Below are 52,033 nucleotides of genomic sequence, written 5' to 3'. Positions count from 1 at the left end.
ATATATATATATATATATATATATATTATTTATAACAAAAATACATAGAAAAAAAAAGATACACCACCATAACATAATCACATATATATATATATATATATATATATATATAGACTTGTGATCATGTGAGACCCATAGTTTTTTTGGAGACCCGTAAGATCAATTCTCAACTCTTGGATTAGATCTACAATCTGAATATTCATAATCACAAAATTGCCACGAGACTTCTCAATAATCACAAAATTGTCACCATGCAACTTTAAACCATTAGATCATTAGCTTATAAAGTTGATCAATGAACATAAATTGGTCTTACGGGTCTCACGAAAAACCTTTGATCTCACGTGAACCCAACCATATATATATATATGGGCACGTTCAAATGAAAACCGTGCATTTCTAAGAAACCGTGTAAACCAATTTTGACCAATAGGAAAATTCCTTTTTTCTAATTAAATTTAATCAATAAGGGTATTTCGGTCATTTACAATATTTTCTATTAAATATGGAAGTTATTAATAAATCTTAATTAAKGAAACRTAMTAAAKGAAATTGTATAAATGATAACATTTAAATATTTAATTATATTAAAATATTAAAAATTTGGATTTCATATATTGTCATRAGTTATAATCAGGARACGTGTCTTGATGAAACAATTGAATTATAGAATGAAATCATCAAAACGTAGATGAACAAAAAAATCCACAAAATGAAACAAATTTCATGAACGTGAAACCGGTTCATGTTGCAAAGAAATTAGGTGAACCGAAACATTTTTATAGTGAACCCGTTGCATTGATGGTGTAGTTAATCCTTTTTTTTTATGAGAAGCAAAATGAAACCGATGCATTTTAAAAAAAATTATGAAAAGGAAAATGAAACAGGTTTCATGAACGTGAAACCGATTCATGTTGCAAATAAATTAGGTGAACCAAAACATTTTTATGGTGAAACCGTTGCATTGATGGTGTAGTTGATCCATTTTGTTGATGAAAAGGAAAATGAAACCGGTGAATTTTGAAAATAAATTATGAAAAGGAAAGTGAAACAGGTTTCATGAACGTGAAAGCGGGTCTTGTTGCAAATAAAATATGTGAACCGAAACATTTTCATGGTGAAAATATTAAACATCTTAATTTTTAATATATATATATATATATATTTTTTTTAATTTTCTAAAATAAAGTAAACTAATCTCGGCCATTGATCAAAAAAATGGATGGATGAGATTGGTTTACACAAATGAGGCAGATTTTTATTTGAACGTTCCTCTCTCTCTCTCTCTCTCTATATATATATATATATATATATATATATATGAGCGATCAAATGAAAATCACCCTCATTTGTACAAAACGTACAAATCACCCTCATACATCGATTTCATTGTTTAATCTTATGAAATTTTTTCATGAAATTGTTTTAATCTTGTGAAATTGTTTCATATAATACTTTTTTTGATGAATTTGTTTCATATATGATTATGAAATTGTTTCATATAATATTTAATGAAACTGTTTCATGTATTTCTCTAAAATTAAAATAATGAAGATGATAATATCCATGATTAACACCCTCAACAATAAAAATGGTTAATCAACCTCTCATAATTACAAAAAAATGAACAAAATGAAAAATTATGATTGGTTGAATGAGGTTTTCACGGTTTGTACAAATTGAGTGATTTTTATTTAAACATTCCTCTCTCTCTCTCTCTCTCTCTCTCTCTCTCTATATATATATATATATATATATATATATATATATAAGATGTAAATATGAAAAATAAAGTAAAAAATGATGACTTAAATATCACTTCAAATTCAGTAGAATCTTGAACCATGTATTCAAATCTCCTCACTGAATACTTGTCACTAGTATATACAAAAAAAATTCACGCGGGTATGTTTTCTTTTTCGACAACAACTCAGAGTTCTCGAATTTAAATCCTATACGTGTCGTCTTATCCAATAAGATCCCCTCAAAAAACGTAAAAGACATTCATTTTCACCTTCCCCATGTTAAAAAGAAAATAAAGGAGGTGGTACACAAAGAGAGTAATGGGTAGTAGGCACTTGAATGACTTCATAATAGCAAAGCCAGAGAAGGGATTGAATTCTTGAGGGGGTCCTTTTTGTTGAGTTTGGTTGGCACTTAAAAATGGATCCCTTAATGGTGTGGTTTAATGCATATGCACCTTGAATATATGTGCATTTGCATTTGCATTACATGCACTTCAATGTGGGGAGGTTGAAGTTTCATGAATGAAGTCACATATGAATTCATGGCATTTCACCCTCCTCAATTCTTTGTACAAGTATACATTTCTCTTACTATTTACCTGTTTAAATTGTACTGTTTTTATAATTTTTCAAAAAAAAAAAGCTGAAGTACTGTATCTGATTATTTAAAAAGATGAAATCTTTAACTGTTTATCCAATGACGCATTTAAAATACAGATGGTGGTATTAGTCATTTTGTTCAGTACCAGATGGTTAGGTTAAGTCGATAACTCGGATGTTAGTATGTTGGCATGCAAGAACTGGTTCTAAAGATTATGTAAAACGGGCAACAAATGGATTCTTACATGAGAGCAAGATAGACAATATGTTTTGTATTCAATCTCTGATACAAGATACACAATTGCAAAATGAATTGTGATGGCTACTTTTCATCCAGATATGTATATTCTAAAATATACAACAGTATGTGGTCCTATACACAATCAATTTCCTTACAAGTCTTTGTTTTGAACCCTTCAGCAGTGTTGGATCATTCTAATGAGTATGACTTATGACGTGGATAAAATGGGAAAAGAAAATCCTAATTGACGCGTTATGTGAAGAAAATAGGAAACACTGGTTTTCTTAAAGTTTACAATCGTGACCTGAAGACTGTAACGTATTTATTTGTGTATTTATAATTCTCAACATACCTGGACTCCCGAGAATGTAACTTATTTAGCCTGAATCTTATTATCGTGTTTCTTAACCTACACTGTCATAAAGTGTCAAATTTTTGCTTGATGTACAGTTAATGTCCCTTTTTATATCAGTTTTGGCTCATGACCAGATCGTTTTTTCAATAATATACAAAGAAAGTTAAAATTTGGTCTTGTGCATAAACATGTTAAACATACATGTATCACGAGCTCTATGTACAAATATTAAAAATGAACGGGTTAAAATAACATGTTAAAATTGACGTGTCAAATCATATAGCTTTTTTAGGTTATGTCAAATAGGTCGGGTCCTTTTGACTGACACATACTCCATATTTTTATTCTATAATCAGCTGATGTGGTAATATTATTACAAAAGTATATTATTAAAATATCATTTAATTATTTTAATAAAATGATTTAAAAGTGGGAAAGCATTTGAATATATATATATATATATATATATACCCTATATATAGGTGGAGGTTCAAACGAGAACCTCTGTGATTTACGAGAATGCGAGAACAACCCAATAACCTCAAAAATTTTTAATTAATAAATTAACTTATATTATATATAAATAATTTAATAAGGGCAATAATGTAATTAAGTAATTTTTATAATTTTTATTTTATTTCAATTTCATAATTATCCCTTTTGTTGACCACGTCCATGTTTTCCTCTGGTTAGTTTTCTTATCTAACCTTCTTCTCCAGATCGTTCATCCTTCTTCTCCAGATCGTTCATGATAGTTGACTTTCTTAATACCTTTTCTTCATATCGTTAATATCCATATTTTTGTCGATCTAGAATGGACGACTTGAAACCCATATCACATGATTATCACACCCATATCACATGATTATCACACCCATATCACATGATTATCACACCCATATCACATGATTATCACACCATATCACACAAAATCGTTTTCGTTGTGATAAATGTGTGATTGTCTAATCCTARCCTATCGAAACCATCCGAAATCGTTGTGATAATGTCTAACCTAACTCATTGAAACCATGATCAAGTCGAGTGATATTGATATCACATGATTATCACACACATATCACATGATTATCACACAAAATCGTTTTCGTTGTGATAAATGTGTGATTATCTACTCCTAGCCTATCAAAACCATCCGAAATCGTTGTGATAATGTCTAACCTAACCCATTGAAACCATAATCAAGCCGAGTGATATTGATATCACATGATTATCACACTCATGTCACACAAAATCGTTTAATTGATTTCGTTAGTAATTCGTTGTGATAAATGTGTGATAAACTAATTAGATAAGACGTTATGACTTCTTTGTTGGTCTCCTTGAATTCTTAATCGATATATTAGATAAAAATAATCAATATTAATCATGTGATCGTGCTAAAAGATTTTATGATATCATTTCCATTATTACCCTTTTAATTTTAATTTTTTTTAATCTTTTTAAATTTCAATTTTAAATTTTATTTTATTTTTTATCACAATATGAGGTTAATAGGTTGTTCTCGCGTTTTCGTAAATCATAGGGGTTCTCGTTTGAACATTTCCATATATATATATATATATATATATATATATATATATATATATATATCGAGAGAGAGAGTACTATTGTCCAATTTGACTCACACTACAACAAAATTGGCTTTATAGAATAAAAATAAAATGTTTTATTTAAAGGTGTTGTAATAAGTTGATATGATGTTATTAAGACATTTATATATATAAAAATAGATTGTACTGGCTATTTTATAGAACACTATTTGAGAAAATATCATATAAAAACAAGTGGGTATAAAAAGATGAGTTCATACGACATGTTATAAAATAATTGATGCAACACTTTGTATTAAAAGTGTCCAACTTGTTAAGACGTCTAAAAGCTATCTATAAACTTATTACAACACATTCTTATAGAACGTTTTATTTCTTCGTCTTATAAATTAAGTCTTATAAAGCAGTCTATTAAGACGATTTTTAATGACATTATAAACCCAATTTTATTTTAACGCGGTTTACTTTTTTATTTATTTGAGTTTTTATGCATAAAATATAAATCAAATCAATCAACACATTTGTTAAGTAAATTAGTGAAAAATGATTGGTTTAAAATATATTTAAATAATATATTTTTAACATTTCCTAGAAAAAATTATGATTATTTTGCCAAAAGAACACCGCATGACCTAACTCCAAACATCTCTCTTTAATACCATGTCTCTCTTCTTGTATGAGTGAAGCGTCCTTATTATTTATTTAAAAAGGTTTTAATGGTTATATTTTATTTTATTTCATGAATTATTTAATTTTTAATATTATCATATTTAATAATTCATACTTTTGGATATTATCTTACGAAAATGTAAACCAAAAACATATATACCCTAAACTTTAAAATACAGATGGTGGTATTAGGCGTTATTACGTTTTTAAAATAAAGTGTGGTATTAGTTATTTTATATGATACTTTTAAGAAGTGTCTTATAAACTCATCTTTTTATAAAACATTTGTTTGTGTATGACACTTTTTCAAATAGTGTCTTATAAAAGTACTAATACGACATTTTATTTTTAAAACGTTTCTAAGAGTCTTGTTAAAGCGCTTAAAAGTGTCTTATAAACCTATTGTAACATTTTTATATATGATATTTTAAAGTCTGGTATTATATTCTTGACTTAAAATATGCTATAATTCAGATATAATTTATGGGATGTTTAATTAGTTTAATTTTATATATAAATATTAGCCCCAAATGAGCATGCCCATTCCATTTTGGTGCCTTCTTTGTTTCACAATTTTTAGGAAGAAAATATTGGTCACCTTGAGATTGGAAATGATAACATAGCCTTTGTGGGGTATTTAATTTCAACTTTGATATTTTTCAAATTAGTCAAACACCTTCTTAAATATATATTATAAATATCTAATTTAAAAAAAATATCATATAAAAATGAAAATAGCTTTTTTTTAACGACAGTAATCCAGAGTGATGAAAAACCAACCACGTAATATGAATAACGAAATCATGTCGTGTTAAAAATCTACAAGAATCAGAACACGCCGGTGCAGTGGTGATTTGGTTGTCATCATATATAGTGTTGTAATTTAGATGGTAAAGTGTTGAAATTCAGTTAGCCAGCCAGCCAGCCAGCCAGCCAGCCAGCCTCATCCTTTTAAATATTATATCAGGGTTTGAGCTGAATTCTGATTTTTGTTATGTGAAAACTTGAATTAAAGACGTATTACTGTGTAATGGAATTAGTCATTGATCGTCATCCAATCAACAATAGCAGCTATACTTAAGATAATGTAATGTCCAAGTACGTTTATGTTGGTTCTTAACTAGCATAAGTTGGCTCACAGCTATAGACATTATTATGTAGATATTTTGCAGATATTGTGGCCAAATAACTCAATACAAACTTGTCACAAACTCGATCAAACTCTACAAACAAAATTTAAAAAGCAGAACGTTACATATCTGATTTCGTTTCCGAATTTTATAAAATCGTACATGATGGTGCAGACCAACCAAACCGAAATCATAACAACTCGTTACTACGTGTTAACTCAAAGATAACTTATGATTTAACGACTTGAATCGGGTCAAAATCACATGGTCATTACGCTATTTTAATTAACCGAGTCGAATTACATATACTACAATTTTATTTTATTTTGTTTTTATTTTCATTATTTATTCAAATTATTTTAATCATACAAATTATAAAATCTAGCAATTTTTTTAATATTTGGCATTAAAAAAAATCATATGAAATTAAATAATAAATATAAATAAAAACTTAATTAGATTAAATATACCATCAATAGTTTAATTACATCAAATAATGTATTAATGAAATTAGGTTTACTGGTTTTAATTAATATATTAGTTAGGTTTTTGCTGTATAAAAGCTTCAACTACCACCATTATTCCTTTTTTTCCAAAATTTTAGTACATATATTATATAATTAATTTTGAATTACGATATATTTTTTTGTTTACCTGATATTACATAATCAATATCTATACTATATCATAAAACATTTGACAAAAACTCTTAAAAACCATTTTTTATACATGAAGTACTGTTTATTGATGCGTATTACTTAAAATTCAAGATTACAAGTGATTTTGCGTAAGTACAACTTATTAAAACTTTATTTTTAAATTCGTGTAACTAACTGCAGATAAACATAATCAATACATGATAAACATTTATTTTAAAAATCGAAAATCAAAAATATAATTAAGATAATTATTGAGTTTCTAACCGAATGTTTAATTATTATCTTTAATAAAAATTATATTATTAAATTAAAAATAAATTACTTTGTTATTAGACTTAAATTAAATTATAATAAAAAATTGAATTAAAAAAGTTACACCAAAAAAACGAGAACTATTAAATAGTTAATTTAATACTAATATCGATTTTTTTTAATTTTTTATGCTATCTTTAAATTTATATTTCATTCAAAAATAAAAACATTATCACTTTCTCAAAACCACATAAAGTCGTATTTATATCGATAGAGACAAATAATAAAAACTAAACATTAAAWTGAAGATTTATCTCGCTGCATTGCACAAGTACCCTTCTAGTATGTATATATATATATATACACACACACACACACACATATATATATATATATACATATATATATATATATATATTATGGTTCTTATTATAATATTGATAAATGTTCTATTTTGTCGTTATTAGTTACTGATGTTATAAATACTGGAACATGGGTAGGTTCAAATAAGAATGTTAAATAAATGTAAGTTTCATACGTGAATCACATAAAAATGTGAAAAATTCTATTTGAAAATGCAGATGTGAACCGACATCACAGTTTATTCATGTATGAATCTTATTTCATCGATTTTAAACAGCATTTGGTTAAATTAGATTAGATCATGGTACGACGTATTAATGTACGTATTTAAGTATGCATGTTAAGTAATAAATGTATAATCTGATGAGTATGTTAAATGCTTTTAAATCTCAAAGTAAATTTCCAACAAATCCAACCATACACTTCTTTAATTTCTTAGACTACATATTTATTTCTCCTAATTTATGTATGCTACCATCAGAGCTATTTAATTCAATACATAATTACACTTTTATGACATTTTTTATGTATATCAAATCTAATTACTATATCATATAATAACATAAACTGAGGTAATATATGAATTTCTATCAGTATTTTTTTTTTCAATACTGTATATCAATCAATTATAATTGGTACATAGAATTTTATATCATATATCAACCAACTGTATTTGATACCAACTTCAATTAACATATATGAAATCATGCTATTTTGTTTATATTTTGAGTTTTCCAGTAGTGCATATGATGTTTCAAGGTATTTAATTCCAGAGAATAAAAGATTGCAAATACTCAAATATTAAAAAAAAATAGTTAATTACAATGTTTATATTTAATACATTAAAAAATACAAAAATAATTAAATAAATCGGTACTGGTATGCAACTTTTAATACAATGTATTAACCAAGTTTGCATACTTGATACAGTACTGTCAACCAACTATAATTGATATTGGTTAAATTGGTACCGATTTAATTGGTATTGTTAGTACACATGTTGGTCGGTTGGTTTGGTTTGATACAAAATTGTCACCTTTATAAACTTCTAAGCTAAATATGTACAATTGGTTTAATAAAAGGTATGAGTTTATAAATTAAACTAGCTCGACTGTAAATACAAAAAACTTATGATTGAAAAAAAATGTTTCACCGAACCACAATCGTGCCACCGTCACAACAACACATATCCTCATTATTCGCTACAAATCCACTTGAAACCCCAACCGTGACTATATGATAGCATAACGAAATGAAAACTAAGGGGCTGTTTATTAAAAAGAATCAGATAAGATGTTCGATTTTATAAAATAAGTAAGTTGCTTCACTCTTAATGAGTCAGTATCTTGGTTAGCAAATGCTATATGTATACGTGTGGTACATGTATACATTTAAAGTTATATATGTGTGTTACAAAATCACAAATCCCGATTGGTTTAAGTCTAGGCTCCAAAGGTCAAAAGTGTCTGTAAGTCCCATGTTCGAATCCAGTGAGGAATAAAAAACCTCCTTGTGGCTACAGAGGTTCAAATGCGGTGACTCCCGCAAAGCAGATGATCGTCTTGTGATTAGTCGGCTCACGTAACAGATGAGATATCCAGAAATCCCTGATTCATTACATAATCTATATGAAATATTGGTGTTGGAAATGAATCTCCTTTTTTTCACCTAAAAACAAAAGAAGCCACATGTTTAGATTGAAATGGCTACTCCCAAAATTAAATAGCTTTGATGTGATTATTGTTGAAATGTTGTATAACATTAAGCCATCAACCATGGCTATCTCATTTTTTGTTTTTCAATTTATTTAATTACTTTAAAAAAAATAATGACACTTAGGTCATCCACCCATGATTTTAGTCTTTTATCGAACATATCACCATCAGATTGACTATTACCAGTAAAAACAAAAGAAAGTCCAAATTAACGGTAAGCCCACGATGATCCATCGTAAATTGATAAACATATTTTTGAGATTGACAATGATCATCCTCTTTGTAGTGAGCTAGAAACTTCTTTTGATTGGGATTGTAATTATCTGAATAATGGATCTAAAAGTAAGAATCCCGACTACCGACGTAAAAGACACGTCCTTAAATTTGTAGACAGGTCTCAGATTTTATCATGGGCCCTTTCGCTAGCCTCAACCGTAGAGTGGCCCAAAAAATTTCCCCTCACATTGGTTAGCCTCATAGTCAGGTTTCGTGTGGGACCGATTGGAGTTGTCAGTGATCAACTTTTTGTTTAAATTTATAGTTGAAAACCACCTAGCTAGTATCGTAGTGTATTATGTTATTTAACTTCGACCCGTCACCAAAATTCTTGGATCTACCACTGTATGTATACATCTCTTTCCATGGTATCATATATATATATATATATATATGTGTGTGTGTGTGTGTGTTATGTGGTGGTGGTGGTGTTGTGAATGAGTAATGACTAAGCAATGAATGAAGAGGGTTCATCTGCAATTTCTTTTGTAATCGAATATTTACTACAATTTTCCCTTTTCTGCACCGATCTTGGGATTTTTCCAACAATTAATTCATTTCCTGACCCTCAATTTACACATCTCTCTCTCTCTCTCTATATCTATATCTATATCTATATCTATATATATGTATATCTATATATAATGGTTTCCTATATATAAATGGTCTTTGAGGCTCCAAACCAACAACCCCATCTCACCACTAGTTCTCTCTCTCTCTCTCTCTCTCTCTCTCTCTATCTCCCTCTCTCTCTCCAAGGAGTTGCCAATCTGAAGGTAAACATCTATCATGTGATCAGGGTTGTTCTGACTATATATATATATATATATATACATCTTATGCTCAAACTTCATGTTCTATGATTTTTTGATCACCAAGTTTGACTTTTTTGATGTTTTGATCTTCAGGAGTTGACTTGTGTAAAGATAGAGCTTAACAATACTAGTACTGTTTTTGGAAGACACATACAAAAGGGCAAAACCGGAATACGATGAGTCGGAGAAATGGTGGCCGTGGAGGTGGTCCGAAGCTCGACTTGAAGTTGAATCTCTCGCCACCACGACCTCACAGACCGATGATCGAATCACCAAATCATTCGACAACGCTATCGATGTCCCCTACAAGCTCGTGTTTGTCGTCTGAATTGGTTCAGGATGAGACTGGCCTCAGATACCCAACAAGCCCAGAGGCCACGTCCATGATGCTCGTTGGCTGTCCTCGATGTCTCATGTATATTATGCTCGCTGAGGATTACCCTAAGTGCCCTAAATGTAAGAGCACTGTTTTGCTTGACGTTGTTCATGACAACATCAAGAAAACAAAAAACGGTTAGAACGGAAAAATTTTTAAAAAATTTCTTAGAAATTATTAGGAAATTATGTTTTTCCGATTTTTATTTTAATGGGTGATGTTATTTTTACTTGGGTACTTCATGTTGGAAAATTACGATTGGATCCTTAAGAGCAATACTGCATTTTACCATTTTACCCTTCTCCACTATATGCTACGGTAAAATCCTGTAATTTTAGGACATGAAAGTAAGTTGCACCAGGGTTAGTTTGGTAATTTCACGATGTAAAAGGGTAATTACATAAATATATTGCCCAATTTTCCGTGTTTGATTTGAATACATGTTTAAATATTAATTGCGTACAACTTACATTGCATTAAGTACAAGTCAACGATCTTAATAACATCATTCAAATTTGATTACTCCAACTCGTTAAATGAAAACAACTTCCATCTAACAATTTGTTTTTGAGAAATATTTGATGAAGAAAATATGTATTTGTACATTTGAGCAAAAGTTGATGACCGACAACTTCGATGAACCTCATGTTAAATCTGTATTTAAGGACACCACTGTAAAGGTATATTTTCGCTCACTCAACGGTTGAAACTATGAAGGGCTCAGATCAAATCCTGGACCTTTCTTGTATTTGTGGAAAATCACCACGTTCTTTTACCAACTGAGCTATACGTTCATATATTGTTATCATTACAAATATATTATGACATTATTTATTTTTATTAAAAGTTACTTTCAAATACTTAATAAAAATCAAACAATTATATGAATATTATACAATAAAACGAATATACATATAATTTTAATTGAAATAATAATACATTCAATTTCATTAGCTATAAAATTAAGAGATTATTTCACTTTTGAAATTGAATTTTAGATAATTCCCTCAATTTAATTTTTTTCTTCAAAAAATATTTAAATATGTGTTAGAAAACAGGTATGACCAAAATCCTCAGGTTTCGTTTGGTTTACATGAATAAAATGGATTTGGATTTCAAATTCATTCTAATTCATGTTTGATTTGTTGGATTGTTCGGATTTGAAATCCTATGATTTATTTGAAATCCTAAAAAAACAGGATTTTGAAATACTTAGGCAGTGCTAAGGATTTTACGTGATTTCATAGGATTGTATGAAATAAGATTTTAAAATATGTTAAAAACATTTGTTTTGTAATAATCGATTAATAAAAATGTGAATTAATTATTTTTAATTTTTATAAATTATTTATAAAAAATGAAATTCAATTTCATTCCAAATTTTCAAATCAAACACACCAATAATTTTAAATTCCTCCGGAAAAAAGCGGCTTATTATTTTTTTCACTTTTTTATTGCTACCGTAGAGCAAGAAGTATAAATTCAACAATAATTATTACTACGATTGGTGACTGTCTATTGTTAGGATGCCACGTCATTTGACGAACAATTTGTCAATCCTTGGACTTAGACCATTAAATTGAAAAAAAGAGTATTTATCAAATATTATCGCAAAATAAATAAATATATATATATATATATATATCAAGTTTGAAATTAAATAAATCTATATATAAAAAATAATTATTTTCACATACATAAACATATAAATACGTACATTAAGTTAGGTTATACGAGAACAATACCAAATAAAAAATTAAAAAACGACTGAATCACGTTGGTTGTATTTATATAATTATATCAACTCGAGTGTTGTTTTATTGTTTATTAATACGTTGGTTGTTTAGGAATGACATATGAAATATAATGATAAACATATTATATAATTTACATATTTAATTGATGCGATAATTTCATCTCGGTATTTTAAATGTATCTATTTTAATTATATTTAATTTCTAATATGTAATATTAAAAAAGTAGCTAAAATATGTCAACTGAGTTGAGTGGGTCGAAACTCGAAAGTCGTCCAATTCGTAATAAGAAAATACGTATGATTTTTTTGATTAATTTTCTTCAAAGGAATTAGATTATTATTTTAACAATATATTAATTATTTACAAAAAAAAAAAAAACAATTAATAAAGAGATGTCGACATGTTAGCTCATGTGTATATAATAATTAAAAAACTATATTTTAATAATAAGATTTTGAAATAACACACCGAGTGGTTGGAATTTCACGGGGTTTTGAAATATTTTGTATATAATAATGTTTAAAATAGTCAATTAATAATAAGGTAATTTAATTATTTTTATAATTATTTATAATTCGTTTTACAAAGAATAAAATCCAATCTCATTTCAAATTCTAAACACCAAACACATCAAACATTCCAAATCCTTCCACGAAATCCAAATTCATCTGAACCTTTTCATCAAACCAAAAGCCCCCTGTGTAATTGAGCTTCGGATTAGGCAATAAAGTGGCTTAACGTATATTGAAAAGTCAAAATATGGGTCGGGGTATTTTACTTTGAGGCATGAGCAAAAAGAGAGAAAGAGACTCGTAGAGAAGAGTATCAAGAATGAATAATTATAAAACAGAGATAATATAGCAGCATGAAATGAATTTATGGAGCAAAAACAACGAATTGGAGGTGAGGATATATACAGAGGTCATGATTTAATGTGAACGAATAGTAAGACATATGTAGCAGTATAGTATGATTTAAATACAAAAAACAGAGACCTTAAGGTAATAACAGCAAGTAATTACTATAGCTAGATTTCAAGTTGATAAGTGAATTAAGTTACGACTGTACACTTGAAATTTATGCAAAAAAACATCACTGTAACCGTCCCTTAAGCATATGATAAGGGAGAGAGATGTGTGTTTAGTAATGTTTTGGTGCAATAAAATGGGTCGAAATGACATTCGATTGAGTACTTTGGAGTCTGTGCGTTCTGTTGAAAAAGACGCACTAGATGATGAAATCGAGCTCAAAAAAGGCAAGCTAGTGAGCTTATACAAAGGAAATAGCAGGCAAACTCATATTGAGTAAGATCATGCAAGCTTGGCCCTTGCACTAGAGATCTTGTTAACCTACCGATACTTTTTTCCAGTATGCCAAATTTTGCATCGTATACAGTAATTAATATCAAAGTTTCTAACGGAAAATAACAAATGAAATAAACATCAGGCTTGAGTGTAACTATGAAAGATAGTGTGACGCTAAGTTTGATAATAAGAATCACATTGATATTTTCAGTTGTTATCTTACCAAAGAAGCAATGTATAAATTAATAAACTAAAAACTATATTTCACTGGTTATAAGAATTAAAAATCTAACCACAAGGGGTGGTGTCTAATTGGTTTGAGATTGGATCCAAATGTCAAAAATACTTGGAGATCCCATGTTCAAATATAAGGAGAAATAAAAATCTCTTTGTAGTCATGGAAGTTCAAATGCGATGGGATTAGTTGGCTCGCATAACGAGTTGAATATCCAGGTTAATAAAAAAAGTTAAAAATCTAGAACGACCTAAACATAAATTTACCTAAAATTTATGTTATTTCTCTATACGTTATTCAAGTTCGTTAGCTGATACAACCATTAATTCGATTACAAAATCACACGGATCAAAAATAATATTAATATGTGTTTCTAAGTTAAAAAAATGAATCTTTTGCCCAAATACAAGACGGGTTACGGATTCGTTCTTTATCCCCTTCTACTCTCAGCCGTTGAATGAGGCAAAAATATCCCCTTGCATCGGTGCATTTTGAGGCGGATTTTATATGGGACCAATTAGGATTGTTGGTAATCAACATTTTGTCTAAATAATGTATTTCTCAAGTAAGAAAATTGATTAATTGTTGTTGATAATTACTTTATTTTCTTGAAATTACACAATATTTTTTTTAAAAGGCAAGCAAATATTATTGTGGTAATAAATAATAAATGAGGAAAAAAGTGGAATATTTTCGATTAAAAAATGATTAAAGGCAGATGAGTTAAGGAAGACGGATGGAAATAATGAGGGTATTACGTCACCTTGATAAACACAAATTTAATTTTCCTTCACTGTATTTTTAATCTCTTTCAATGTTTATCCTTTTATATATATCACTATTATTTCAAATTATATATATATATATATATATGGGGTTGGGTTCACGTGAGACCAGCCTGTTTTTGTGAGACCCGTGAGACCACATTTTTACACGTAACCTTCACAGCAAAAACACTGTGAAAGTTTAAAAAAAGTCGAACCTTCACAGCAAAAACAATGTGAAGGTTTAAAAAAAGTCGAACCTTCACAGCAAAAACACTGTGAAGGTTTTAAAAAGTCACCTTCACAGCATTTTGCTGTGAAGTTTCAAGTGTAAAATGTTGGTTTCACGGGTCTCACGAAAACAGGTTGGTCTCACATGATCCCAAGTATATATATATATATATATATATATATATATATATGGGAGCGATCAAATGCAAACCACTCAATTTGTACAAACCGTGCAAACTTCATTCAACCAATCACAATTTTTCATTTTGTTTATTTTTTTGTAATTATGAGAGGTTGATTAATCATTTTTTATTGTGAAGGGTGAATCATAGATATTATCATCTTCATTATTTTAATTTAAGAGAAATACATGAAACAGTTTCATTAAGTATTATATGAAACAATTTCACAACCATATATGAAACAACTTCATCAAAAAAAATATTATATGAAACAATTTCACAAGATTAAACAATTTCATGAAAAAATTTCATAAGATTAAACAATGAAATCGACGGATGAAGGTGGTTTGCACGGTTTACACAAATGAGGACGGTTTTTATTTGATCACTCCTCTATATATATATATATATATATATATATATATATATATGGTTGGGTTCACGTGAGACCAAAGATTTTTCGTGAGACCCGTAAGATCAATTTATGTCCATTGATCAACTTTATAAATTAACGATCTAATGGTCTAAAGTTGCACGGTGACAATTTGTGATTATTGAGAAATCTCGTGGCAATTTTATAATTATGAATGTTTAGATTGTAGATCTAATCAAAGGGTTGAGAATTGGTCTTACGGGTCTCATGAAAAACCCGGAGTCTCACATGATCTCAAATCTTTCTCTCTCTCTCTCTCTCTCTCTCTTTATATATATATATATATATATATATATATATATATATTGGATTCACGTGAGACCAACTTGTTTTCATGAGACCCACGAGACTATTTGTTTACACTTGAAACTTCACAGCAATACGCTGTGAAGGTAAAAAAAGCCGAACCTTCACAACAAAAACATTGTGAAGATTATCTTCACATCGTTTTACTGTGAAGTTTCAGATGTAAAAAAGTGGCCTTACACGAAAACAAGTTGGTCAGATGAACCCAACCCTATATATATATATATATATATATATATATATAACTTTTATATATATATATATATAAAAGTAAGATGGATTTTGGTTGTTAATTGTGTGCTCATTGATTTGATAGACGACAATTTTGAATAACTACTTAGGTATGGATGCAAATTATGTTGAACAATACAAACTCGACTATAGAAGAAAAAAATCCGACACAACTACGTATTTTAGTATGCATACATAGATATATACGCAAGCACATATGTGGTCTGACAAGCAACGAGCTTTAGTAGGCAAGAAAGGTCATTAATTAATATTTAAAAGAAGGCCGCACACAAGATGATAGAAAATCCGTTGTAAAAACTCATGTTTTCTCTCTCGTTTCTATACTACGAACGAAAACCATGTCATCATCGTCATCATAACCATCACTTGCAGTCTTGCACCATACCATCATCACTTGCCCGTGAGCCATCACTATACCCTCCATCATGATTGTTGCAGTCATAGTCAAACCACGAAAAACAACAAAATTAGAAGAAATTACGACAAAAGAAATCAATAATCACAAACCCAAATGCATTCACTCTTCAAAATAAAAAAAAACGAAAATAAACAAACATCGTCTGAAATATGAATCAAACTGGCAAACGAAAAGTTTGTCCAAAATATGATGTTACATCGAGTTTCATAGTATCTTCATATCATTCGTGGTCGTCTAGGGTTTAGTCGATGCACGTAAGCTGGCCTGAAAACTCACGGTTACCAAAAACAATAATGGTGAAAATGAAATGACAATAAGGTTTACCTCCTATTTCCTTTGTGTTCATTTGATATTTTTGAATATAAAATTTAATGAAAAGATGTCATTAAGCTCTTTCATTATTCGACGTGTTTTGTACCAAATTTGATGTAAATGAACTTAATTGCATAGTTTGGTGGTGTACTTTTTAAGTTGTTATAATTAAGCCACCTATATTAAACTTCTATAATAATCAATCCCATCGTCGTTGCGTTCACCGTAGTTCCTTTGATGGTCTAGGCATCAATGGCGACTTTTATAACGAAATCAAAGATTCATGTCAAAACTTGTTTTTTTATATAAAACTGTAAAAAAAATTATATAACGAATTTATCAAACCATTTTTTATGCATCAAGTATTGTTTATTGATACATATTACTTAAAATTCAAGATTACAAGCATATTGTGCATAAGTACAATTTATTAAAACTCCATTTTGAATTCGTGTAACTAACGGCAAATAAACATAATCTAATACAAGATAAACATCTGATTTTAAATATAAAAAATTTAAAATATAATTAAGATAATTTTTGAGTTATAACATAACACTTAATTATTATCTTTATATATTATTATATTTTTAACCCGAAAATAAATTACTTTGTTATTATATTTATATTAAATTATAATGAAAAATGAATTAAATAAATTATATAAAAAAACGTGAACTTTTAGATAGTTTATTTAATACTAATATCGATATATTTTTTCAAAATTTTATGAGATATTTGAATTTATATTTTATTCAAACATAAAAACGTTATCGTTTTATCACAACCACATAAAATCGTGTTATAACATCAACATAGACAAAAAAAAAAAAAAAAAAACGAAACATTAAAATCAAGATGTATCGTGTTGTATTGTACGAGTATCCTTCTAGTTTTTTAAAATATATGTTAATTTTTGTGCTCGATATAATTATTACAAAATAAATTAGTGGTAGAGTTTGATTTATCGAATTTTATCTTACATTTTTTAAAAATGCTTGTCGAATTAAATAACTTAACTATCACATCAAATGACTGGTAAAATATAAACATTCCACTGATAGCAACAGTAGACCGTGTTCTTTTATTTTGAAGTTTCTCTTTAATCACGTAAAGATTTGAGTACCAAGGAGATCCGGGGTCATCTAATTCGTCCCCAATCTTAAAATTGATTAATTTATTCCAAAAAAATAACAAAAGTATCTGACTAATACTAGAATACCAGTGCGTCGGTTAATAAAACTGATGTGAGAATACTTAAATCAAGACCAACGTTCTTAAGGTAATGGACGGACATATAAATCCGAATTAAAAGTTATATACTAAAAAGAAAAATGTTGTATTTCTAAAGTCACTAAAAACAATAGAAAAATCCAAAATGTCCAATTTTTGTACTTTAAACTTGTGATTTAGTGCGTTCAAAGATGATACTGTTTTAGTTTTTGGGTTGTCGATAACATTTTGCTATGTTTCTTGTGGGTCTAGTCCAAGGTATCAAAAGCCCTTCATCAGTTGGCTCGTTGATTCTGCATCATAGATCATGGCTAGTTTTATAATCTCTCACGTCTAAAGCTGATCCTTAATCCCTTCTTTATGGATTTGTAATCAGTATCCATTATCAGTATTGCTTATTTGTTGCTCATTCACCCATATTTTGTAAGCGTTGTAATAATTTGGACCAAACATACGTTACAAGAAACATTTTTTTCTCAACACATTTGATATTAAATATAACATTCTTGACAAAAAAATTATTGAAATTTTACATTTCTACCCTTTGATAATCAATAAAAGATACTTAATTTTGATTTTTTCCTTATGAAAATGTTTTTAAGTTCTTGATTATTTTTATATAGTTATTATAAATATTAGCATTTTTAATAGATTTTTCAACATTGATTCAGATGAAAAAATAAAAAAACTAAATATTAATTACATCTTTTTTATTTTAAAGATTATAACAGTAATTATATTATTAAAATATTATTTATTTCAACTATATTAAAGAATTCTGATTTTTGGAATAATAAAAATCATTTTCTCCTTAAACAGTCATTTTAAAGGAGTTATGCAAATTTGAAAAAGAAATCGTCAGTCTCCTTCTTTCTTCGATTAAAACGTTATATCTATACTACTTTATTAAGCAAATTTACTTAAAGTCTTAAAATTTTAAATACCCAAAATACCCTTGTATATCCTTTTAACTTTTCCTTTACCCGGCTCCCTCCCCAAGACGACACTTCTGCTTACCCGGCTCCCAAGACGACGATTCAAGATTTCTTTCACTCCCCAAGATGATTCCCTTTAAGAGTCGTCTCTCGCTTCCCTTTAATCGTTCAATCGTCATTCCCAATCACCGCTTTCAATCGTCGTTCCCAATCACCGCATATCATCACCGCCGAGTCGTTCAATCGTCCCTCCCTGTGTTACCCTCGCTCTCCATCTGCTATTTCAGGTATGAACAATTTCATTTATCTGTTTGGGTTTTGATTTTGGGTTTTGCTGATTTTGTATTGCTTTCCTTCCCAATCACCGCTTTCAACCGTCGCTCTCCATCTGCTATTTCAGGTATTGCTTTCATTTATCTGTTTGGGTTGATTTTGTATTGTTATTTATTGATTTCGTGAACACCATTGGCAAGAATATGTTTGGGTTTTGCTTTTTGGTTTTGGGTTTTGGGTTCATTTACTGATTTTGTATTGTTATTTACTGATTTCGTGAGAAAATCTTAAGCCTAAGCCTATAATTTATGTTTACATTGTACTCCATTGGCAAGAATATGTTTGGGTTTTGCTGATTTTGTATTGCTTTCATTTATCTGTTTGGGTTTTGCTTATGTTTTGTTGATTTTGTATTGCTTTCATTTATCTGTTTGGGTTTTGCTTATGTTTTGCTTATGTATGCCAAGTGTTTGTTAAAATGCTTCATTTACTGATTTTGTATTGTTATTTACTGGTTTTGCTGTTTGGGTTGTACTCCATTTTTGGTAGGTCATATAAGCTTAATTTAATTGCAGAGCTCCTTTTATTGCTTACCTTTTACGTAAGCATCAGATTTAGCATGTTAGCATAACAACTTTGATCTCTATTGTCACCGGATTTCTTCTGAGCACCATAAATCTGGAAAGAAACAACATAGGTGAACTTCAGATCTGCCAATGCTTCTCCACGTTCTTTCAGAACCCTGTGGTCATTCATATCAACCGTCCGGTAGCCGGTAAAAATCTGTGTAGACGAAATAAGAGTAGTTAGCGGTGGTTGGTTGCATTAGGTTCCTACTTATTTGTGCAGTATGTATCGTTATACTTCTATGTCTTTTACTATTTATTCTAATCAACTAGCGCCCCTTTTGATGCTTGGTTTACGTAGGATTCTCTCTTTTAGTTATAAACATTACATAGTATCACAGCTTACATTACATGCTTGGTGAATTATTATTCTAACCAACTAGCGCCCCTTAGGATTTTGCTCCCAAGAGCAGCTCAATGGTATCTTTGCCAAGTTGATTATAAGTATCTTAACTTTAAAAAAGCATTATGAATTTTTGTCTCATAACTTACAAATAACTAACTAAATAAGAAGACTGTGAAATAGAAAAGTGAAAAATGAGTCCAACTATCCACAATGCAACAATTTAACTAACCATTGTCCTCCGCAAAGTCTAGGAAGCATTGAAGTTCAAGAGCTTCTTTGTAATACATCATCCCTCTCACTGAAGACAAAAACATTTTTTGAATGAAGTTTTAAGATTGGTAAATTACAGGGTGAAGCATAATGAAAATGACCGAACCTGTTCTTGAAATGGTCTGCCCCCTGTAAGAAACCCATTGACGTGTTGCCTCCATCCTGTCTTTTTCATTAGCCTTTAGCTTTGTACACAATTCTCAGATTGCTCATTTTTCTTTTGCAAACAATTCAATAGCCTTTAGCTTTTTCATTAGCCTTTAGCTTTGTACACAATTGTGTTGCCTCCGTCCTGTAATTTTATGGAGATCTTGCCCGGAATGTAAATTTACTATTTTCAGTACATATTTAGCCTTCAGAGTTTGTACACAATTCTCAGATTGCTCATTTTCCTTTTGCAGATATCTCATGATTTAAGATACTTCCAGATTCAGGTATGTGATACTTGATAGATTTTTAGAATGTGTTTTGACTCGAAACCAGAAACAAAACAAACATGACCATGGGTCTATGTGTCTCCAATGTGTCTTTACCAAATATACTGTCACATGACGAGTTTGGGATATACTGTTTAAGCTTGGTTTGGTACTTTGGTGTATTGATATACTTCCATTTTTGGGATTCATATCAATGCAAAATTTATTTTCTGCGAATTAGAAAGTTGACGAGTTTGGGATATACTGTTTATGTTCAACTCTGATTCAATGAGCAAAAATGGTATATGAATTTCTATTCAAATTTGAAGGCTGTGAACTCAATTAGTTGAAAATTATGAGATGTGTATCAACCATAATAATATGCTTATAGGGTCAAACATTGCATCTCTTATCTGACTTGGGGTAATTAAGTTCCCCTGCTGAAAACATTCCAACATCTTTCATTCATGTGTAAGAGAACAAGTGGTTCGTTCTATACATGCAATTCATCTCCTTTACTCCATCTTATTTACGTGCAATTCATCTTGTTTCTTTTTTTCTTTCTTGTACAGTACAATTAATGTCAGCTTCCATCTCCCTTTGGCCTTGATTCCTTCAGGTTTAAACAAAAAGCCAAAAACCATCAACGTTGACTCCTTTCCATGCAAATCAATCATCTGTTATCAATGTTGACCCCATCTATAAATGCATCTTTGCCCCTGCCCTTTGATTCTCAGGTCCAGGTCCACTTCTGTGAGGCTTTTTTTTCCTCAAATCTTTCTACTTTCATATTTTGAAACATAATATAATGGAAACAAAGAGAAAAGGTAATGGCATTACAATAAAGTGTGGTTCTTTAGTCAAGAAACAATGTGCCCATGTCTACATCCTTCATCGTTGTGCCACCATGCTTCTGTCATTCATGGCGATGAATAGTGTTCTTCTTATCATTTTTTTCCCATCAACTCATGTGGTTCCCTCCTTTCTTTCTTTTTTTGGCATATACATATTAAGTGCTAATCTCATCTTTTTAGCACCAACAGTTGCATGGAAAGGCTGTTGGTCCTGTCACTACAAAATCCTTCTCATTTACATGTCCTACTTTCTCTTTTGCTATGTAGAAAAAACAAGGGACATTGGTGCATCAACCCCAAGCCATTGGCACACTTAGGTTCCGACATGTTCATTTTTTCGACCTTCAAATCTAAGGTGTGAAAAGTACAAGGTCCAAAGCTTTAATACGATGGTGCATCAAGAAACCTTAGGTCATCCCATTTGGAAATGAAATCTCAACTAGAAAAGAAGATGAGAGGATCGTCTTTGGAAATGGCAGATCAAAGTAGCAATTCTTCTGCCGTGGAAGGAACTGTGCCCTATCGGAAATGACGGATCAAAGTAGCAGACCAATATTTTTTGAGTTTGTTTGTCAACTCTATATTGGATTTTAAACTTTCATAAAATTTTCAAGGATCAACTTCAATTTGGAACCATACTCATATTTCATGGATCAGCTTCAAAATAGTTTATATTTTTGATTCCCGCCGCATTGCGCGAGTACACAACTAGTTTATTCTAGTTGATAAGGCCGTTATAAAAAAAAGGATAAATTATATAAAAATGTGAAATACTTTGCTCTGATTCCTAATTTAAAAACATTCACTCAGTTACCAAAGGGCTTTTGGTCTAGCAGTATGCGAGTCTTTGGCCTCATAAGAAGTCAAAATTCAAATCTCATAAAAGGTTCAAACTTCAAAACAACCGGGTAGAAATATTTTAAATTAACAAAAAACTTAAATCAATATTATCGTTCCGAAACCCTACGTCATTTAAATCCCATCGGCCTCGATTAGGTTTTTTACTTTAGAATCTTCTTAGTTCGAAGGTTTACTCATAACTCATTTAAAAAATTGTTTAAAGGACTAACCATTCAAAATAAAGAATTCGTTAGTCTTTTAAGGAAAAGTTAAGAAAATCCCAACAAAATTTCTGAATAATTGAGTTACTGAACTGTTTTTTGAATGAAAAACCCATTAAATCTTTTCATTTTAAATGATTAAGTCCTCAAACTATTTTTTTGAATGATCAAGTTTCTAAATAATTTTCTGATAAAATAAACCATCAAACTTTTAAAAATTGGTTGCTTACATCATTTTAACCAAAAAACTACGTATAACCAGCTAGAAAAGTCTTAAAGTAAAATACTTGTAACCCCCTAAAAGTAGATCGATAGCAAGGGGAACAGTGTGATAGCCGATATGAAAAAAGGACAAAGACGGGGGTGACAGAGAGCAAGTAAGGGAGTGATACCATTGTTTGTGAGGGATTTGAAGGGCGTATTTGGAAACGGTAAAATTTGATTTGGGTTTCTTTTTACCTTACGACATTTCTAGTCGGTTACAATGAGTTTCTTTTTGCTAAAATGATGCAAGTAACCAAATTTTAAAAGTTCAATGATTTATTTATCAAAAAAAAGTCAGGAACTTAATCATCAAAATAAAAAATAAATTAATTTTTTATTTAAAAATTAATTTAAAAACTTAATCAAATAAATTATTGAATTAATTTAAAAACTATTTTCCCATTCCTCTTTATCCCCTCTCCACCCCCTTTTTGCCCTTGTTTAGATTCTGCCTCCATCTCTCCCACCTCTTCGATCAGATCGATCTTTGCGTTTCGTAATATCAGGCAACCATTTTTGTATACTGAACTCATGACGCTTGGCTCAGGAGGATCCAGTGTGGTCGGTGAGTTTCTCAATACAATCTTCTTCGATCTTCTTGCCTTTCTACCCCTTTTCTGCCAAATCTGTTCATCATTTGTCAAACTTCCGTTCGTCTTACCAAGATTATTAATCTGTTTAATTGGTTCACCAAACATCGGATGTAATCTTGAACTAAAGCAAAGCTAGGTCAAATTCGTCTACCTGTTTATATGTTTCGAGTTCAATTCCTGTAGGGATTTTATGTTGTTTAGCGAGTTTTGTAATTATTGTCATCGATTATGTATTTAATTTTGTTTTCTAGCAGCTTATGGGTTGATTATACCTTACGTTAGGGTTTGGCTAGGGTTGGATTGTGATATTTCTAAGTATCTTTCATACTTCTTGGCTATTTCTGTTTGGTGGGAATGATTTGGACTTAATAGTTAATACCATTGGATGGATCATGGATGTTTACTATTGGGGGCCAGAAGAACTATCGTTCTTGATTCTAGTTGGTCCTGAAACAGAGAGTTCACTTTTGATATTGGAAAACAACTCATTGGAAACTCAAAAAGTCAAACAGAGTGATTGATTTTTCTTACAAACCAATTGTGTTTGCGGAAGGGCTTTACACTTAGATTAGAGTATATGATTTTGGATGATAGATGTCAAGACAAGGTTCTTTTAATACCCTTTTTTGGATTTTTAATTTGTTCAAAATTGTTGATTCTTTTGTATGCAAGTGTTTGTTTGCATTTTTGCAAGAAAAAAGGGTTATTTTGCTATGAAAAGTCAAATGAGATTATTTATAATGTCAATCACTCAGGTGAAATATGGACTGTGTTTATGATATGGAGGAAGAGTGAGATATGGTAGTCATCCTTGAGAGATTAAATTATTCTTACATTTATGTTCAATAATCTCCGATGTTAATTTGAAGATTATCTGGTCACCCTGATGCTAACAATGGCGGATATATGGTTGACTCCATTTCGTGTTTTATGCAGGCGTTATTGAACTTGTAGTTTATGGTGGATGATAATTGTATATTATTTTAAGATTGTGTATGTGTAACTTTGCATTTTCAAGAGACTATCAATTGCAGATTCATCTTCTTCAGTGAATTTTTTGTTGTTGTTGGATAGCTAGATTTATACAGTTATATATACCCAAAGAATGCTTCGTAGAGTTGGAGTTGTAGGATTGTGTAATCATTGTACTTTTTAGTTAAGTAAATGACAATTTTATCCTTATCATCAATGATAAGGGAGTAAAGAATTTCTCATCTCATAATTAAGGATAGAATTGGAAACTAGACACTTATATTGGGCCCGACTAAAATAGAAATGTGGACATTTATTTTGGGACATAGGGAGTAATGTTTAGTAGTTTACATACGTATGGCATTGTTGCTAGGATTCTTATTATATCTCATGAATTTTTGATGGTACATACAAAGAAGAAGGTTGGTATGGGTACCATTTATAAGAAAAAATAGAAAGAAAATGGATAAGAGATAGTTACTTCATTCTAATTGTCTCAACTATGATTGCTACCATAAGTTATGCGGTCTAAATCAGGCTTCATATCCAAAACTTGTATGTAGCTCACTTAAAAAGTGTCTAAAGCATGTGAGACTTCATTCGTTTATACCACTCTCTGTTTTGTCGGTCCTAATTCTATCTTTTCTCACATCAACGAAATGGGATTCACAACCTGCTTTTTCTCTTGTACTATTATTATTGGTGCCCCCAAAATGAAAATATTATACGGAGATGAATAAGACCTAAGGATTCTTAGTCTAGGGTCGTTCTTGATCCACAATGAAAATATTAATGAGAAAGATGAAGTGGGAGGTAGATGAATATGTGTATATGGTGTAGTTCTTTAAGAACTACCCACTTAAGGAAATATATGATTCTTTTATCTACAAACAGGAAAGGAATACGTCTTCTTCTATGACGGAGGAATATTATATATCATATTTGAATTATAGATTGAGTTATGCAATTTGCTTCAGTCTTTGAAACATTTGTGCTTGTATAAAGATGCTTTTTTCACATGGATAGTCACATGGTGGGTCGAAATTGTTGAAACGTTGCAATCAATTTGGGACATTCCAAACCGGAAGATAAACAATTGTTTTTGGACCGTACCGAAAGAAAATTCAAAGGAGGAAACTGGAAAAAGAGACGTAAACTCAATTATCGCCGATCTACAACTAAATTTATTTACTTGGGCAATGCATTTCATGTTACAATTTACCTTCTGCTCACTGGCTTTAACTTATAACTGTAAATGTTATTATGCAATGACTTCGTTGATTGACCATTTACATTTCAAGCAGCAATAAAGCGTTATTTTGAGTGGTGATTGATTTACTAGGATAAATATGTGGTAAAGATTAAATTGGAAGTTTTTTCTATGTGGGGGTCGTCGGTGATCTTTGAAGTAATGAAAATTTTCAAAGATGTTTGTTGCTGAAGTGGTTGAATTTTGTTTCAGTGCCTCGGAATTTCAGATTGTTGGAGGAGCTTGAGCGTGGTGAAAAGGGTATTGGAGATGGCACTGTGAGTTATGGAATGGATGATGGCGATGACATTTATATGCGTTCTTGGACCGGTACCATCATTGGTCCTCACAATGTAAGCTCCACTTGGAACTTTGATATTCACATGTGATTGTGAGTGATACATATGAGTACATTATGTCATTTTACACTAAGTGAGACTTACTTGGAAGGAAAATATTGCAAATTGAGCTTTTGCTTTTGGAGGGGAGGGAGTAATAATTTTCAATCTTGCTGACGTACGGCGTTCACCATTTGTGGGTCCCACTGATTTAGTGAGGATAGGCCAAGTGATTGTGAGTCTAATTTATGAGAAATGATGAGATCCATGAAATGGGAACGAGGGAAACTGGTTAAATGAATGAGAGTTGCAAAACATTTTTGCTAAAATTATAGTAATTTATTTCTGATACTCATGTCTAATACTTTTTTATGGTGTTTCAGTCTGTACATGAAGGCCGCATATATCAATTGAAGCTATTTTGTGACAAAGATTACCCCGAGAAGTCTCCTACCGTCCGTTTCCATTCTCGGATCAACATGACTTGCGTCAACCATGAGACTGGAGTGGTACATGAATACTAAAATCTTGAGCTAATTTCCTTTTACTCCCTTAAAGAGTTGCATTCGAGTTATGAGTGCAAAATGGATTACTTTTGACTCCAAATTCAATAAAAAATTGTTTTGCTTTTGGAAACAATGTTCACTACTACATTAATGGCTGAGTTTCTCCCTCTTTAATCACATGAAATCGCAACGCTTGCCTTCTTGGGTGTACCATAAAAATTGCAACATTTCTTTTCTTGGACATATTCCATGTTCTAGTGACTTATTTTCCAATCATCATCCTTGGAAATGAATTTGTGGTATTGATTTGTGTTCACAAGATTTTTAGTTATTTTTTAATTGAATGATAGTTGTTTGGTTGGTTTTCCGTTTGTACAGATAAAGCTGATTGTGTGTATTAATCAATATGCATAGATTGGGTGGGTTTTTTCCTGGATGGAAGGAACGTGTTTTTTAATTGTGAGGGGCAGGGCTGGAAAAAACTTGGCTTTCTGCATAAACCTCTCCCTAGAAGCTTACCGAATAAGGCACATTCTATATCATTGAGCCACCACCAAAGCTGACCGAATAGCCACTTTCTACATCTTTAAGCGACTACCAAACAGTCATCTATAGCTGACTGAATAAGCTATGAGTCCCATTAAGCTCATTAAGCTGTAAACATACAGACCCTTAGATGTTTAAATATGACATAGTTGAACCCTCTTTATGACCTCCAAAAGGGTTGCGTGTAATGTAACTTGAAAACCCATGAAAAGAAGTTTTTTTTACGAATTTTGCAACTTTAAAGCATCCTTTTCGAGGTGGGTCTGGACCAAAAGTCGGGTTACTAAGCCAAGCCATTTTTCAGGTGGAGCCGAAGAAGTTTGGGATACTGGCAAATTGGCAGAGAGAGTACACAATGGAAGATATACTGACACAGCTGAAGAAAGAAATGGCGGCTCCACATAACCGGAAGCTAGTTCAGCCGCCAGAAGGTACGTTTTTCTAGCTGATATGATATTATAGATGAATATGATGAATGATGAATGTTGCATATTCTTGTATGCAAATTTGATGGTTTGGATGTAGAGAGGGTGGATTTGCTTTGAAGAAGCCTTCTTTTCTATTTTGACTCTCATGGCTCTGTTTCTTGGCTACTGCTGTGCTGTTTGATTCATGGGATTCTTGTTTGTGTCAAATGTTTTATATATATGTAACTTCTTTTAGTAATTTTCCTTGCTCGTGTTCGTTATTGCTTTGTTGGGAGCTTTTCCGTGCTGTCGGCAGCGGCAGACTGCTCCCAGCCACCACCGCCGTCTGCTGCCACATCCTGACAAAATTGGCTTCAGATGGATCTGCATACCCTACCCCAGAAATTTTGGTTTTGGTATGCAAAGAAAAAAGACCCCCTGAGAGGTCGAAAACGTTAACAAAACCCTATGTTTGGTGCGGGGATAAGATTGTTGTCCCACCAAGAATAGAAATCGGGGAGATGGGACAAAACAAGTAAATGACTAAATTACTTTTTGGCATAAAATGAGCAAAGTTCGTGGCATCATATTCGCAATGCTTTTGGCTTGCTTCAAAGGCGTTCCATTCTTTTTCAAAAAGATGGTGCTTTAGAATATTTTTTTAATAAAAGAAAATTAAAGATCTAAATCAATGTGTGAATTTACAGATTAAATAGTTTTCGGTCCCAACAAAAGTTATTCATATGTGAATTTACAGATTAAATAGTTTTCGGTTCCAACAAAAGGTATTCATATGTGAATTTCGAGGAATAGGCTACAAGATTATAAAAGTTTGAAAGAAGATTTAATTTTCAGTTTAGAATTCATATGGGTGTGGGTGTGGGTGTGGGTGTGGGTGTTGGTGTTGGTGTTGGTGTTGGTGTTGGTGTTGGTGTTGGTGTTGATGTGTATGAGAAGGAGATTAGCATGTAGCAATGTACAGGGATGCATTTTATCTCAAGCCCAGTTTTATTTAATTACATGGTCTTCATCGTTTATAAAGAGAGAGTTCAAATCATCCAACAGATGTGCCAAAGAGATGGTTATAATCACCTTTCTCAAAAATACAAATATTTTTTCTTAACTTTTAAATCGAAAATCAGTGAAATTAAAAAATCTAGAGTAAAACAAATTATACAAAAAAATAAAAAAAATCACTTTTATTATCTTTTGTTTTACATTTATTGTGATATATTTTTCATCTGTTTTTTTTTGTGGTTCTTCAGTTCTTTTTTTTCAAAGTTCTTTCTTTGACACACACACACACACACACATATATATATATATATATATATATACTATATTATAAAGTATTTGACAAAAAAAATTAAAAATTATTTTTTTATGCATAAAGCACTGTGTATTGATGCATATTACTTAAAATTTAAGATTACAAATAGATTGTGCTTAAGTATAATTTATTAAAGCGTCATCTTTAAATTCGTGTAACTAACTGCAGATAAACATAATCAAATACAGGATAACATTTCATTTTAAATATAAAAAATCTAAAATATAATTAGGATAATAATTAAGTTCTAACAGAATAATTAATTATGATCTTTATAAAAAATTATATTATTAAACCTAAATTAAATTACTTTAAATTAAATTATAATAAAAAAATTTGAATTAAAGAAATTATATGAAACAATAACTTTTATATAGTTAATTTAATACTAATATTTATATATTTTTTTCAAAATTTTATGATATATTAAAATATATATCTTTTTCAAAAAGAAAAACATTATCGTCTTCTCAAAGCCACATAAAACCGTATTATATCGACATAAATAAATAATAAAACGAGACATTGAAATTGATATACGTCTCGAAGTATTACACGATCACCCTTCTAGTATATATATAAAGTAAGTGTGTGTGTGATGTTTCATTTACAAACCATCCAATTCTAGGATTAGATATGATTTGGAATTTAATTTTATTTCAATCTTATGTTTGGTTTGAGGGATCACAGAGATTTCGAATCCCGATATTTCATTAAAATCCCACAAACATGGGATTAAAAATCTCATTTCTGTAGTCAGTATTTTGTGGGATTTCATATGATTTGTTTGTATTAATGTTTTAAAATATGTTTTTTTTTCTGTAATAATAAATTAGTAAAAAGATAATTGAATTATTTTTATAATTTTCCATAATTTGTTTTTGTAAATAATTTATAAATAATTGAATTTAATTCCATTGTAAATCATACAAACCAAACACACCAAATATTTCAAATCTTTCCAGAAAATCCACAAATGTAATTTGAGAGTTTAGCATAACTGTTGTAGCAAACATTTCCAAAATTTATAAAATAATATAGTCGTTAAATTATCGTTTAAATGTAATTTAACAATTAACTACTTTAATTAAAAACACTTTAAAAGTTATATAAATTTGTATTTGACATTAAATATAATATTTTTAAATCTAGTTTCAATTGTTATTTTGATAAGGATATATAAGAAAATACATTTAACAAATTCGTTCTTGATATATGCAAAATCCACTTGTTTTGGTCCCTCTCATTAACGTTTGTTAAGATTTCCCGTTAAATAGAGATAATTTTGGTCAATTTACCATTTTCTTTTATTTTGAATCAAAGAAAAATATATTGGTATATTTTAGTAAAAACTTATATTTGGGCAAAAAATTGATCACCGGCAAACCTAACCGGACTCACACGAAACCCGCTTCCAAGGATATCAGCTCAACCCAAAAAAAAAAAAAAACTCAACTTGAAGTAACCCGACATATAGTTGATACAAAATATGGTCAAACCGCATCTATTGGGTTGAAAATGAGTTAGGGTAATTTCAACCCAACCCAACCCAACCCAACCAACCCGATGCATTTATATATTATGAATTTGATATGAATGTTAAGTTATTGATTAGTACATGTACATTAGACCAACCTGTAGTTAGCTATATATAAAATTATATTACAATTTCAACCGTAATTTTACTTTTTATTCGCATGAACCTTCAATTTTTTTTATAGTTTATTAGTCTTTTTTGTATGTTAATATTCTTATTCTACTTCTTTTAAACATAAACGATTAGCTAGATTGTAAAATGATATACCAAAGTTTCAACCTGACCAAGTTACCCTAACTCGTACAGTTTGAGTCGGGGTGTAGTTTTGATTGGGTTGAATTGAGATTTTTTAAACCACAAACATTGAGATTTTTTTAAGTATTCTTTCGCATTTGAGGAAATCAGTTATTAGTTTGAGGTTGGTCGCATCAAACGCAAAATCGGATGAAGCATCGGTGAAATATTATTCAAAATTGCACACTAACGTTTTTTAATAAAGAAATAGAAAATGACCAAAATACCCCCAACAAATGATATATTTAACTAAAGTTGTTATCGTGTTATAGCATCTCCAACATATTCTTCAAAATGGAAATTGTGAAGATTGTTGTTACAACAAAATTTCCAAAACATTATCCAAAATAGAGACGGTAAGAGAGAGAGAGAGAGAGAGAGAGGGGATGAAAATCTCCTCTAAAAACGATTACTTAAGAAAAAAAATGATTTTTTATTCTTTCTACCAATAAAATATTTAAAATTAGATATTTAGTAGAAATAAATAATATAATATAAATTATATTGAATATTATAATAATATAAATTATATTGTAATCTCCAAAATAAAGAAGATAACGGTTCTCTATTTTAGAGAAGGGGTTGGAGATGTTCTATTTTAAAGCATCTTCAACAGATTCACCAAAATGAAGATTTGGGGACTTTTGCTCCCAACAGATTCTCGTAATCTTCTAAAAAACAGAGAAAATATGAAATTATCAGATTTAAGGATTTTTTCAAAAATAATTACTTACGAGAGGTATAAATGACTTTTTATTCATTTCATCAGTAAAATCATTTGAATTTACATGTTTAGAAGAGAAAAATAATATTTTATAAATCATATTTAATATTTTAATAATATAATTAAACTTTAAAATAAAAGAATTTGACGAAGAAATGTAATTCTTAGTTAGAGCTATGGATCCCTTTCCAAAAAAAGATTATTTATTTGATTATTAAAGAAAAAAAACCGATTTTTTTGTAAACCAAAAGTGGAATTTACTTTAAAATAAATAATTTTCAAATGAAATATATATTTCAATAATAATAATAAAATATTAAAAAAGTAATTTTGTCTTTTTCTTTTTGAAGAAGCAATGAACACCTATTTTTGGAGGAGATTACGTTTTGGGTACAAACAAAGAAGCACAAGATACAACTCCTTTTTTCAACCGGTGGGACCCACGACACTCTCCCCACTCACTCAACACGTCCTTTTCTCTCATGTCTCCCTCTCATACCCTGTTATAAATATGCTGGAACCCTAATCTAAATCCACCATTAGCGCCCGCCGATCACCGCCGTTGGAGATCGTCACACACAGATCTCTCCAAAAATCAATTCGATCTGGAGATCCGACGGTCGTTGTCATGTCGATCAAGGGCAGTTCATCACCATCGCCACCGATTGTGATAAGATCTGTGTGGGCCTATAACCTAGAATCTGAGTTTCGTTTAATTCAATCAATCATCGACGATTACCCTTACGTTTCAATGGATACAGAGTTTCCTGGCGTCGTTGTTCGTCCCAACGCCGGTTACAACTACTTCCGTCACCAGAGCCCTTCCGTTCACTACCTCCTCCTCAAATCGAATGTTGACGTTTTGAAACTTATCCAGGTCGGTCTTACCCTTACCGATGCCGACGGGAACCTCCCTGATCTAGGAGAAACGAACACCAACACACGTTACATCTGGGAATTTAACTTCAAGGATTTTGATCCATCACGTGACCAGTACGCTTCTGAATCGATTGACCTGTTGATACGACAAGGGATTGATTTTCAGAAGAATCATGATTACGGGATAGACTCCGTCAAATTCTCTGAGCTGATGATGTCATCTGGGTTGGTCTGTAACGAGCTTGTGAGCTGGGTGACGTTTCATAGCGCTTATGATTTCGGCTACCTGGTTAAGATCTTGACGGGGCGGTGTTTACCCGATGAAATGACCCGATTCATGGAACTTTTGAAAACTTTCTTTGGGGATAAGGTGTATGATGTTAAACATCTGATGAGGTACTGTGAAGGTCTTTATGGTGGGTTGGACCGGGTGGCTAAGACCCTCGAGGTGGAGCGGGCGGTTGGAAAATGTCACCAGGCCGGGTCAGATAGCTTGCTGACATGGCACGCCTTTCAGAAGATCAGGGATCTTTGCAGCGGTGGGCCTGAGAAGTATGCCGGCGTTCTCTATGGATTAGAGGTTTTCTGAAATGATCGTCATGGTAGATAGTAGGAGTTCCCCTTTTAATCCTATTAGCAAATCAACAGCTGTAAATTTGTGGGCTTTTTAATATCATTTTCCCTTTGATAATTTTCTTGCTCTGTTTTTATCATTTAGCACTCTTCATATACTGTTATACTTACACATATACATACACATACACTACATATATATGCAATTGGGATCATAGCTTTTATACACAGAGAATTATGCATGTATATTTTGCTTATTATGTATCTATCTGATATTATATTGCTGGAGATGGTGGTTACAACTTAGAATGTGTTGTAGTATGTTCACTTCCGGTGAATGTTGAAACAGTAGATTCTTGTTTTAGGGCCTTAAGGTGTTGGGATATGTTCAAGTTAGATTCTTGTTTTAGGGCCTTAAGTTGTTAGGCTATGTTCAAGTTCAGATGGTTTTTGTCCGCCGGTAATATTGTTTCTGCTAGCTTGTCAATTACAAGGATTGGGAGAGAAGTTGAGGTGAAGTCTGGAGCTTGGATGGTGGGCAGAGAGTATCTTGTTTTTAGTGTGGAAATTTTTCTCAGCATCAACCTCTTTACAAGGTATGTTTGCTTCTTTCTCAATTAGTGATCATGGTTTATAGCCAGGTGCCCAGGTTAGTGGTTATTCTTTCTTTGACATCTTGAGAGAGGTGGCCAGCTTTGTGATTGATGAAGGATCTCTTTCTGGATAACTTGTGATTTTTTAGTTCTTTTTCTTCAGGAGGAACCGGATTGAGAAGCACCTTCTGATTTGACATTCAATGACCATAGGGGGGATATGACCCTGTCATATGTCATTTGGACATGCCCCTGTCATTGTCATTAGGACATGCCCCTGTCATTGTCATTAGGACATGCCCCTGTCATTGTCATTAGGACATGCCCTCTAGAGCCTATACGAGGTCAGGAGAAGGAATTTGTGAAGCTCTAAAACTTAAAGCATGTCTTATTTTACTTTATAGATGTTGAGGAATGTCTTGCATTCACAATAATTACGTGCTAGGTTGCTATTGTTCACTTTTGCACCATCGGACTTTGCCAATGTTCGTCATTGTAATGTATGATATACAGGGGGAGCTTGGTTGATACTGGGACATGGGAAGAGAATTGGTAACAAAATTCTGGTGAATGAATTTTCATTTCCTCCAATAAACAGGAATGGCCCATTATCCAAAGCTATGTAATAGGCCATTCTGTTATACCAAGTCAACCAACAGTATTGATCTCATTCCATTCCTTGTATCCCATAACCTTCAACCAAGCACCCGCTAAAGTTTGGAGGCTCTACACTTCCCTGCTTTTGATAAGCATATATAGTTTGCAAGTGTGTATCTATTGACATGTCTTGCATTAATGCAGACTCAGTAAGTGGTTGGTAACTCTTTGAAATAGACAAAATGGAAGGCGAGTATCTGCTAAGACTTGACAATTAAGAGGAAGAAATCTATGAAAATATTCTTTAGATTGAATGATTCAACAGGAAATATTGGAAATTCTCTAGCATTTTGAGAGGCTAGCCTCTCCAACAGAAAATTTCAGTGCAAAATTTGGACCCACTCCAATAATATCTCCTCTATTTATCAGAAGGCGTAAAAAACTCTTACTATAATTCCCTATTTACCCTTGATCTTCCTTCCCACTATGTAACTGACTAATTCACGATGCCCCCAATTTGCCCCTCTTCCCCTTTCTAGCATATTGCATACTGGAAACGAACAGGTGGGTATTTACGAGGACGTGTAGCACTATTCAGGGATCTCCTTGATTGCCTAGTTTTTCATGCTTGAAAAATTGAAATTACCCTGAGTTTGGATATCATTTTACTGTTTCAACATCTTAAAGTAAGAATGTTAGCCAAGCCTCTAAATTTTCAAGTTTAGTCATATGGTACTTGCAAGAGGTTGCTTATGTTTGATACTTGAATAAGTCAACTTTCTACAGTAAATAGCTCTTCAGTTTACAAATTATCAGATTGATTAAAATCATAGGTATATCTTCTTTCTAGATTCTTTAGGTTTTGAACTTACTGTTTGTGATATTAAATATTGTTCATGTGAATTCAGTTGGGCTTGCTAATATAGCAATAACTATTTATTGGTACATCTACTGTAATGCAATCGCGGGAGGCACTTCATGTTAAGTGACTCAGATATGTGGCATTTTTTGTAGAAAAATAGACATATGCATTGCGACTTGAACTTAAAACTTCCACCTGGAGTTATATTTACTTTCAGCGATGAACTGTAGTTGCTTGATCTATTACTATTAATGTTCGTATCAGTTATCATTATTGTTTGTGTGCTGGACGAGTCATCCTCTTGTGAGGAAATTTTCTAGAAGCCAAGAACTTGATTGTACTTCATTAGAGCTTATCCTGTCACGGGTTTTAAGTGGGTGTTTGGTAGGAAGGAAAGTAAATTAAGGAAATGGTAAGGGAAACGTATTACCATGTCTGGTTGGTAGCAAGAACGGAAACAAAGGCGAACAAAGACTCTTTCTTGGTCTCTGATCTTGTTTCTCTCTAAAATGGAGATCAATGGCGGAAATGGAAAAACAACTGTTCTGTTTCTGACCTCTTCTCGTCGAGAAATGATGGAGAAGTGGAAAACAAAACCAATGGCACGTGCATTCTCATTCCAACCATGATTAAACTCTAAATTGTCCAATCTAATCCTTTGGTGACTTGGGCGGTTTTGCCTGACAGCACTTCATGGTTAATTGAGCCAATGTTTCCAACGGTGTTTATCAGTTCCATTATGTTTTTAGGTTTCATCAATTCTCTTTCAGGGTTTCATTCTTCCACAAATCGGTCACTGACTTCACTTTCTTGTCTTCACAAACCTCTGGTTCAATTTTAACTTTTTTGCTGTTACTTTTGAGGCTTGTTTGAGTTTTAGACTTGTTGATGCTACATGTTTGGTTTTGAGAAGATTGATTAGTAATGTGTTTCAGGGCAAAATTACGTCTTCATTAGGCAACTTTCATATCATTACCTTTTGAATAGCTGATTAATCATTGGTAGAACAGTGCTGATTGTGTTTTATTTATTTTTTGCTTTCTTTTTTGTTTTTATTTCTTTAAGCATCATATTCATGGTAGCAATCAGGGTTGCACTGGTGGTCAATGGTCATGGGTATAGATAAGTGCCATATGATAGCAATTCCGATCAACTCTATGTCAACTAGATTATCAGATGAATAATCTTCCAGCAACAGCTCAGGTATAACATCAGATCACGTTAGATTCTGCTCTAATTTGTCAATTATTTATTATATTCTCATGTGGTTTAGCAACGGCTTCACAAGTTGCTGATTGTTTCAACCGCTAATGAAAAATTCTGAAGGTCCTCCGTGTTTTAGAGAATCTAGCCATCATGGGTTTGTCCCCTGAGGATGGTCATATCTACTCATCAAAAAGGTCAGCCAGTTCTCTTTTCCTTGCCTTGCTCTTACCAGGTATAGATTCTTGGCCTTTATCGCATTCATCCGATAAGGTAATGTGAGTCGGTAAGCTCTTACCCAAATAAGAGTTTGGTAAACGGCCCCTTAGTTCACGTTTTATGTTTGTCGCTTGAATAACTATACATTCCACAGTCTTTAGGCTTTTCATTTTACAATCAGAACTTGTTTAGCATTATGGAGAAGTTTTCCTTCTAGACTATGTAGTTTTTGAAATTATTGTTTGTGATATTCAATATGGTTCATGTGAAATTTATTGAAAGTAATTTGGTCAGGCTTGCTGATATAGCAATAAAATTTATCTTGCATCTAAATGTAGAACTTAGAAATTGAACAAGATATGCTGCTTATGCTCTATTCAAGATAAAGCACTCATCTTCGTAAATTACAAACACATGGGCTCTTTTAAATTGGATGGAGGTAATATTTAAGTTGTCAGATACATTGATTTTTAATCCATTTGCAGGAGGCAGTTTAGTAATATTATGTGGAAAACAAGTCATATGTGTTGCAACTTGAACTTAAAACTTCCACCCAAAGTACCTTTGGCATTAAACCACTGTGTCTTTCTATTATTTCCAAGCATTATGTTAATTGAGAGTGGGGAGATTGCGATGGTTTGTAGTGGCCGATGGTGGCACCCATGTGATGGTCGAGGAGGATGTGAGATGAGCAATTGAGAATGGACATGGTTGCCTTAGACAAGTTTTGAGGACATAACCAGTGTACTTGGAGACGAAAGACTAGGGTAGCAGGCTGGGTGTGCCTGTGTGGGGGTATATAGCTACCATGGATGGGCAGAAGGGAGTTGGAAGAGAGAGGGTTGGGGGGATAAAGAGCTGGTGGTGTAGGTTACGAGAGTCCTACGATGGAGGGTAGGCCTGTAAACGAACTGAACTAACACGAGTAGAGTCTTGTTTATGTTCATTCATTTAAGTTAACTGCACAAACGAACTTTAAACGAACAAAATTTTAGGTGTCCGTGTTCGTTCGTGAAGATGCTAAATGAATGTAAAATAAATGAACATAAACGAACAATTCTAACCGAACATAAACAAACATAAATAAAATAATTGACTAAGTTTAAATAAAGGCCATGTTGGATTAGCCCAAAAATGTCTTTTTAACTCTTTTATGGGTCGAAGTTTCAAGATTTATAATTTTCTTATATGTAAATAAAAGTCTATATAAATATATTTATATATTAAACAAACATAAATGAACGTTTGTTCATGTTCGTCCCTTTATCTAAATGAACAAAAAGACTTGTTCATTTATTAAATAAATGAACATAAACGGACTTTCCGCCGAATGTTCATGAATAGTTCGCTGAACGTTTGGTTCGTTTACAGGCCTAATGGAGGGAGGGATAAAGGGATGTGTGTTTTGCCTTACTTTATATTTTATATGCTTTCATTATATCTTGTAGTTACTTCTTAGGGGCCGTTTACCAAATACTTACCTAGTAAGTTACTTAATGGTTGTCACTTACATTACGGGGTGAGTATGCAAAAGATTGAGAATCTTACTCGGTAGAAGACTCTTACTTGGTTATCGCTTACTGTGCAAGAGACATTTATCAACAATCCATCTTGATGGCCGAGATTGTTATCCGATAAGGTGAATGTGGTTACTCTTGTTGGTAAGCGTTTGGTAAAGAACATGAAAACGTACCTCGACTGATCTCATATTGCTTGCAGCCTTGTTATGGTTAACAAGTAGTATATATTTCTCATCTGTCTAGTTTCAAATAAATTGGAAGGCAAAAGGGCATGATATGATTTGTATAAAATCTAAATGTAATATTTTTGATGTTATTTTTTACTTTTGTATCTCTATTTGAGATATATGATAGAAATGCTATTATTTATATTATATTATAAAACATTTGATAAAAATTCTTAAAAACCATTTTTTATGTATGAAGTACTGTATATTGATGCATATTACTTAAAATTCAAGATTACAAGTAAATTATGCATAAATTTAACTTATCAAAGCTCCATGTTTGAATTCGTGTAACTAACTGCGGATAAACATAATTAAATAGAGGATAAATATCTCATTTTAAAATATAAAAAACCAAAAGTATAATTAAGATAATTATTGAGTTCTAATAAAACAATTAACTATTATCTTTATAAGAAAATAATATCATTAAAGCAAATATAAATTACCTTCGTTATTGAATGTAAATTAAATTATAATTAAAAAACTGAAATAAAAAATTACACAAAAAATGAGGAATTTTAAATAGTTAATTTGATACTAATATTGATATATTTTTGTCAAATTTTTATGATATCTTCAAATTTATATTTTATTCAAAAATAAAACATAATCGTCTTTTCAAAATCACATGAGACCATATTATAATATCGAATGAGATAAAGAATAAAATGAAATATCATAATCAAGATATATTTCGCTGTATTGCGTAAGTATCTTTCAAATTTTATCAAATAAAATAATATTTACACTTTAATTGATTTTGATATAACATAATTAAAAAAAAAAAGTATAATTTAATCAGTTAGCGTCAATGTCATTGTAAGGTCTACTAGTTCTGATGAAAACATATATTAAAAGATTTAAAAAATATTTATTAATTATATTAAAAGATTTAAAAATATTTATTATTATATTAAAAGATTTAAAAATATTTATTATTATATTAAATTATTTAAGTTATATTTAAAAATGTTGTTTATGAATAAAAAAACAGACATGTGATCAAGTAAACATATCCATCAAGATTCCATTTTTGATTGGATATTTTTGTCCATCATTATTCGTGAACAGCATTGTCAAAGATGCATTCATTCATGTCTCTGAAGTCTGAACGGTGTATCACAAAGTGCTTAATCATTCACAACTTTAAAATTTATAAGATGCCTCACAACTTTTATCTTCATATTTTGTTTCATATAATATTTAATGTATTTATTAACATATGTTTATTTCATGATATATCTTTTTCATATTAGAAGCGTACTCGTGTAATGCAGCGAGATAAATTTCCATTTTAATGTTTAGTTTTTATTCACCTCTATCGATATAATATGATTTTATGTGATTTTGAAAAAACAATAATGTTTTTATTTTTAAACTAAATATAAATTTGAATATAGCATAAAAATTTGAAAAAGAATAAATCGATATTAGTATCAAATTAACTATTTAATAATTCTCTTTTTTTATGTAACTTCTTTAATTCAATTTTTTATTATACATTAATTTAGATTTAATAACAAAGTAATTTATTTTTGATTTAATAATATAATTTTTTATAAAGATAATTATTATGTATTTTGTTAAAACTCAATGATTATTCTAATTATATTTTAGATTTTCTATATTTAAAATGAGATGTTTATCATCTATATAATTATGTTTATCTGCAGTTAGTTACGCAAATTCAAACATGGAGTTGTAATAAGTTGTACTTACGCACAATATACTTATAATCTTGAATTTTAAGTAATATGCATCAATAAACAATATTTCATACATAAAAATGATTTTTAAGAGTTTTTGTCAAATGCTTTATAATTTTTTTTCATATGTATTCGTTCATTATACAAAAATCTTTTACGTGTATTTTTGTTTTACAAACACGTCAAACCGAGTATATATAAAACAAACGTATGTTAATTACTACATTAAATTCTAACAATAAATGAAAAAAAAATATATGAAATAACACATAATACACTGGTTCTCAACGATTCCACAATTTAAAGAGGTCCTCCCATGTGACTTGAAATAAGTAATATTATAGACATCATTCAATCATTATGTCTCTGACATGTAGCTCAGTTAGTAAAAATGCGGTACGACTTTATCCAAATACAAAATATGTCTCGAGTTGAAGCTATCTTAGCCTCAACCGCTGTGTGAGACAAAAATACCGTTTCACATTGATGTTTGAAGATGGATTTTATGTAAAACCAGTTAAAATTACCGATAATCAACTTTTTACACATCTGTCATGTATTTCAACCTTTATTTTCTTTACCAAAAACAATGATTATGCCATTAAAGAGAGTTGGTAACTTTACCAATCCCTTTTTATTCAAGTGGTTATAAAAAAGTAATTATATCCATAAAATAAAGTAAATTCAATATCGATAAAATTATAAAACCGTAATTAAATGAAACGATAAAAAGATAACTCAGCATCTTGATCGTTATCGACTTTACTTGATAACGATGGTCCTCGACTTTTAAATCATCAAATCCGTCACAAAATTCTCGCTTATAATATTACTCGTAACAAAGAATGCGATGACTAAAATGTATAGAAACCCGATTCGTTCGTCAATAAGAAACCCCAATATTCTAATCCTTATTAAAGTAATCAACTTTGCTTCTTAATCATCAAAATTAGTAGTGTAACTTTTTGTAGTTGAAAAATAAGCAACGTAATCACCATTTCCCAAGCATATATTTCCAATACCTTGCACTTGGCAGCACGAAGCATCAACCATGGTTGCATACATACAGATAACACGATCTTCTTCAACAAATTTGCTCTCATTTTGAAGTTTTTTTGATCGATTTGGCTTCTGTAATTGATTTCTTCCAAAACCCAGGAAAGCGTCAACAGATCTTTTCGCTTTTTGCTAAGGTAATGTTCTTCATGTTCATCGAGATTCTCCCATTAGAGATCCCTTTATTCTATTTAAAACGAAATGGGTTTCTGCTTTTGATTCATTTTTCTAATCTAAGTGCACTTCCTAAGGGGTTTGAAGTTAATTTGAAGTCGATTTCACTTTCTAATCGGATTCATTCGATTCGATTAGATTCAATCGGGATATGGGTTTTTCCTAAGTGGGTACTTTCAAATTCAATCCATTAGCTGGATTTCATCTGAAGAATCATTTAGTATTTGTCGTGAATTGAGTTGGGTATGAATTAGATTCGATGAATCGTTGCATAAGTGTTCATAAATTCGATATAGATTTCAAAATCGACGATGATTAAACTTGTTTTTCTTCCAATTTTGCAGTTAATTTTGCGTAATCTGTAGAAGAAGATGTTGGGTGAACTCATCACAAGCAGTCTTGTGTAAGCAACTTCCATTCTTCAAATCTCAAATTTCTCTTGAAATTCAACTAGATTTAATTTCTGGAATTGGGGTTTTTGTTAAATTTTTTTTGATGTTTGGTTATGGATTCAGGTTGATTCTTGGATATGCATATCCAGCTTTTGAATGTTTTAAAACCATTGAGAAACATGGTGCAGGAAATGCAGAATTAAGATTTTGGTGTCAATATTGGTAATTTCCCTTTCTCATCTTCAATAATTCAAGAATATGAATCTTTGTTTGTTTATTTAGCTCTTAATAGTTCTATTAAGAGGCGTTAAGAGGTGAATCTTGTTTAGCAAAAAAAAAAGTTTGCCTCTTAATGGTTCTAAAACCCTCTGAATGATTTTGTATCCTGGGTATCTCTTAACCATTCAGCGCCCTAATTTCATCGTAAACAATTACCATACAATTCTATTTTATTTTGCACTATATCATGAGAACCTCTTAATCATTCTGACCACATAATCATTCTGCACCAAACCATTTAGCAACTGCCAAACAACTCCTAATTTTCTTGATCAATTATAACAAACTCGTGATCATATCATGTCCATCTTATGTCCCTTTATTCCCTTTGTTCTCGATTCTATATATATGCATATATAGAGAGAGAGGGGGGAGGTTCATTTAGGAACGCAACACAACTTATTTTGTAAGCATTCATGATAAATAACGTGATAAAATATTCATGATGAATATTATGACAGACATTCATGATGAATAATATTCATCATGAATACTCCCAAAATAGGTAGTCCTGCGTTTTTAAAATACTTAAAAGATTCCTAAATGGTCCTGCCCCTATATATATATATATACACATATATATATGTATATATTCTAATACAAATGAGAAATGAAGGGTTAGATCAACCTTTATGATTATTGAATGTGACATTTGTGTTTCTTGATGGGGTTTGAGTAAATAGCAAGAAAAAATCCTGGTCAAACATAGAATTTTGAAAAGGTCAAACCCGTTTTCGACGTCATTGAAGGTAGTAATGTGATAGCAACTTGTATCTCGTGTAGTGAAAGTTGTATATTATATCGGTTTTGGTCACTATCGTATACAAGTTGTGTGTTGTCGACTTAGCCATACAAAACATATTGGATTAGAGAACTTTTTAGTCAAACTTAAAAACCTTTATAAAAGGTCAAACCTTTTCTTTGGTGTTGATGTAGTCTTATCCAAGAATTTGATGATCTTTATGCAAAACATTCATGTCATCCAGACTGTTTATTCAGAACAACAAATAAACAACAATTTAACTTAATCCATATAGCCATACAAGGCCTGTTTGTTAGCAACTTGACGAGCTTAATGAGACTCACAGCTTATTCGATCAGCTATACATGACTGTTTGGTAATGGCTTCATTATATAGAAAGAAGCTTATTCAGTACGCTTTTAGGGATGAGCTTTATGCAGAAAGTCAAGTTTTTTTCCAAACTTGTTCCTCCCAGTTAAAAACATGTTTCTTTCATCTATGAAAAAACTCTCACAAACAAAAACCTTTAGATCTATACGTCAGATTAATCCACACAGACAACTTTATCCATACAAAACTTAATGGAAAACTAACCAAACAGCCCCTTAGTGTGAAAACAACCAAACAGTCTAGTGTTTCTTTTGAATTTTCAAATTGTTTAGTAATTGTTTAATCGAATTTTAATTCATTTTTGGTTATGATTTATATACAGGGTTATCATTGCGGTACTTACAGTTTTTGAAAGAGTTGGCGATATATTCATTTCATGGTACGTATGAGTAAAGTTGTGTCTACTAATCGCTTACGGATGATGTATGCATGTTTTTACGTGAGAATTCGCCATTTGGAATTGGAAAATTATCGTGTGAAAAAACGTTACGTAGGGTGCCAATGTATGGAGAAATGAAGCTAGCCCTCATCATCTACTTATGGTATCCGAAAACTAAGGTACAATATGACCACATTTTGTTCTATGATGAGGTACCGTACTTGATTCCTAAAAACGGAAAGTTTACGAGCCTTTCAGGGAACAGGGTACGTATATGAAGCCATGTTGAGGCCATTTGTAGCACGGCACGAAACCGATATAGAAAGAAGTTTGAAGGAAATGAGAGCGAGAGCGTGGGATGTGGCGATTTACTACTGGCATAACTCCACGGAGTTGGGACAAACTAGATTTTTCGAAATCTTCCGATATTTAGCTTCCAAACCTTCGAGGCCAAGATCCGAGGTACCCTTTTTCTCCTTCTCGTTTACAAAGAAAACCGCTAAGCAAAAACCAAAGAAGACGATACGATGATACCCTGTTTTTCGAGGCTACTTGGTGTACATTGAACTTCGTTTATCGTTTTGAAATATATTCGGCCGTTTTCTTGCAAGGAAATCTTGAAGTCCAACCAAACCCTACAGTCGTTGGCTCATTTTAGCCATTTGTAGAGCTAGTTGGATGATATAGGCGTTGTTGGCTTGTTTGGTTGCTATAAGAGCCAGTTGGGTGATGCTACAAATCATAGATTCATGGATTCGGTTCGGACCAAGTCGGACGTTACGACATTTCTCGTAAATGCGAGGTTATTTTGGGTTCGTGGACATATCCCGAACCATTAAACTGGCTGGTTCATATGAGAAAATAATCACACAACTATTAATGTCGTTTTAAAGGGTCAACTCAATTGGCAAATAACGACCAGGTATTGGGGCTCCTCCCCATAGGTCAGTTCGACTATCTTCGGGGCTATCGATGATTTTTCTGGCTCTGGGTTCCATAGGATCAGTCGAGATACTCATATAAACTGGCCCAAACATCCACGATTACCAAAAAACGAGAGTAAAGAAACCGATTAGATTTAAATAACAATACGATGCAAGTTAAAGACTATAATCACATATCGAAAAAGTTATCATGTGTTGATGGATGATTTAACAATTACCAAAGGAAATAATTTAGAACGACCCAAAAGACAACGAATGTAAATTTTGTATCGATGTGTTTTTTCTTATTCGTTAGCTCGATATAAATTTTAATAACGAACGTGAACCACAATCTACGTTTGGGACCGGATCGTTTAAACAATAAATTACCCTTATTCTGATGGTAAAAAACCCCTAATGAATGCATGTTCTTTCATTTGTATAGGTGTTGCAAAATCATCAAAACTCCGGTGATGGACCACCCTCGCCACCTCCGGTTGCTCCTATCCCGGTTCCGCGGCCAGATCAGGCGGAGGAAAGATGGGTACCAACTGCACCACCGCTGTCAAACATCAGCCACCGCCAACCGGTGTACCCGGAGGAACTGCAAATCCCGGGATCGCCAACGACGCCAAGTGGATCCGGATCAAATCCGGGTCAGAGAGAACCGGTTTGGTTAAGGTTCAAACGATCAAGAGGGCTTTGAGTTATTTAATAGCGAAAACGATGTAGTATCGATGAATTTTATGTTTGGAAATTAAGTTTTAGACACTTAACTATACAATGACTAACATTTAAGCCAATGCCGTTAATAGCCGTTAAAGTCGTGTGGGTAGTCACGTGACAAAGAAAGAACAAAATTCATCGTCACGTTTTAATTTTTATATCGGATATAATTAACGTTGATTCTACACATATAAGACCTGGGATCATGTAAGATCAAGAGTTTTTCGTGAGACCCGTAAAACTAATTCTTAACTTTTGGATTGGATCTACAATCTGAAAATTCATAATCACAAAATTACCACGGGACTTCTCAATAATCACAAAATTGTCACCGTACAACTTTAGACCATTAGATCATAAGCTTATAAAGTTGATCAATGAACATAAATTGATCTTACGAGTCTCACGAAAATAAGCTAATCAATGAACATAAATTGGTTTTACGGATCTCACAAAAAATCTTTGATTTCACGTAAACCCAATCTACGTATATAAACCTTGATAAAACCTTGTGATTGTTTTTGGCTTTTCATTTTATAAATCAAATTTAAAATAAATAAATTCAAAAAGTAATATTTCATATAATATAATATTTTATTTAATGTCTCACAAGTTTCACAAATTTTACGTGAACCTAAAAAGTCAAATGCGACTTAAAGTCAACAGATTATGCAGAAACTCCATTGTTAATTTTGACCAGAAGTCAACATTCTGGAGACATCCACCAACTACCAAACCTCAAAAAAAAAAAAAACCCCCTATCTTGATTTATCCATCAGCCATCACTTCTCCACCATATGATATAACCCTAAATCACCATCCCCTATCTTCTCCTCCATATAACCCTAAATCTATCTCTCACACACACAGAGGTAGGTAGAGAGGAGATCAGAAGCGAGATTCAACCATGGCTTGTTCATCTGCTTCACCTGCTCTTCTTTCTTCTCCAACCGCTAGAAACTCCTCTTACATTTCCCCCAAATCCACTCTCTCCCAGGCCCTAAGTTTTTCTGGTTCTTCCTCCATCAACTTCAGATCCAAATCCATCCACTCCGCCCTCCCCATTCGCTCTTCTACCACCCGTCGCAACCGATTCGTTGTCAAGGCTGTAAGTAATTCGTTTCCATTGGTTTTCTTATTCAATGTTTTTGTGTCGAATTTCCGGACGCGCCTCGTTGAATGAAACCTGGTTTTAAAAGAAGAGAAACTGAATTCAACTTGTACGGATGTTTTCTCTCTCTCTCTCTCTCTCACTGTGATGTAGTTGGCATGAGTTTTGAGTCTTAGAATGTTATCTCAAGCATTTTTAATCGCTGGTTTTAGTTAATCTGGGGTTTTAGTCGATGGATAAGAAAGCTTTAGTGTTTTCTTGAGGTCGCATGTTCGAAAACGTTTGAATGAATGTGTCAGTTTTAGAGGAGGCAGAAGGTTAAGAATTAGTATATGGACTTGAAACTACAACCACTAGGTTCAGAGTCTCTCTTAGGAGTACCATTTAAGCCAATGACCACTGGTATTGACGTATTGTGACTTGGTTTTAAAAGTGACTAACTTTTTGAAATATTATAATCCGCTTATCGTTCCAAATTATCCATGTTTTTTGTAAAAATGGAAAAAGAAAGACGTTACACCGTGAAAGTGAATGATTGGGACGAAAAAGGTCAAATAAGACCTTTTTTCTTTCTGGTTTATGTTTTAGCAATGTCCGAAATGGCTAATTTTTATGAATTTTTGGTCTTTTTTGGCATTTTAGCAAGAACCAATGTCTAATTTTGTTACAGAAAGACAATTCTTGGTCTAATTCTGAAATTAGTGTAGATTTAGTATCAGTCATATTCACCTGTTAATTTCCTTGGTGTGCAAATATGCATGCCTTAATGTACTCTGATGCCAAGATATGTGCATCAACAAGACTCAACCTAATGGTCATTGGCCTGGCAGCTGGCCTCTTAGGAGGTCAAGGGTTCAATTCAAACCTCTCTAGAGTGAGGAGTGTGTGTCATTTGCTGTACATAAATGTTGTACGCTTCAAAAAGAAACGAAGAACGTTGTGATACAAATCGACATGTATTTTGAAGAGGTGGAATGTGGTTTATGTGGTGCTATTGTGGCTAAGTTGGCTGATATGAAAATAGCTGTAGCTACTCCATAAGATTGACATGACAAACTCAAATATCAACGTGGTTCCAATTAAATTCAGATATTGTTAAAACTAGTCTTATTTTTTGGGAACACCAGAATAGTTTCTCAAAGAATGACTCCACTTTTTAGTTTTAAACATAGTGCTTTTCAAATGAAAATCTGACAGAATTTTGTAGGTTCTTATGGCCAAGATGTTTATATTATGATGCTCTTTGTATAGTTAAATGTAGTATTCAACTTTCTTTGCACATAGATTAATCATCATGAATTTTCAAGAATTGTGGTTTGACATTCAAAAATCAAATGTGGAAACTTCCTTTTGGATGGAGGTGGTAACATCTACATTAACTTTTTGAAGAAGCTAGCTACTGAAATGTTCCCAAATAAGTGTAAAAAGTTTCACGAAGCATTTTCTTTTTTGTCCAAGTTCCATCCAAGATTACTTACTTTTGCTCTCAATGTTGGAAGGATACATGTATGAGGATATGGTTGCACGATACATAAATACTGGGATTCGAATATTCTACAAGACTATGGGCGGGGGGAGGGGTGTTTTCATTCCAATTTACCTGTTAGTAGTCATATTATAAGATATTAACAGCATTGCTTTTTGGTCCATAAGATTTCTCTATTTTGTATATATTGAAGGCCATTTCAAATATTTGACTAATGGTCAAGCTCTTCTATTAAATTATGTGCCTTTGGGCGGAGAGAGTATTATTAACCACGATCATGGCGAATCTATGAAGACATTAAGCTGTCAGCTACTTGCCCAATTATGTAGTAACAGGGTCTATAAAGTGAATCTCAAGTCATTGTCTTAGAGTTCTGGTAATCTTATTTGCTTACTTACCATGATCCACTAATTAGGAAAAGAAACCTATTTCATGAACAAGATCATGCATACTATTCTATTCCATGATTCTTGATTGGTAAATATCCATTTCATTTTGAAGCCAATGGATTTAGAAAATGATGGCCATCAAGTACCTATCATTCCTACTTCAGTTGCAGACTAATTTGTGAACTCCATCTCTCATCTTGACTTTATTTTTTATGTAGGGACTACCATTAGTTGGAAATAAGGCACCAGACTTCGAAGCAGAAGCCGTTTTTGATCAAGAGTTCATCAATGTAGTTGAAATGATTCTTCACTCATTTGTTAAATAAATTGGTCATAAAAATTTAATTCTATGAAGGATGTGATTGCAGGTTAAGCTCTCTGATTATATTGGGAAGAAATATGTGGTACTCTTCTTCTACCCTCTGGACTTCACATTTGTTTGTCCAACTGGTGAGTCCGCCATTGCTTGTCTAACTTCTTTTTTCCTCCTCTTATACTGTTAAATATCTCTTGCTAAAGAATTTCTCATTTTACTCGTCCTGTTTTTTATATTCAGAGATCACTGCTTTTAGCGACCGGTATGCTGAATTCGAGAAGTTAAACACAGAAGTATTGGGTGTTTCCGTAGACAGCGTGGTATGCCTAATGATGCATTACGAGATTTATGTCATACTTGATCTATATGCTTTCATTTGCATGCGCTCTTCATAAAGCTATTTTGCTTATAATCAGTGCTTGTTATCCTGTTCAAATGGTTATTGTTCTATCTAAAAAACTGTCTTCTGTGATTTCATACAAATGGTATGCCGTTAGCTTAGGTGCTATTTGTCTTATTGCATGCAACATGAGTGGCTAACCTTTTGATGATCAAGTTCTGAAACATCTTAGAATATCTAGAAACTTTTTGCACGCTTACGCTGTTCTAAAGCATGAGATATTTTGTTCGTTTCTCAAAATGGGAACCAGTCGAAGCTTGTGCTGAGTTATTGTTTATAATTTTTACATACTGCTGACAATAATCTTGATCTTTGTTTGTCATATAAATGATGATGGTATTGTGATGTGTTTTTGGGGTAGTTCTCCCATCTTGCTTGGGTTCAAACAGATAGAAAGTCTGGAGGTCTTGGTGATTTGAACTATCCGTTGATTTCTGACGTCACAAAATCAATTTCAGAATCTTTTAATGTGTTGATCAAAGACCAGGTACGCAATCTTATGAATCTTGGTATTTGGTAGAAGATATCGAGAACACCATTTTTTATGTGGTAAAGCTGCTGTTGTTTGAATTCAGGGGATAGCATTGAGAGGGCTGTTCATAATAGACAAGGAAGGGGTAATTCAACACTCGACGATTAACAATCTAGCAATCGGAAGAAGCGTAGATGAAACAATGAGAACACTTCAGGTATATAAATTTATAGTTTTTATGATCTGAAAGGAGAACATTTATCAAGCGGTTGGCTGAATGGTGGTGTTATATGTATATGTATATGCAGGCATTGCAATTTGTACAAGAGAACCCAGATGAAGTATGCCCAGCAGGATGGAAGCCAGGGGAGAAGTCAATGAAGCCAGATCCTAAACTCAGCAAGGAATACTTTGCAGCAGTATAAGCTGTAATTGGTTGGATTATTATGAGAGAGAGAGTGTGTTTTCTTTTTCGGCTACTCGATGCATCTTTTCAAGTATAATCAACCCCCAATGCTTATTATGTTTTGCATAATGCTGTTCTACTACTACTACTGCTGCTGCTTATTAGCAATTTTATTATATATATATTATATATATATATATTATATATATATATATATATATATATTTATCTATATCTATATATAAGCCCCTTCATATTTTATATATAAGGGATTTAATCATTTGAGAACTCTAAAACTGGTGAGATCCATGATAATTATCATAAGATTTTGTTTTACATAATTTTTTCCATCCACGTATTGATTAATGTATATTTGTTTTACAATGCGATTGTTTCATATGTATTTGGTTCGTAATGTGAAACTTTTTTACGTGTATTTTTTGTTTCACAAATATATAAAGAATGTTTATAATGTGAACTGAGTATATGTGAAATAAACACATATAAAACTAATATATGTTAAATCAATATTCTAAATCCTAGTATTGTATAATATAAAATAACATATTGTGCACAAGTTTTTTAGGTTGATGCAATTTCATGGATTCTAAAAAAAATTCAAGGTTATTATAATTTCAAAAGAAGGTTCCTATATATAATATATGTATGGGGTAAGGGTAAGATTAAGGGAAAACTGTAATAAAATATAAAAAATTAGGAACCTAATAACCATTTAATAAGACAAGTAATTTGTAAGCAATCTTTCGGGTATATACATATACATGTGTATAAAAATCAAGAAACAATTTTAATTACTTTGTATGACATTATATATATATATATAGGGGCAGGTTCAAATGAAAACCATGTCATTCTAAAAAACCGTGTAAACCAAAATTGACCAATAGAAAAATTTCATTCTTTTTTAATTAAATTTAAGTAATAAGGTCACTTTGGTCATTTTCATTATTTTTTTCATAAATAAGAAAGTTATTAATGAATATTAAATAAGGAAATTTAATAATGAAAATGATTTAAAGATTTTAATATTTTATAATATTAAAAATTGATTTGTTTTTTTTTATTCAATGAAGCTGGAAACATTCATGAAGATTTTATCTTGTTATGTAATGAATGAATGATTTGAGGTTCATTGTATCAAAAATTACCGGTTATGAACATGTTTCATATGAAAAGGTTTCATATTACAATAACATAATATATTAATGTTCATATGAAAAAGGTTTTAAAATGAAAAGGTTTCATATTACCATAGCATAATATATTAATGTTCATATGAAAAAGGTTTCATTACGAAGAAAACGGTTGCATATTATATTAAATGCATAATGAAAAGATTTCATCATAATGAAACGTGTGCATAATATATTTCATTCTTTATGCAATTAATGTTCATATCAGAAGGTTTCATTATAAAATGTTTTATTTGCTTCTTTTATTTATATTGTACATGTTCATCTACTTCCAGGTCATGATGATGAAACATATTCATTTTCAAGTTCATGCACTCGTTTCATGATGAAACATGTTCATGCACTCGTTTCATGATGATGAAACATATTCATTTTCAAGTTTCATGGTGATCCATGTTGCATTGTGTGTGATGATGATCCGTGTATTTGGATACTTGACAATGAAACGAGTTCATTTACAAATGTAACGTGTGCATGTCCCTGAAACGGGTTCATAATGTAATTGAACAGTTAGTAATGAACCGCTTTAAGACATGAACAATGATGCTGGAGGTGAATGGTTAAGTAGATGAAATGTTAAATGAAACCGGTGCATATACAAAATCGATTCATCATTGCAAAATATGAATGAGTTTCAATATCAAATGATGATAATGAAACTCGATATTGCAAAATCATAATATTTAATAAGCGTATTAAACAATGAAATATGATCATTTACATTAATTTTTTATGAAATTATTCATTATACATTAGTGAATATGTTGTGTTTTGATTTTGATATAACTTATTGATGGATATTATTTTAAAAAATGTTAACATTAAAATAGTATATTACTTCACAAAGTGAATCAATTTCATTAATAATATAATTTACCTGATATGGTTGCCTTGAATAAAAAATATTATGAATTAAATTTATTTAAATGCATAGACATTAATGTTACCTTTGTTTACCGATTCTACCCTTATTGATGAAATAAAATAAATATTAATTATTTTTTAATTTTTAATTTCCTAAAATAAAGTAATGTAATCTTAGCCATTGATAAAAAAAATGAATG

General features: G+C 31.4%; 4 protein-coding genes and 2 long non-coding RNA genes across 6 annotated transcripts; all 6 read left to right on the top strand.

The window, feature by feature from the left end:
* The first annotated feature begins 10,267 nt into the window (after positions 1-10,267).
* On the top strand, positions 10,268-11,052 carry LOC112502350. The gene is made up of 2 exons (XR_003067669.1): positions 10,268-10,349; positions 10,482-11,052. It is a non-coding gene; the product is annotated as an uncharacterized LOC112502350 (long non-coding RNA).
* Positions 11,053-19,253: 8,201 nt separating this feature from the next.
* Positions 19,254-22,536, top strand: LOC112502354. Its single transcript, XR_003067670.1, has 3 exons — positions 19,254-19,413; positions 21,043-21,075; positions 22,179-22,536. It is a non-coding gene; the product is annotated as an uncharacterized LOC112502354 (long non-coding RNA).
* A 1,123-nt stretch (positions 22,537-23,659) lies between these two features.
* Positions 23,660-28,106, top strand: LOC112502343 (ubiquitin-conjugating enzyme E2 variant 1C). The gene is made up of 4 exons (XM_025106233.1): positions 23,660-23,801; positions 26,264-26,403; positions 26,772-26,897; positions 27,745-28,106. The coding sequence occupies exons 1-4, from the start codon at positions 23,768-23,770 to the stop codon at positions 27,883-27,885; spliced, it is 441 nt and encodes a 146-aa protein (XP_024962001.1). The 5' UTR covers positions 23,660-23,767; the 3' UTR covers positions 27,886-28,106.
* Positions 28,107-32,283: 4,177 nt separating this feature from the next.
* Positions 32,284-33,302, top strand: LOC112502342 (probable CCR4-associated factor 1 homolog 11). Its single transcript, XM_025106232.1, has one exon. The coding sequence runs from the start codon at positions 32,361-32,363 to the stop codon at positions 33,198-33,200; it is 840 nt and encodes a 279-aa protein (XP_024962000.1). The 5' UTR covers positions 32,284-32,360; the 3' UTR covers positions 33,201-33,302.
* A 7,647-nt stretch (positions 33,303-40,949) lies between these two features.
* LOC112502348 (putative HVA22-like protein g) lies at positions 40,950-45,261 on the top strand. Its single transcript, XM_025106240.1, has 7 exons — positions 40,950-41,307; positions 41,689-41,747; positions 41,860-41,958; positions 43,470-43,526; positions 43,642-43,705; positions 43,785-43,988; positions 44,895-45,261. The coding sequence occupies exons 2-7, from the start codon at positions 41,716-41,718 to the stop codon at positions 45,153-45,155; spliced, it is 717 nt and encodes a 238-aa protein (XP_024962008.1). The 5' UTR covers positions 40,950-41,307; positions 41,689-41,715; the 3' UTR covers positions 45,156-45,261.
* A 750-nt stretch (positions 45,262-46,011) lies between these two features.
* Positions 46,012-49,894, top strand: LOC112502347 (2-Cys peroxiredoxin BAS1, chloroplastic-like). The gene is made up of 7 exons (XM_025106239.1): positions 46,012-46,283; positions 48,380-48,451; positions 48,530-48,611; positions 48,718-48,797; positions 49,239-49,364; positions 49,453-49,566; positions 49,658-49,894. The coding sequence occupies exons 1-7, from the start codon at positions 46,083-46,085 to the stop codon at positions 49,772-49,774; spliced, it is 792 nt and encodes a 263-aa protein (XP_024962007.1). The 5' UTR covers positions 46,012-46,082; the 3' UTR covers positions 49,775-49,894.
* Positions 49,895-52,033: the final 2,139 nt, after the last annotated feature.

This window comes from Cynara cardunculus, unplaced genomic scaffold (assembly GCF_001531365.2).
Source record: "Cynara cardunculus var. scolymus isolate 2C unplaced genomic scaffold, CcrdV1 Un_Scaffold_1276, whole genome shotgun sequence".
NCBI classification, from domain to species: domain Eukaryota; kingdom Viridiplantae; phylum Streptophyta; class Magnoliopsida; order Asterales; family Asteraceae; genus Cynara; species Cynara cardunculus.
This window is presented reverse-complemented; position numbering and strand designations above follow the sequence as displayed.

Coding starts and splice junctions, on each gene's coding strand:
- LOC112502343 (XM_025106233.1), top strand. CDS start 23,768: ATGACGCTTGGCTCAGGAGGATCCAGTGTGGTCG. Junction 26,404..26,771: donor CCATCATTGGTCCTCACAAT/GTAAGCTCCACT, acceptor ATGGTGTTTCAG/TCTGTACATGAAGGCCGCAT. Junction 26,898..27,744: donor TCAACCATGAGACTGGAGTG/GTACATGAATAC, acceptor GCCATTTTTCAG/GTGGAGCCGAAGAAGTTTGG.
- LOC112502342 (XM_025106232.1), top strand. CDS start 32,361: ATGTCGATCAAGGGCAGTTCATCACCATCGCCACCGATTGTGATAAGA.
- LOC112502348 (XM_025106240.1), top strand. CDS start 41,716: ATGTTGGGTGAACTCATCACAAGCAGTCTTGT. Junction 41,748..41,859: donor CTCATCACAAGCAGTCTTGT/GTAAGCAACTTC, acceptor TTATGGATTCAG/GTTGATTCTTGGATATGCAT. Junction 43,989..44,894: donor CTTCGAGGCCAAGATCCGAG/GTACCCTTTTTC, acceptor TCATTTGTATAG/GTGTTGCAAAATCATCAAAA.
- LOC112502347 (XM_025106239.1), top strand. CDS start 46,083: ATGGCTTGTTCATCTGCTTCACCTGCTCTTCTTTCTTCTCCAACCGCT. Junction 46,284..48,379: donor ACCGATTCGTTGTCAAGGCT/GTAAGTAATTCG, acceptor TTTTTTATGTAG/GGACTACCATTAGTTGGAAA. Junction 49,567..49,657: donor AAACAATGAGAACACTTCAG/GTATATAAATTT, acceptor ATGTATATGCAG/GCATTGCAATTTGTACAAGA.